The sequence below is a fragment of the Cetorhinus maximus genome, chromosome 31 (genome assembly GCF_964194155.1).
Source record: "Cetorhinus maximus chromosome 31, sCetMax3.hap1.1, whole genome shotgun sequence".
Classification (NCBI taxonomy): Eukaryota; Metazoa; Chordata; class Chondrichthyes; order Lamniformes; family Cetorhinidae; genus Cetorhinus; species Cetorhinus maximus.
This window is the reverse complement of record NC_135909.1, coordinates 9,960,670-10,020,694: the sequence shown is the minus strand read 5'-3', so window position 1 is coordinate 10,020,694 and position 60,025 is coordinate 9,960,670. Positions and strand designations below refer to the sequence as shown.

The 60,025-nt window shown below is 44.3% G+C and overlaps 1 long non-coding RNA gene and 2 other non-coding genes across 3 annotated transcripts; all 3 read left to right on the top strand.

Moving 5' to 3' along the window:
- The first annotated feature begins 6,597 nt into the window (after positions 1–6,597).
- On the top strand, positions 6,598–16,798 carry LOC144670414 (uncharacterized). Its single transcript, XR_013573869.1, has 4 exons — positions 6,598–6,988; positions 7,365–7,428; positions 12,190–12,276; positions 15,932–16,798. It is a non-coding gene; the product is annotated as an uncharacterized LOC144670414 (long non-coding RNA).
- Positions 16,799–26,074: 9,276 nt separating this feature from the next.
- trnar-ucu (transfer RNA arginine (anticodon UCU)) lies at positions 26,075–26,165 on the top strand. The gene is given in 2 exon segments: positions 26,075–26,111; positions 26,130–26,165. It is a non-coding gene; the product is annotated as a tRNA-Arg (tRNA).
- Positions 26,166–41,772: 15,607 nt separating this feature from the next.
- trnag-ucc (transfer RNA glycine (anticodon UCC)) lies at positions 41,773–41,844 on the top strand. Its single transcript has one exon. It is a non-coding gene; the product is annotated as a tRNA-Gly (tRNA).
- Positions 41,845–60,025: the final 18,181 nt, after the last annotated feature.

Sequence of the window (60,025 nt, the reverse complement as noted above, 5' to 3'; positions counted from 1 at the left end):
GGACCTGCCCCAAACGCTGCCGTACTTACGCACAGGCAGCCAAAGCCGACCACGGGGAAGCAGAAGAAATGTTCCGTGTCACTCCAACCACCAAGGCCCCCAGGGAGCTCAACGGGACAAAGGAGGACACAGAGAGAGACAAGGTGGAGAAAGAGATTGAGGCAACAGAGAGCCAATCAACAGCACTACCCCCTGAACCTTCCAGTCCTCAGGACAGCGAATCAATGGAGGAGGAGGCAGCAGTGGAAAAGCAGCAGGGGGAGTGGCGGACGGTGAAGAACAAGAAAAGTAAGAGGGAGCGAAGAAGAAGCAAAGGCGTTTCCCAGAGAAGCGGCAAGAGGCGTCTCCCATCCGACACGGATGACAAGGGCAGCAGCTCTTCGGATGAGGAAGTGCCAGAGCGGCACCGACAGAAGAGGCGGCAAAGCTCCAGGGCGTTGGAGGACGAGACACCCGAGCTCCAGAAAATTGGAGACAACAAGGAGACCAGCGCACCCCAACTTGGCCTGCAACCTGAGGAGGCCAGTGCACCACAGCCCCTGGAATCTGGGAGCAGTGAGGCAATCATCGCACCCCAGCTCCAGGAAGCCGGGAACAGCAACCCCCCAGAGGGGGTGAGTTTTGGAGAAGCTTCTCCAGCAAAGGTCATCTCAAAATCCGCTCACTACGTGAACCTCCAGATGCCACTGGAGCAGAACACGGCCAAGGAGATCTACCTCAGCCCATCCAAAGTGAAGGAATTTGAGCTCACTACGGGTATGAAGGAGCAGACTAAAGGTCTGGGACTCTCAGAGACAGTGGGTTTGGTAGGAGAATAAATGCTTTAATATGGGTTTAAAGATTGTATCCATAAATGTGCGTAGCATTAAATCTACTACGCGATGTGTTGCGACCTTGGACTACCTAGCCAAGGTCAAAGCTGACCTGTTGTTTCTGCAGGAGTGTGCGATACCGCACCTCAGCTCCTACAGGCAATGGTCACGATGGTGGTCCCACGGGCCATCGATCTGGTCGGGCGGAAACGACTCTCGTTCCTCCGGCCTGGGTATTCTGCTGCGGGGAGGCAACTTCACCGTCTCCGAGGTCAAGGAGGTGGTGGGCGGGCGACTCCTGGTAGCAGACGTAATGTACAAGAACGCTCCACTCCGGTTAATTAACGTGTACGGCCCGGCACAAGGGGCTGAGCGGCTGGAGGTTTTTCAGCAGCTCCCACTGCTGCTGGCGACCTCCAGGCCGGTCATTCTGGGCGGGGACTTCAACTGCATCATCGATGCGGCTGGACGATCCGGCAGGGCCGGAAGCAGATTGGACGCTACGTCCAGATCCCTGATGGAAACAGTTAAGGATGCCAAGCTGCACGACGTCTTCAGCAACCCTGCAGACGGAGCGCAGCGTAGATACACCTGGTCGCGGCCAGACGGGTCCATTCGTTCCAGGATAGACTTCCTGTTTGTGTCCCGTGCATTCACAGTCAGATCCACCGAGGTCAAGCCGGTGTTCTTCTCTGACCACTGCCTCCTACTGGCGGACTGCCACTTGGAGGAAGACCTGAGGGTGGGCAGGGGGGCATGGAAGCTAAATGTGCAACTGCTGACCCCAGAGAACATTGAGGAGCTCAAGAGGGATTACAAAGGTTGGAGAACCGTGAAACCCCTCTTTGAGTCCCTGACACACTGGTGGGAAGTGATCAAGGGAAGCATCAAGAGGTTTTTCATCCGCAAAGGCACCCAGAAAGCTAGAAAGGAACAGAGGGAAATGTCCCGACTCCAGGAAAAGATGCAGAATCTGCTCCGGCTGCAGTCGATGGGGGTCGATGTCAAGGAGGAGCTCCAAGAGGTGAAGGGCCAGCAAGCCTCGCACTTTGCCTCGGAGGCCTCCAAGATCATCTTCCGTTCCAGAGTCCGCTCCGTGGAGCAGGATGAGACGTGCTCACGTTTCTTCTTCCAAAAGGTACACAGAGAGCGCTCTGTGATCAGCAGCCTGAAGGAAGAAGACGGCTCAGTAAAGTCATCACGGTCCGACATTCTGAGGATCAGCAAATCCTTTTATGCCGGTCTGTATGACGTGAAGCCCACGGACAGCACGGCCTCCCAGTCCTTCCTGTCCTCTATCACGGAGGTCTTAGACCACAGTACGTGGGAGAGCCTAGACAAACCGCTAACTCCTGACGAACTGACTAAGGCCCTCGAGTCCTTCGAGAAGAGTAAAACCCCCGGAAGCGACGGCCTGCCGGCGGAGTTGTATTCGGCTCTGTGGGACTTGATCGGCCCAGACCTGCTAGAAGTGTACGAGAGTATGCTCCTGGCCGGCAGCATGTCAGAATCCATGAGGAAAGGCATCATCACCCTCATCTACAAGCACAAGGGGGAAAGGGAGGAAATTAGAAATTGGCGACCCATTTCACTGTTGAATGTGGACTATAAGATTCTGTCCAAGGTCATCGCCAACCGGGTCAAATCCGCTCTGGAATTGGTGATTCACCCTGACCAGACCTGCTCTGTGCCAGGCAGGAAGATCTCTGACAGCCTGGCGCTGCTCAGGGATACGATTGCCTATGTACAGGACAGGGGTGTGGATACCTGCCTCATCAGCTTGGATCAGGAGAAGGCCTTTGACAGAATATCGCACACCTACATGGGGGATGTGCTCTCCAAAATGGGCTTTGGGGAGGGAATTCGAAATTGGATCCAACTGCTCTACACTAACATCAGTAGCGCAGTCTCAATCAATGGGTGGGAAACAGATAGCTTTCCGATTAAATCTGGAGTCAGGCAGGGCTGTCCTCTCTCGCCTGTCCTTTTCGTGTGCTGCATAGAACCCTTTGCCGAGTCCATCAGGAAGGATCCGGGCATAAGAGGAGTGACGATCCCAGGCAGTGGAGGCACTCAGGTAAAAGCCTCCCTGTACATGGACGACGTCGCCGTCTTCTGCTCGGATCCGCTGTCGGTGCACAGACTGATGCACGTCTGCGACCAGTTCGAACTGGCCTCGGGAGCCAAGGTAAATCGTGGGAAGAGCGAGGCCATGTTCTTTGGGAACTGGGCTGACCGATCCTTTGTCCCCTTCACTGTCAGGGCTGACGGCCTGAAGGTGCTGGGGATATGGTTCGGAGGGACCGGGGCATGCGTTAGAAACTGGAAGGAGCGAGTAGCTATGGTGAAAAGGAAACTGGGCATGTGGGAGCGACGCTCCCTCTCCATTGCGGGTAAGAACCTGGTCATCAGGTGTGAGGTACTCTCGCTGTTGCTGTACGTGGCGCAGGTCTGGCCCATTCCACACTCCTGCGCGATGGCGATCACTCGAGCCATCTTCCGCTTTATCTGGAGGTCGAAAATGGATCGTGTCTGCAGGGACGCGATGTACAAGCCTCTAGATAAAGGGGGAAAAAACGTGCCCAACATCGCCCTCATACTGATGGCCACCTTTGTGTGTGGCTGCATCAAGCGGTGCGTAGACCCTCAGTACGCAAACACCAAGTGTCACTACGTGCTGAGGTTCTACCTGTCCCCGGTGTTGCGAAGGATGGGTCTGGCCACGCTGCCGCGGAACGCTCCAAGTAGTTGGACCGTGCCGTACCACCTGTCCCTGGTGGAAAAATTTATGCAGAAAAACACCTTTGACCACAAGTCCATCAGGCAGTGGTCAGCACGTAACGTCCTAGAGGCCCGGAGGGATAAGGAGAGGGTGGACCCTGTGGGATGGTTCCCCGAGCAGACTGTCAAAGTCATTTGGCAGAATGCCTCATCGCCAGAACTTTCCAACAAGCACCAAGACGTAGCTTGGCTGGTGGTGAGAAAGGCCCTCCCCGTCAGATCCTTCCTACACGCCAGGAGGCTCACCCCCTCTGCACGATGCCCTCGAGGTGGCTGTGGTGGGGAAGAGACCGTTGTTCACCTCCTTGTGGATTGTGCCTTTGCAAAGAAAGTCTGGAGAGAGATGCAGTGGTTGCTGTCGAGGTTCATCCCGAGCAGTTCTGTGACACAGGACTCTGTGCTCTACGGGCTGTTCCCAGGGACACACACCGAGACAAACATCGACTGCAGCTGGAGGATCATCAACTCGGTGAAAGACGCGCTTTGGTCTGCCCGAAACTTGTTGGTCTTCCAGCACAAAGAGTTGTCCCCGACCGATTGTTGCGGACTGGCACAATCCAAAGTCCAGGACTACGTGCTGAGGGACGCACTAAAGCTTGGGGCAGCTGCCGCAAAGGCGCAATGGGGAAGGGTCGCTGTCTAAGACCTTTCTACCACAGCGCACCGAGAGACTGGGAACTGTTTAGAGCCCCTCGGGCTGTACAGATCAAAATGAAAGGCTGTAAATGATTGTAATATTGTTTGTGTACAGTCAGTGCTGGATTTCGCAGGCAAAAATTGAAGGACTGTCCATTGCTCCCTCCAGCACAACCAAACCTTAAAATCGCCGCTCGCTTCGAGGTCTGGAGTGGGTAATAAAATGGAACCGGTGCTGGGGGCTTCAGACCCCTTCCCATTGCCCTCTTTCTGGGCAGATCATGACGATAATGAGCGGGGAAAGGGACCGGCTCGATTCTCCCGCTGTTCCCGGCCTGACAGATCCCATTTCCTGAAAGGAGATTGACAAATTCAGACTGTTCCTAAAATAGCGCCAAGATTTTGTGACAGGGAGTGCAATATAACAGATCATAAAGTGAGAGATTAAAAATTGTTGCCTGAAAATTAAGGTTATCTTGTATATTCCAACACTGGAATTGGCGGGCTTTTCGAATTCGAAGAAAAATAAACCAATCATAATTTTCGACCTCATCCACATGACTCTGCGATTGGTTAAGAATTAGACAAAGAAGACGGTGACCAATCAGAGCTAGAGTCCGGCTCAGACTGCGGGAATTCCAGGTCGCCGAGTGGCTGAGCTGAAACTGTTCAGTTTCCCAAACCCTGTCAGTAACTTCACGAACAGACGTGGGAACATTGAGTTTCGGAGCAGGAGGAGGCCACTCAGCCCTTCGAGACTGATCCTATTCAGTGAAATCATGGATGATCTGATTGTAACCTCAACTCCACTGACGCATTGAACGGCTGGTGTCACCGAGAATAAAACATTTGGAATATGTGAAGTAGTGGAGAGGTTTTTCAGCGTCAGTGGAGAATGTGCCATCCAGGTTAATAAACAACGATTAAATCGAGTTACTTAGCACATCCCCCCGAACCCCGGAACAAATCAGGCACTAAAATAAATGAAAAATACTGCGGATGACGGAAATCTGAATTAAGAACAGAAAATGCTGGAAACCTCCGTATGTCTCACAGCTTCTGTGGATAGAAAAGAGTTAGCGTTTGTAGTCCGTTTCACTCTTCGTTAGTCCTCTTTTTTCTGTTTCAGACACTCACTAACATTCCCGATCACAGCCCATCCCAGCTCCCGTTCCCAGGTCTCTGCTCTCTCTGTGAGGTGGTGGGTGGCTCTGAAAAGAGCCTTTGTTGTGTGTTTGGTAGAAAGGGTCGAGTTGTTTAGCCGCCGAATCCATAGAGAGTGCGGCCCTGGCGTTTCAGAGCGTACACCACATCCATGGCAGTGACCGTCTTGCGCTTGGCGTGTTCAGTGTAGGTGACCGCATCCCTGATCACATTCTCCAGGAAAACCTTCAGCACCCCGCGAGTCTCCTCATAGATCAAACCCGAGATCCGCTTGACACCGCCACGGCGAGCCAGGCGGCGGATTGCTGGTTTGGTGATGCCCTGGATATTATCACGAAGCACTTTGCGGTGCCGCTTTGCTCCGCCTTTCCCGAGTCCTTTGCCTCCTTTCCCTCTGCCAGACATGATGATTCTTCACTCAGATCACTGCAGAATATGAGAGACGAGCTGCTTCACGTTCCTCTTTTAAAGAGCCCGCCCCGACCTGACTGAAAAACGCGGTTTGAGAGCAGGGAGGGGAGGAGACAGAGTGAAGATTAAACAGAGAGCGGGAGGGGGGAGAGAGCCGGAATGACAGACAGAGAGAGAACAGCCCCTGATCTTTCAGCTCCTCCTCCAGTTTCTGCAACCGCCAATTTCAACCCGTTTATTACCAATGGAACCGAGACACAAACCCGGACAGACCCGGGCTTCACAGTCAGGAGTTTCCGCAAACCCGGGGCTTTGAAATATGCTCTCGTTATAATTAACACTCAGTAATATTCCGACCTAAACACAGTCTATTCTAAAACAGGAATCATCCTCAGTAACATCACCATCCTCATACACACACGGTTCCAGCATTTTACAAGCTGTCTGGGGGAATCTCGGGTTAAAATTGATGTTGTAAAGCGGCCTTTACCCACCAGTGTACCCCCGCCACACGACCACTCGCACCCAACACCCCTTGCCCCCCGCGCCGACACAGGTTCGGAGATTTTGTTCTCTCTGTGATGAGATTGAAATGGGGAAAATTCCCATTGATTTTAGCGTTTGAATTGTCGCCGCGGAGTTCTGCGCATGCGTTTTTTAAACCTTCCCCGGTGTCGTCACAATGAGGATAAGAGCGCATGCGCAACCCCTCCCCCAACAATGGCCGAGAGCGTCATTCACTCAGTGAGCGGAATAGGGTTTAATTCAGCAGCGATCGGAGACATCACCGCCACAGAGGGAAGTGAACAAACAGCATCTGCTTAAAGCAGCGCATCGGTTTGGAGCCGCGTCCGCAGATATGCTCAGAGATTGGCATTGAGTGTCCGGGCAGCTGAGGCGGAGGCGGCGGCTGTTTTTAATGGGCTCCCTGGAACACGAGCTGCTCCCGGAACATGGAGTGAGCGGGGGGAAGGGAGAGGCCATTCTCGAGCAGTGTCTGGACAGAGTGAGAAGAACTCGCCATTGAAGATCATTGCTGCTTTCTCTCCCCAAACCCGAGTGAAGCTTCCTGGCTTAGTTCCGGCTCCCACTGTCCCTTGTTATTGGACAGAGAATGGCGGGGAAAATAGCCGCACAGTAACAATGTTTCCAGTTACACAAAGAAGATCAATTTCAGGCACCAGGTGAGAAGTGTGAAAGAGACATTTAAAACTGTGCCTGCTTGTTTCCAGGTGTACAGTTAGTTGAAAGGGAGCAGCAAATAGAAACCTGACTCTTGCGAAAGTCACTCCTCCATCGGATAGTCTAATTCAAGGAGCAGTGCACAGGACAGGTTGTTTCTAATGTCATTAAATTGTTGTAAAACCGCTCAAAATAGCAGATGAGCAGAAACAGATTGCTCCAGTACCGTGATGGGGTCAGACACTGATATGCTGCTAGTTTTGCTTTGTTGATTGTTCATTATAATAAGTTATTTTTCAAATACATTGATCACTTTTGTATCTTCTACTTCACCTATTCTTCGGGTAATGGAGTTATGTTTTCTGTGTGTACGGAAAGAATTGAAGGAACCGGATGATTCCTCGAAACAAGGAAAAGTGTAGCGTGATGATTCCAACTCACAGTAAGTACAATATCACTCACAAAGCCCAGAGATACTGCCAGGTCTTTAGGCCAAAATATATCATATAGAGACCGACATAGACCCCAAGGTTCAGAGGCGCCCTTTCAATATAAGAGTCAAAAAGATCATTGGTTGGGGAAGTTGATTCCATTTCCCTCCAACCCAGTACACCTGAGGACTAGGTACATCAATCCCAGGGCAAAAGCACAGCCACTATTTGATTTAAATACACGGAGTCACCTTGGCCAGTTATTAACTACATCAGACAACATTTACCTTAGTGTAAGATGCAGGATGAATTGCTACTAAGCACCACAGAATGTAGAGTGAGCTACACATTAAATACCAGTTCCAAAATCTGACGAAGTGTTAGACTAGAATGTACAATTAAAGTATGAATTCCGTTTTTTTCAAACTGCAGGAATTACACAATGGACCATGCATCAGATTGATGCGAATATTATCACTTCAATTTGTTCTCACAGATACAAATTTAATACCACTACACAACTCACACAGAACTACTGAATGTAGCCTGTAGATCATGCCTGAGATGCAGGTTAGGTACCAATACAGAAAACTCCCACACTTGCATTCAATGGCAGAGACACATAGATCGAGAATGAACCCCACACACACATGAAAGTCTAGAAACAGACATAAGAACAACAAATTCCAAATACACATTTAATCCAGGGATTGACAAATACAGAATTAAAGTTACTTTCATTTGCATTGCCATTGAGTAAAAGATGTAGAATGTAGCCCACTGTCACATACCCTATCAGAGACTGGCAAAGGTATAATAAATTCCAGAGTCTCTTATTGTACCTGAGACTGACAGCCAAAAATAAACACATTCACATCGAGCAGTAGAGATTGAAAAATACAGAATGAAGCTCATAATCCCATTCGGTATTGCACAGTGACAGGTAGAAATAAACCCCCCACACACACCCTTTACAAGGCAATGACTCAGAATGAAGCAGCACATTCACATACAATACCAGAAACTGACAAATATTGGATGATTCCCACCCTCAGTGTGGGCCAGATGCTGATGAAAACTGAATTAATGCACACTCACATTCAGTTTGAGAGATTGACTAATACAGAGGTATGTCCACACTCACCAGAAACTGACATACACTGCATTAATCCCACTTTATACAGAGGACCAAACCCTGAAATGTAGAAAAGAAACCCCACAGGACTACACACAGATAAAGACAATAAGGCACAGACCAAAAGCAGTCATTTAAAGTGCCACCGACTGACAGGCAGAAGACAAATCTCATTCACAGACATTAATAGATGAAGAAAAAAGTAAAATCAACATCAGTGACAGAATTATTTCCAGATATGGACAGCAAAAGCCTGAGTGCCACATTCACAGATGTTACGGTTGCAATTAATCTCCCTCTCATGTAAATTACCCTGGACCTACTGATACAGAAAGAATAATAAATCCAAATGCAAGGCAAGACTTGGACACATACAGATTGAATGCAACAATATTGCACTTTACAGGTAACTGAAAGGAAGCACGGAATAGAACACTTTTTTATTTCACAAGTGATATATTGAAGCAAATTGAATCCCACACTGACATAGTATCAGAGAATGACATTCATATAATTTATCCTGCACTCATACACAGTCCCACAACTGACAGATACAGAGAGAAATCAACATTTGGTTACAGGCCCAGAGACTGTTACATACAGAATGAATGAAGCACACATGTAGTCAAAAACAGATGACTGCAGAACTGACCTCAAACTCACACTCACTTCCAGATATTGGCAGCTTCCGAATGAGCTCCACATTCACTTGTAATTCTGGGGACTGACAGATGGAATGGGTCACAAAATCACATTCAGTTCCATGACTGACAGGTACATAATTCATCCCATACTCACATACAGTACCATAGACAGACAGATACACAATTACAAATTATTTTGCATTAAGACTGACAGATAGAAAGTTAAATTGATTGTCACATTCAGCACCAGAGTCTGTCAGATATGGAATATGTCCCAAATCCACATCCCAAACCAGAGGCTAACAGATGCAGAATTAAGGCCATAACAACACAGCTCCAATGAATGTCAGTTACAGAATTAACCTGACAATGGATGAGAGATGGAGAGATGCAGACTGACTCTCACACTGGCTGAGTCCCAAGGGCTGATGATCACAGAATGAATCCCACAGTCACACACAACAATGACAGACAGTGAATGTGACCACACTCACAGAGCAGAGCAGAGACTCGGCAGTACAGGTTGATATCAGCACTTGCATACAGAAACAGAGACTGACAGATACATAATAAATCCCTCACACACATGCAGTTCAGCAAGTGACAGATACAGAGAGAATCCTATAGTCTCACATGGTACAAGATTAGCAGATAGAGAATTAATTCCACCATCACATAAAAAAAATGGAGATTGACAGATACAGAACAAACCTCTCTCATGTACAAGTCACAGAATTAGAAGGTACAGCATGAATCCCAAAGTTTCATTCAGTACCAGAAATTGCTGGAAATAGAATTATCTACACATGATCTGAAATTGGCAGGCTTTTCAAATATGAAAATATAAGCCAGTCAGAACTTACAGTTTCTTCTACCTGGCTCTCTGATTAGTTGAGAATTGGATCGAGAAGGGTCTGTCCAATCAGAGCTAGAATCTGGCTACAGCCTCTCAAACCATTCATAAGAACATAAGAACAAGAAGCAGGAGTAGGCAATTCAGCCCCTCGAGCCTACCCCGCCATTCAATACAATCATGGCTGATCTCATTTCGGCCTCAACTCCAATTTCCCGCCCTCTCCCCATAACCTTTCAACCCGTTACTAATTAAAAATCTGTTTATCTCCTCCTTAAATTTATTCAGCTGTTTCACAACCCTTTGAGAAAAGTAATTCTTCCTCATCCCTGATTTAAATCTATCACCCCTCAGCCTAAAACTATTGCCTCTCGTTCTAGAATGCCCCACAAGGGGAAACATGCGCTCCATGTCTACTTTGTCTATCCCCTTTAGCATCTTATATACCTCAATTAGGTCTCCTCTCACACTTCTAAACTCCAGCGAGTTTAGGCCTAAACTGCTCAATCTCTCCTCTTATGACAAGACCCGCATCTCTGGAATCAATCTAGTGAACCACCTCTGAACTTCTCCCAATGCAAATACATCCTTCATCAAGTAAGGGGACCAAGACAGTGCACAGTACTCCAGGTGCAGTCTCACCAATGCCTTGTAAAGTCGCCACAACAATTTTCTATTCTTATACCCTATTCCTTTAGCAATAAATGCCACAAATCCATTTGCCTTTCTTATTACCTGCTGTGCCTGTATACTAGCTTTCAGCAATTCATGCATGAAATCTTATTTCTACGCACACTGACTCTACATCTTGCTCTCCAGTGCCTATTTGATTCCTCACTATAGCACTGTTCCCTTCCTTTACTAACAATGCTACATCGCCTCCTTTTCCTTCCTGCCTATCCTTCTGAAACACTGAGTACCCTTGGATATTCAGCTCACATACCTGTTCTCCCTGTAACCACGTCTCAGTAATCGCCACCAAGTCAAACCTATTTATCTCTATTTGTGCTTTTAACTCATTAGTTTTATTCTGAATGCTACACACATTCAGATACAAAGCCTTTAAGTTTGCCCTGTTCTCAATTGTCCCTATGCTTTTATGATTCTTTGGTGCAATATGGTGTTCACACACTCTGTCCCTTCCTTTCACTTCTTGGGAACAATCAGCCTCGTCACTAACCTGCACTCTTACCCTCTCCTTAAACATTGATTTTTCTCTTTCCATGCAACTGAACCCCAGCCCCCGCCACTATTTAGTTTAAAACCCTATCTACAACCCTAGTTATACAATTCGCCAGGACACTGGTCCCAGCCTGATTAAAGTGGAGCTGATCCAAATGGAATAGCTCCCTCTTTCCCCAGTACTAGTGCCAATGTCCCATGAATTTGAACCCATTTCTCCCACACCAAACTTTGAGCCACACATTCACCTCTTTAATCTTATTGACCCGATACCAATTAGCTTGTGGCTCAGGTAGGAGATTATTACCTTTTTGGTTCTGCTTTTTAATTTAGCCCCTAGCTGCTTGTATTCCCTCAGCAGAACCTCTTTCCTTGTTCTACCTCTATCGTTGGTGCCTCCGTGGACCACGACAACTGGATCTTTCCCCACCCACTCCAAGTTCCTCTGCAGCCCAGATGAGATATCCCTAACCCTGGCACCAGGTAGGGAACACAGCCTTCGGGACTCTCAATCCTGGCTACAGAGAACAGTATCATTCCCCTAACTATACTATCCCCGAGTACAGCTACATTTCTCTTTTCTCCCCCCACTTGAATGGCTCCCTGTGCCATGGTACTATGGTCAGTTTGCTCATCCTCCCTAGAGTCCCCGCTCTTGTCCACACAGGGAGCAAGAATCTCGAACCTGTTGGTTAATGGCAAGGACTGAGGCTCCTGCAGTGCTACTTCCTGAATTCCTCTACCTGTGCCACTCATAGTCACACCCTCCTGTCCCTGACCACTGGCCAAATTTAAGGAAACTCTTCCGAGACTGCTTCACGGCGACGGTAATTGCAGAGGGCACTCTTCCCAGACTTCCCAGACCATTCATAATGATTATTGATCGAGAGATTAAACTCATGGAATCAGTATCTTATACCTCACCTGTAGATGAATTCTAAAATATCCTTTTTTCCAGCAGGCAAATAATTGAAGGAACCAGAATAAATGAGATGTTTCGTCCAGCCAAATTGGAATGAAGATTCCCGCCAGCTCCTCACACACAGTATGTACATTATCACTGACAGAGCACAGAGACACAGACAGGTCATCAGTTTCACAGTCTCAGGCAGCATAAATACATCCTGAGTCATTTTCCATCCACGAATCAAACAGAGCAGGAGAGATAGACGTAGTATCCATTTCACCCGCAGACTGGAGTGTCCATAAATCCCAGTCTAAATTCTCACCCACTATCAAATTCTCACTGGGTCAGTCTCACAATAGTGCTGCCTTCGCTACAAGTTAAATATCAGGTGAAATTGACATGTTTCCAGTTACAAGCTCACAGGCTAAACCTTAATGATGCACGCTGAGATTCATGTTAATTACCAGTCCAGTATTCGCACATGCCATGAGTTTATAAATTGCACTATTAATTCCCATAATGTGTCGTGACATATATCTGAGATACAAGTTCAAATCTCAAGTACATTATCAGTTTGAGATATCCTGAAAGCTAGGATAACCTGAGACAGAAATTCAGTTTCTAGTTTAAAACTCACCCTGATTATGAAACTAAAATAGACAATATCAATTTGATGAATTTGAACTGAGCTATAGATTACATACTAATCCTCCATCCTCACACAGTGTCAAATGGAAATACTGTAACAATTCCAGACTGAGCTCCATTTTACGTTCATGTCAAAGTTCTTACTCAGAATCAGACTGAATGTCACAGATCAAATCGATTAGTACAACTTGAGTTACACTTGCACACCCATCCAGTATCAGATTAAAGGATGCATTATCTTTCCCAATTGTGTTCAAAGTGACATAGATTTAATACTGCGCCAAAACTCCCACATATAGTTTGCTTAAGCTGACCACATTAGTGGCCTGTGGCTGCGCTGGAAATTTATATACAATTAACCCAATCTTACGAACAATCCCAGACACTGAAGGTTACATGATAAATCCCATTCCCACCCAGAGTACCAGAGACTGACAGATAGAGAATAATTCTCAAACACATGTTCAGTGCCAGATGCTGAGAGACACAAACTGTTCACTGCACTCACTCACAATATTTGAGTGTGCATGATACAAAATTTTTCTGACACACCAATGATACCACTGAGAGACTGTAGAAAGGGTCCAAGAGTCACATAGAGTAACAAGTGCTGACAGAAACAAATGGAAGTCCACACGCACACACACACACAGACACACGCACAAACTCACAATAAATCCACTTCCACATACAATACTAGTGAATGAAATATACCAATTGAATCGCACAATTTCATACAGTAACAGACACTGACAGATACAGAATTAATCCGAATGACAGATATAGAATGAATCTCATGCTCACAAACAGCACGAGGGAATGAATGACACATGTGATTCCCAACCTACATAACAATACCACAGACATAGAATGCCATTGACAGATCCAGAATTAAACCCACACATTAGGAGAGTCTGACAGATATATATATGATTGTCATGCTCAAAAACAACACCAGAGACATTCAGGTACAAAATCATGCCCAGTTCCTATAGACTGCCAGACAATGAAATTTGCAATATGAATCCTACACTCACCTACTCCCCTAGTGACAGATCAGAATGCCTGCCAAACTCATACACAGTTCCAGTGAATAACAAATGTAGTCAGAAACTTCACTCCCAGGAATGCCAGAGACAATCAGATTCTGAATGGTTTCCACATTCACACACAGTAGCAGTGACTGGCAAAGAGAGAAATACATGCACACTCACAAACCACCACCACCATTAAGAAATTCAGAGTGAGTACCGAGCTCACTTGCAATACCAGAAAGTGACTGATAGAACACATCCATTGCACACGCACCATTCCACTGCCAGGCTCAAAACGTGACCCAACACTCATGCAGCACCTGGAAATGCAAGATACAGACTGACTGTGATTCAGATATATTGAACCAGATATCAACAGAAGCAGAATGAATTCAACATTCACCTACAGTTCCACAGAGAATTTATCCACACTCACATACGGTAAACAAGACTGACAGGTTCAGAGTGTCTTTCACAAAGCGCCAGTGAGTGACAGATACAGAATAAATCCCTTCCCCTCCCAATATAATGTGAACAATTCTTGCCTGTTGTGTCCATCTCTGATCTGTAAACTTCGACCTAGCAGAGTGTGCTGACCTCTACTGGCCAGAACCGAGAACTGCAACAGAGCGGAGGGAATTCACATGAACTGTTGGTGTTGCAGAAACAGGCCAATGTGAGGAATAAGTGATGGGATGTGATAGGGTCGACACAGAGATATGAGTATTAAATCCGATTAAAATATTCAATATAATTTATGGAATCTGTAGAATTTGGAAGTTGTTGTCGCCTTGAGCAGTTGAGTCGATTAGCGCAGCTGTATTTAAGGGAAAGCGAGGTAAGTATAGGAGGGAGAATGGATTTCATGGATCAGCAGATAATGGTACACAAAGTATTCTGGGTGGAGTATCTTGTGGAATAATGTACCAATTCGACCAGATGGCCCAATGAAGTATATTCACCTCACACTCACACAGTGTACCAGAGACAGCAATACAGAGTGAAACATACACACACATCCCTAGAGACTGACAGATACATAATGAATCAGACACTCAAATCCTTTACCAGAGAGATAGTGAGACAGAATGAATCCTACAATTAAATACATACACGCTTAGAATACTTACAGCACAGCAAGAGGCCATTCGGCCCTTCGTGTCTGTTGTTGTTCTCCACCAGAGCCACTCAGCTACTTCTGATCCCCAGCCCTCTCACCACAGCCTGGCAAACCTTTTCCCTTCAGGTGCTTATCCAATTCCCTTTTGACAAACCCACTTTCTACTGTCTCTAGCACATTCTCAGGCAGTGAGTTGCAGATCCTAATGACTTCCTGCATAAAAAGATTTTTCCTGATTCCTCCATTAGTACTTTTGCCAACCACCATAAATCGATGCCTACTGCCCACAAGACCGTTTTATCATTATCTACTATGTCTAGAACACTCATTATTTTGAACATTTCTACCAAACCTCCTCACAGCTTTCTCTTTTTGAAGGAGAGTAACCACATCTTCTCAAATCTCTCCATGTAACTAAAGCCCCTCACCCTTACAACCATTCTTATAAAGCTTTTCTGCACTCTTTCTAAAACCCTCACGTATTTCCAAAGGTTTGGTGCCCAAAATTAGACTAATGCTAGTGTCTGTGTGACATCTTTCTGTATCCGTGCAAGGGAGCCTGTATCTGTCTGATCTCACTTGGTGTGAGAGGAGTTGTAAGGATCAGGGTAGAAACTGTCTGCACAGGCAGTCCTTTTCCATAGGCACACATGTATGTTAGAGACCGACATGTACACCTCATATCCGACACAGACACAGTGCAAGGGCCAGGCAGATATAAAATTTATCCCACAGTAACAACCGATAAAAAAATGGAAATATAGAAGCAAAATATTCTGGATGCTGGGAATCTGAAATAAACACAGGAAATGCTGGAAATGCACAGCAGATCTGGAAGAACCTGTGGCTTCAGGTCATGACATTTTATTGGAACTGGGAACGGTTAGAAATGTAACAGATTTATGTAGAAATTGTTGCTTAGGAATGCAGAACGTGAGTGTTCCTGAAAAAAGGGACATGATGTTGAAAATTTTTGTCTTTCCCTCTTCAGTGTTAATGGGATCCAAACCAGTTGGTGAAGCTGAGCCAAGACACAGAGTTTGTATTTATCAAGAGATTTTATTTACTTGTTTAGTCTCACAGCTCTGCTGCTTCGCAATCCTATTTCCCAGCTAACATCTATGTATATGTGCTCAATGACAAATAATACCGTCTTTTCCTAAGTTAAGTAATGTAATTCATATTATGTTAACAAACCTTAAATAACTCATTGAAAAGACATTAACTTTCAGAACAGATACAAGTATACCAAATCTCAAAGGGAACAAAAATTTATACTGCATGAGAAGGGGGTGCTGATTCGTTGACAAATATTTGCTGATTGGTAGAGGCATTGGCATGGGAATGCAACAGGGAAGAGTTAACTGCCAAGCTTTTGTCTTATTTCAAACAGCCAAGTCGACTCTGATTGCTCCAGGCATTTCCCTGGGAAGGAATCAGGGAATGATTGTCCACCAAGTTTTTCTTAGGCTACTGGGACAATAGTTAACTGCAGAGTCAGTTATTGGATTCATTGTCGTGATCAGTTTGGTGGTGTTGCTACTGAAACAGTGAGTATCAAGTGCAGTTATTTTGGGTGAGATAAGTCTTGGTTGAGAAGGATCAAGTGAATGCTCAAGAATTCACCAGAAGAAAACAGTTTGCACGTGTGCCAGTCCCAAGAAAGTAGCCTTTGTGACAAACCCGTGGTAACTCTTCACTGGTTTATCCATCTGTAAAGATATTGCTGGGCAAAGGAATGTTGGGAAATTGAATCACCTTCTTTTGTTTGTATTGAGATCTTTCTGACTGTTTTGTCTGGTTAATGTAGTTTGTTTTTCTTGTTTTAATAAATATTTTACTCTTTGTGTTCAAAGTTCATGAGCAAACACCTGTGAATTTCTTCTCTTTTCTCACATCCTACACATGTTGGGTTCTATCAAGCCAGGTTTCACTCTGGGAACTTATCCAGTTTTACCATCAGCCGGGATCGTAACCGATGTTCGTGTAATTCTTAGCACAATCAGGATTGGTCAGTAAGTATTGTTCTTCTGTGAAATCACACCCAATGTTGGATACTATGTTCTGAGCTTTTCAAGCAGGATCTTGGTGAGTATGCTCAGTACTTTGCCTGTTGTGAACAGCTGAAGGCCTAAGCTGTTTGATATGATCCAACAGTCATTGGGTCATATGGCCACAGACCTCACATCACACTGACACTGAAATTCATATACAACATTAGTTATTTGTCTTGTTGGCAGAACATTGTTTTAGTCTTGACAGCAGCATCCTGTTAGTGGAGAATGCCACACGTGTTGCTACTACATAGTAGCATTGTGAAACGGGTAGTTTTATTAGTTGTTCACGTTTTTGAGATACCGTAACCATTCCAGTGTTATCTGAGGTAGACTGGACACTATTCAGAAAATAAAGTGGCGGGCTTAGGCCCATTGTTGAGTTTGTGTTATATACAGTGAGCAATTATTTGATCGAGTGAGCCATTATCCGGCAGGATAGCTTTGAAGTGCCTGATTTTGGCATCATGTTGCATGATTAGCAAATGGCCTGGTCCCTACCTATCAGTTTGGCGATAAGACCTACCTTATACCGCATGGAACTGTAGGAATCCCAACAGTGGCGGTGGGCTAGCAGTAGACAGTAGTAGAGAACGCATTGGCAGATTTCTCAAGTAGTACATTGAGGAAAGGGGGCTCATTTGACTGGTCAATTTCAATGAGAAGAGAGCAAGTTAGAGCCCATTAAGGTATCACAGGATTTTTTTTTACATGTAGCTGCAGATGCAGATATAGAAAATGTGTAACTAATGTATCAGAGACATGAAAGGGATAGGATGTTAGGGGTCATTTCATTGGAGACACGTTTCCCGTGGAAATGGGCAAAGATATTTACAAGAGCTGGGCCTAGACGGTATCCCATGGCAACATCATCTCTTTGGGCATACACGGTGTCATTAAAACTGAAATCAACTGCATGAGTTGTTGAGTTCATATGTTCAATGAATACAAATTCAGACAATGGCAGTGAGACTAGATCATCATGAATTAATGACGTGGTTCAAATGTGAATGGCTTCCTTGAACGGCACCTTAATCAAGAGGCTAGCAATGTCAAACAAGCAACACGCACATGCACACACCATTGCTATTGATATGCAAGTCCTGTATGGGCTTCACAAAGGAGAAGGAACCCTGCTCCATGTATGGGGAAAACTTGCTCAGAACTGTTTGTAGCAACTCACTCAACCATTTGGCCAATTCATTTTGTGAAGAATCAGTCAGAGATGAGATAGGATGTAAAGGGACATCTCTTTTCTGAGTCTTTGGTAGCCCATGTATACGTGGACACAGTGAACCATGAGGGCAAACCCTACTATATACTCCACCAGGCAGTTCATTACTCCACACTCTCATTCCACAATTGGACAACACTTAATAAACGATCCCAATTGTGCTAAGAATTACAATTGCAGTGTGAACTAGGGCGCATAGTTTATAAAATAATGGGTCCCCTATTTACGATGGAGATGAGGAGTAATTTATTTTCAAAGGATCGTTAGTCATTGAATTATCTTCCCGAGAGAGCGGTGGAGGCTGAATCATTAAATATATTCAAGGCTGAGTTAGATTCTACGAGGGAGTCAAGGGTTGTGGGAGACAGACAGGAAAATGGAGTTGAGGCCACAATCAGATCAGCCATGATCGTGTTTAATGGCAGAATAGGCTCGAAGGGCTGAATGGCCTACTGCTGCTCCAATCTCTAACGTTCTTTGTACTGTAACCTCTGTCCCTATTTTGATTATTTTTTCACATTTGGTTTAAAATCACTTTTCTGTCGTTTTTTTTTGCTTTCAGATGGCATCTGCTCCTCATTTTTCCATTTGCACCACTTTTCGACACATCTCTGCTTTTGTTACATGTTCCTTTACCTCTCCCTTTTGCCTTGCAGCACCAATTCTTTCGTCATTTAATCTCTCCTGCCACTTAGAGCTTCAGCCATCTCCTCTGCCCCCACAGCCTCCCTTTCATTGACTGCCCATTTCTTGGTAATAGTCTTCAGTGTCACCTGCTAATCTTTTTTCGTACACTCCCTCTGCTGTTAGAGTTTCCTTTTTGAGCTCTCCTCTGTACTTTCTGTATTCTGCTTGGTTCTTTAATTTATTATGAATCTGACATTTATCATTAGCCTGTTTTCTGATTTTCCACAAAGCACAGGATGTGTAGGCAACAGCTCTCAGCTTTCCCAAAATTACACTGAAATGAGCTGCCTGTTTAATTAAAGTTTTCGTTATTTAGAATGTTCCTCTCCTTCCGGCTTGTATCTTTGCTGTTGTCTCTCGGTTTAATTTACACAGCAGCTCATTCCCCCTCTGCACCTAATTCCCACTTTCAACAAATCCACATTATAAAATCTTCACTCTGCAATTTACTTTTTCTGTGTTTGAGCTCGCAGGTCAATCGAGTTCTTGGATGTAATGTATTTGTGCCACTTAACTTACCTGAAAGTAACCTTTGTGTTTAAATTATCAACTCATTTGTACTGTAATTATAATTTATATGGATTCCATCTTTCAACAAACTGGAAGTTTTCAAGTAAAAACCTAGAGATAATTGAGTTGATCAGCAAAGATCTGTCTATTCCACTCAGTTCAATAAACCCTGTCAGAATACTTTATCCAGGCAACAGCTCTACTTGGTCAACTGATGCTGCACTGAAGTCTCAGCTTTTACTCATTCATCTTCATGGGAGTTGATCCAGTTTTGATGTCAACTTGTTCGCTGGTGTCGATTTCCTCGGATTCTTCGCCTGATTTCTCTCCTGTCCAATGAAGCTCTCTGAGCGGAGTTCTCAAAAATAACTTCACTTTTCCTCACAGGATTTCAGTCTAAATGGTTTTTTGAACTGTTTTATTAAAGGATTTAGTTTTGTGCATGTCTCCCTAGCTCTCCTCATGGTCATGCAGAAGGTGTTACTGCTGTGTTGTCAAGCAGATGACAGATTTATTTGACACGTTATTGTGATAATATTTTGGGTTTCAATCAAGTCACAAACCTGGTGGTGATGCATTATGGCCTCATATGTCACGTGACCTGCCAGGAGATAACCTCAGAATTGCCCCAGTCCTGTAGCTGTGGATTGGGCGATTTGTTAAAAACTTTCAGTGGGGCTGATTTGGTCGCATTTGCCTTTGAAAGATAAGTGTATGCCCCCAAAACCCGTGCCAGAATTTGTGTGTAACAAGGAAGTTTGACACTCCAGTACAGTACTGAGGGAGGGCTGCACTATTGTAGGTGCTGTCCTCAAATAATGATGATAAACCAAGGTCCTGCCCAACCTCTTTTTTTATCATAAGTGACCCCATGGCGCTGTGCCGAAGACACACGAGCAGTGGAGTTATGCCCCCGAGCACTCAATCATCAGCCCAAAGCATGTTCACATTGTTGTTTGTGGGTGTTTCCTGTGCAGAAATTAACTGCCCCTTTCTGACAGAAAGTGCCTGTTCCTTTTCCCTGAATCAGTTTTATTTTCCAGAAAACATGAAATCTGACTTAAAACTCAACTCAGGTGGGATTCAAAATGACAAGAAATCCATCAGCAATAAAGGGTACAGGCGTTAATTGACCGGAGTGTGTGAGGGACTGTTATGACGTGGCAGATGATGTGTACCAGGCGGACCAAATCCACGAGGGATGCTTGGTCGTGTTATCTCAAAGGTTTTGAAATTTGTATTCATTACGAGATGCATGCACTGAATTCAGGAGCAATAGGTCTGACAGGACATTTAGAAATTTTAAAAATGAAATTAATATGTTTATTAAAAGTAAAAGATGTCAAGCACATACATAAGACTACAAATAGTACCATAATAACTCCTGAAGTTACTCATTAACCTGACCCCCTAGTTACACTCCTTTGAAGGTCTGAAAAAGATTTTAGAATTAAAGCAGACTCAGCAAGTTAACACAATACCCTGGACAGTGGAATGCCTTTTGGCTTTTCTCCAACTCCCATTTAGTTCGACAGCAGACTTACGTAAAAATGCCGGAGGCTTCATTGAGGCCATTTCACACACTCCTGTTAGGTTTTAAATGGCCTTTTCCAACATAACCTTTCATTCTCCTTTATGTATGTTTCTCTCTTTTTAATATGTAAATTCTAAAGTCCCATATGTCGTTGAAATTGTATCTTGTTCACAATATAGAAAAAACTTCCATGTCGCCAATATTTCCAGTAACCTTTGGGAAAAATAAACATATTCCTTAGCCTTGCTTATCTGGCTAGTTGTAAACTGACTGAGATCCCTTTGAAATGCAAATATCCCTTCCTTTATCCAAAAATGCAAATTCCCTTCACACCTTACATGCTAACCCAGCTTCCGTGTTTACTCATTCGCATGTCAAGCACCTAACTTCTTTATAAAAACAAAAAGCTAAAAGCTACTGCGGATGCTGGAAATCCAAAACAAAAACAGAATTACCTGGAAAAACTCAGCAGGTCTGGCAGCATCGGCGGAGAAGAAATCAGTTAACGTTTCGAGCCTTCATGGCCCTTCGGCAGAACTGAAGCATAATTAGAAGAAGGGAGAAATATAAATTGGTTTAAGGTGGGTGGGGGGGTGGGGGGGGGGCGGTTGGGGGAGAGAGAGAGACATCGAGGGTGTGGTGATTGTGGAGATGAGCAGATAATCAAAAGATGTCACAGACAAAAGGGTCAAAGAGGTGTTTTGTCTGAGAAAAGTGCTAATTAAGAATGGAAGACAGGATATTCAAAGTACAGCTCTAGTGGGAATTAAGAATGGAAGACAGGATATTCAACCTAACTTCTTTGGATGAGTTTAAACTATCAGTCTACTTGACTCCAAATGTAACTACATTACACACAGAAAGACCCAACTATACTTACCCCATAAAATTACTTCACAATAAGCCAGAAAAATATTATGAAAACTATAATACTTTCATGACAAGAAGTAATTATTTCTTTGTAAAGTATTGATTTCTGTAAGTAAATATCCTCGGTGTACCACTTCTGTGTAATCCTGACCAATAACTGGTGGCAGGTTTTTGAGGTGATGAAAAATTGCCTAGCGCTATTGTAGAAGCGCAGTGAATTCTCCTGCTGCCCTGACCAACATTCCTGACTCAGTAACACCACCAGAAACAGCTGCGCACATAGAACTTACTGAAGGGTCAAAGTTTAATATAGAAAACCAAACCCCTCCCGGCGCTTCAAAAAGGAACATATTGATCTTCAGAAAACCTTCTTCATCAACTCCAATATCAGATCATTGAGAAACAGGTATCTCCTCCCGCTTGGCTTCAAAATGTGCGGAAATTGGGATTTTCTTGTTTCACAGCTCATGAAAGTACAGTTTGAACAGCATTTCCTGTATTTCAATGAAGAATTGTCACCTGATTTTTTTTTTAAATCACAGAAAATGCTTGTAACACGGAGCAGGTTTGTTCATCACAGGATTAATAAACCCAGTACTTCGTATTCTATTAGCCTTAGGCATAATTTTTACCTTCCTGTCCACTAGCTTTTAATGATGTCTGTACATCTCTCTCGGCTCCTCCACAGTTTCAAGCATCTCACCACAAAAATAAACAACCTTTTCTATCTTTCATAGGTTTAATTAGATGGCCCGTCATTTTAAACGTCATTTACTAAAACTTGCTCACTCACTGAACTTATCAAGAAAATGTCAAACTAAATGTTTTCCGCAAGGACAATGTTATTTTTTTCCTGCTCCATCACCATTAACTTTTCCGGTTGCTCTTTCAGCCACTGTAAATCCGGAGAGTGAAAGGGAAGGAAAAGTCCTGCTCCCTTTCCTGAATCCTATTTCTTCATCAATCCAATAAAACCTGGGGAAAGGACTGTAATAGCTCAGTATCAATTTTGATTAAGTCTGAAAATTTCCAATTAAAAAAAAATTCATTCCAGGGATGTGAGCTTCGCTGGTTTGGACAACATTTATTGCCCATCCCTAGCTGTCCTTCAGAATGTGGTGGTGACCTGGCTTCTTGAACCGCTGCAGTCCTTGTGGTGTAGGTACGCCCACAGTACTAGCAGGAAGGGGGTCCCAGGGTTTTTACCATCGACAATGAAGGAACGGAGGTATAATTCCAAGTCAAGGTGGTGTGTGGCTTGGAGGTGAATTTCCAGGTGACGGTGTTCCCATCTATCTGCTGACCTTGCCCTTCTACATGGTAGTGGTTGAGGGTTTGGAAGGTGCTGCCGAAGGAGCCTTGGTGAGTTTCTGCAGTGCACCTTGTAGATGGTACACGCTGCTGCTACTGTGCGTTGGCGGCGGAGGGAGTGAATATTTGAGGAATTGGTCTCTATCATGCGAGCTGCTTTGTCTTGGACAGTGTCCAGCTTCTTGAGTGTTGTGGGAGCCGCACTTATCCAGGCAAGTGGTAAGTGTTCCATCACATTCCTGATTTGTGCCTTGTAAATGGTGGACAGGGTTTGGGGAGTCAGGAGGTGAGTTACTCCCCTCACGATTCCTAGCCTCTGACCTTGTATTATAGCCATTATGGCTATTCCAGTTCAGTTTCTGGTCAATGGTAACCACCAGGATGTTGATAGTGGGGGATTCAGTTATGGTAATGCCATTGAACATCAAGACAATGTTTGGATTCCCACTTTTTGGAGATGATTATTGCCTGACACTTGTGTGGCGTGAATGTTACTTGCCACTTGTCATCTCCAGTGAGACATTGACAAGCATCCGATTCCAGGCCTTTTTTATGCAAAACCTACCCAAACAGGAAGAAGCAATTAACTAAAAATATCCAATAACTTGATTCGAACCGACGTGTGAAAAGCACAATGGTTTCACAATCCCTCATCTTAACATCCCCTCAGAGCCGATCCTAGCTTTAAGTCATGGTCTCGTATCCTTTTTTCCAGCCGTGAAGTGTTGGCAAGAAGCTTCTGAAATTGCAGCCAGGTGTGCAATGTTGGAAATGCGGTTACTGTAAACAAAACTAAAAATCTATCACGTCGAGTCAGGAACTGTTTGGAATGGAACAGTGACATTTGGTGATGAATTATTTTTTTTTATCTATTCATTTGTTTTCAAACGTTCCATCAATGGGAAAAAATATTGTTCAATGAGTATAAGAAACAAAGACCGGGGCTGATCCTAAATACTTGGACTGATCTTAAATACCTGTACTAAAACTCCCCTTAACATTCCCTCTGATAAGAGCATCTCCAGTTTTTATTTTTCAGTCCACCCACATACCGAATCCCTCACCACTAATCCCATTCCAGTAAATATCCACTGCACGGTCTCCAGAGTCTTTGTGTTCTTCCTAAAGGTTTTCCCGAGCCCTCACCAAGATCTTATATTCCACATTACAACGTGATACCCCTCCAATTCTTTGAATCCCATCTATCTGCGTTATTTTTATAAACTAAGCCAATGATTCCTTATAGATGAAGACAGGCTTCCTTCAACATTAGTCTCCATAAGGATGTGGAAAAATGGCCTTATAATCTCCAAAGAATAAGCCCTAATGAAATTCTCCAATCAGCCCATGAACAGCCCGCCCTCTTCATTCCACTTATTGTTATTTTTATTTGCACAATCATACTTCCTCAGCACAATTGCTTTGCTCCTCTCCTTTAAACCCTCTGCAATAAAAGTGCTCACTTCCTCCATCGACAATTTGCAAATTACTTATTTTACATGTAACCCATGTTAAAGAAGAGGTACTAGAAGGTCTGGCTGTGCTTAATGTTGATAAGTCAGTGGGACCAAATGGAATGCATCTGATAATGTTGAGGGTTGTATTAGTGGAAATTGTGAAAGTACTGGACTAAACCTTCTGAATTTGATTTTGTTTTTACAGTTACAAACCACTTTGTTACTCCAGGATGCAGAAGTGAATAAAAGTGAACAGATTCTGACATCCCTCAACTCCATTTAAGTTTAAATGGAGCAACTTGTCCTCAGTGTAAGCGTGTTGCTCTAAGAATGAGAACACCACGTCCTGGGAACACAGCAGCAATCCCGCCAAGGTCTGATCTGCAACCTTGAACCTCAGTGAAATGTTGTCACCCTCCCTCCGAATCTGATCGACACCTCAAGCCCAACATTCAGAGTGGGTGGGCAAACAAAACAACCTCCTGCCCCGCCGGCTTTTCGCACAGACTGAACACCTGAGGTGAGGTGAGAGTGACTGCCCTCGACATCAAGGCAGCATTTGACTGTGTGGCATTATGGGGCCCCAGCAAAACTGGAGACAATGGGAATCGTGGGGCGGGGTGGGGGAGGCGCGGAGCTGGTGGTGGGCCGGGGGGAGGCGGGGCTGGCGGTGGGCCGGGGGGCGGGGAGCTCTCTGATGGTTGGAGTCATACCCAGCACAAAGAAGGATGATTGTTGTTGTGGAGGTCAATTATCTCAGTTCCAGGACATCACTGCGGGAGTTCCTCGGTGTGGTGTCCTTGGCCCAACCATCTTTAGCTGCTTCATCAATGACCTTCCTTCCAGCAGAATTGGGAATGCTCGCTGATGATTGCTCAATGTTCAGCACCATTTTCAACACCTCCGAAACAAATCATCACCCACCCTCTATCCAGAAGACTCAGGACTGCAAAGAACTCTAAGAAATCTCCTCTCAGAATCCTCGTCTCCAAGGTAAATATCCCCTACCGCTACAATGTATCGAGGTAATTTAAGTTCCTCGCCATAAAGCCGAGGATATTGTATGCTTCATGAACAATTCTTTCAACCTGCACTGCCTCCGTCAATGATTTAAGCAGATGTACACCATTTCCCGCTATTCCGGCACCGTCTTTGGAATTGTAAACTTTATTTTGTCTTTTTTCCCTGTGTTCTTCCGACCAAAATGAATCACTTCATACTTCTCTGCAAAAAAATTCAGCCACCACTTGTCGGCCCTGTTTTCCAACCGATGTCTCTTTGAAGGAAATTGTTATTTCTTTCGAACTTCTATAGCTCTGTTCACAGCCACAGGACGTCCAAAACACTTTACAGGTAACGTGTGCCTTTGAAATGTCGTCATTGTTCAATTGTGGGAAATTGCTGACCTTTTGAAGCTTTTGTTCTGCAGTGTCAGAAATTCCCTTGTGTCAATGGCAAATGCGACCTTGCTGAGTCTGGCTCTGTGGCGCAACGGATAGCGCGTTGGACTTCTAGCTGCTCTCATTTAAGGGATTCAAAGGTTGTGGGTTCGAGTCCCACCAGAGTCGATTTTTAGATAAAGGTTTGAAGCAAACCAGCAGCTGGATCATCCATGTTCTCAGTTGCCGTCACCAACCTCCTTCTGTACAGGTGAATCCAGTCACTCCCCGCTTTCCAATCTGAACCACTTTGCAGAAGAAAATTCGCCACCTAACAGTGAAATGGGTGGTAAAAGGAGTAAAACCGCTTCATCGTTACAAGGATACAGAATTGGCTGACTGGCAGGAAACAGAGGTTGGCGGTAAATGAATGTTTTTCGGCCTGGCAGAAGGATTGGGACCTTTGCTGTTCCTGATAAATATCAATGACCGAGACCTTTGTGCCCAGGACAAAATTTCAGCGTTTGCGGAAGATACAAAGCTTGGAAGCATTGTGGAGAGTGTGGAGGATAGTGTAGGACTTCAAATGGACTTGGACCTGTTGGTGGAAATGGAGAGACAGGTGGCAGATGAAGTTCAATGGAGAGAGGTTTGGTTGGTAGAACATGGAGACACAATATAAAATGAAGGATACAACTCTAAGGGAGGTGGAGAAACAATGGGACTTGGATGTTTATGTACATAAATTATTGAAGGTGGCAGGACAGGTTGAGAGAGTTTTTCATCAACCATACTGTATCCTGCGCTTTACTGATAAAGAGATAGAGTGCAAGAGTAAGAGGCTATGTTGAATTTGTATAATTCATGAGTTCGGCCTCAACAAGAGTATTGTGTCCGGTTCTGGGTGCCACTCTTTAGGGAGGATGTGGAGGTGCTGGAGAGATTGCAGGAAACATTCACGTGAATGGTTCCAGGGACGAGGAGCTTCAGTTATGAGGATATGTTGGAGAAGATAGGGTTGTTTCCCTCACAGAAAATCAGGTTAAGAGGAGATTTGATAGAGGTGTTCAACATCATTAGAAGTCTGGACAGAGTAGATAGGGAGAAATTCTTTTCACTCGTGATAGGATCGAAAATTATATTTGATTAGTAAAAAAAAGCGAACTGTTTTCAGAAGTTATTTTTAATTATTATTTTGAAGCGAGTGATTAGGGCCTGGAATGCACTGTCTAAGAGTGTGATGGAGGCAGGATCAACTGAATCATTCAAAAGGGAATTATAATGTTATCTGAAAATGAAGAATGTGGAGGGTAATGGGGAGAAGGAGGGGGAATGGTTCAAGAGTTGTTCATTCGGAGAGCCTGTGAAGAAATGATGGGCCAAATGTCCTCTTTCTGTGCCGTAACAATACAGTTTTTCGGTGACATATAGTCAACGAACATCAGTGACATGCAACATAACATTACTTCCCATAACTGCTCCGTCATCTTTCCAAACTGTTTCTGACAGACAGCTCGGAACAAGAATGTTGTGAGTCTACACCCCTGAACATCAAGGCCAACACGATTATCACAGCTGGATTGAACAGTTCCTGTTGCAGCTTCAGATCAGACATTAGATTATCACAGGCGCTCTGTCAGACTGCATGTTCCTTCAGTCAGGTTTCCAATTGGACACTTGGAATGAGCGGCTATATGAATATTAATGGACCAGGGGTAGATTTCACTTTTGCCAGACTGGATTCTCAGTTCCATTCCCAGACATTTCCCTTTCTCTTTCTGAATCCAAACTTGGTCCCTTATTCATTTCCACTTTTCATTGTTTCATCGGCGGCCACGTTTCTATCTATCTGAGCCTTTCACTCTGCAATTCCTTCTAGAAACGCCCCCAATTGCCAACCCCCACCCCACCCAGCTTAAGACCCTCTTAAATTACATCCCTTTGACCAAGGTTTTGTTCAGCTGCCCAAATTTATGACTCAGTGTCGAATGTTGCTTGACTGAGCTCCTTTGAAGAGCTTTGGGAAGTTTTATTCAATTGCGGTGCTGTTTTTGAAATTGTTCAAATTTGGATAAATTAAGTTTCGGAATCAATTTTGTCAAAATTTTCCTCGAATTTTCTCCAATTGTTTCACGTTGCGAAACTTCTGCCATGAGGTGGTCACATGATGACCAGTTTGATAGAGTAAATCAGGAGAAACTGTTCCCATTAACGGAAGGGCCGCTAACCAGAGGGCACAGTTTGACGCTGATTGGCAAATGAGACAGGAGAGAGATGAGGAGAATGTATTTTAAACTGAGCGTTGTTGTGAAATGGAAGCTTTCTGGACGGGTGGTGGAAGCAGATTCAATAATAACTTTCAAAAGACATTTGGAGAAATACCTGAAAGGAAATACAATACAGGAATATGGGGAGGGAGCATGGATGTGGGAGTAATCATATCGCTCAACCAAACACCCAGCACAGGCGGAATGACCTCTGTCTGTCCTGTATCCTTCCATGATTCATGGATAGAAATCAGTCCTACATCCTGTGGGGCATGAAGGGCGTCAGAAGCTGGCATGAGAATTGATCCCGTGGGCGCGGAATGGAAACGGTAAAATATTGTCTTCTTTCAAGAAATCGAAACTGATTTGCAGGTATGACTATGTCTGTTTAAATGTGGTTTGTTACCAGTTCCAGATTATTAAATTTAAAGGGTTGTGTTATCAGGCAAGGAGCTTACTATGATATAAAAACAGGAAATGCTGGAAACACTCAGCAACAACTGTAATTGGAAAACGGACTAATGTTTCAAGTTAATGATACTCCAGCAGAACTGAGGAAAGAGAGAAATGTAATAGGTTTTGAACAAGTGAAAGAGTCGGGGGCTGGGAAGAGGTTGAAGAAAAGCGCAGGTCTGTGATGGTGTAGGCGCCCGGAGAGATGAAATTACAAAAAAAAAGTATCACGGGCCAAAAGCCAAAGGGAACAGACAAAGAAACAAACGATTGGCCCAGATGAGGTGTGAATGGCTGGATAGCAGCCGTTCAATTGCAATGAGAAAGAATAGAGAATGACGGAAAAGACGAAATAGCAAAAAACACATGAAACAAGTTGGAAATAGAGTTTATAATCTAAAAATATTGAACTCAGTGTGAGTCCTGAAATCTGTAGGGTGCCGAGTTGAAAGGTGACCGTGTTCTTCCTCGGACTCAAATTAATCTTCATTGGAACGGTGCAGCAGACCAAAGGCAGAAAGGTCAGAGTGGGAGCAAGGTGGCGAATTGAAATTACAAGTGGCAGGAAAGTTGGAGTCAGGCTTGCGGACTGAAAGAAGGTGTTGGCAAAGCGGTCACTCAGTCTGTGGGGCCTCATCAAGTAGCAGAGGCCATATTGTGAACACCAAATACATTATCTTAAATTGAAAGCAGGACAAGTGTATCACTGTTACACTTGGAAGGAGTGTTTGGGGCCTTGAATGTTGAGAATGGAAGAGGGAAAAGAGGAGATTCAATTCATGCAGTTGCATGGGATTGTGCCCTAGAAAAGGGAAGGTGCACTGAGGGAGCACCAGCTGTCGCCGAGTGAATGGCCCGTTTGGAATGGTGATTGTGGAGGAGAAGGGAGGGTGTTTTTGGTGATCATATCATGTTGGCTGTGGTGGAAATGTCGGAGTATAATGTGTTGAATATGGAAACTGGCGGGCTGGACGGTGAAAACCAGCGCAACTGAATCAACTCCGCTCAGTTTACACAGGATGCAATAATCCGCATTTCCCGGTCAGCAGCAATTACCACCTCACACAAAGATTTAGCCTCCCCGATGTTCCTGCACATTTCTCCAGGGATCTTGCCGTCCTGATGTCAGAGAAATGAACAGCCCCGCTCCCATCTAACACCCCCATCTAAACCCAGCGGCAGAGTCATGGGACGAAAGGACGTGGCCCCTTTTTACAGCATTAGCTGCCTTATTCTGGTAGTTTAAATATCGAGTCATTGACTGTGGATGAGAGAATACATGACTGACTGGGTGAGTTGGTGAGGCAGTTTCTGGTGGACTGTGTACAGTTTTAGTCTCCTTAGTTTAGAAAGGATATCATTGCATTACAGCGGGTCAGAGGAGATTCAGTCGACTGATTCCTGGAATGGGAGGGTTTTCTTATGAGGAAAGGTTGAGGAGGTTGGGCCTCTACTCATTGGAGTTTAGAGGAATGGGACGTGATCTCATTGAAAGATATAAAATCCTGAGGGGACTTGACAGGGTGGCTGCTGAGACTATGTTTCCTTTTGTGGGGGACTCTACAATCAGGTGACTCAGTTTAAAAATATCGGGCTCTTCCATTTCAGACTGACAGAAGGTAATTTGTTTTCTTTCTCTCTCAGTGGGACATTAATCTGTGGATTACTCTTCCCCAGAGAGCAGTGGAGGCTGGGTCATTGAAAATGTTCAAGGGGAGTTAGAGAAATTTTTGACAAAGGAATGAGTAAAGAATTATGGGGGGCAGACAGGAAAGTGGAGTTGCGGCCACATTCAGATCAGCCATGCTGGAGCAGCTTCGAGGGGCTGAATGGCCTGTTACTGCTCCTGATTTTCGTGTTCTTGTTCTTGTGTGCCTCTCGGCACTGCTGTCCCTGTCATGCTCACCGTCTCGCTTGCCGGACTGCTCGGCGCCTCAGTAACCTCCCGCTCTCCAGCCTGCTCCCTACCCCTCAGCGCCTCACTTGCTGTTCTGCTTGTCACAATCTCCTCAGTTCTTCTGGTGAGATGGGCGGCGACAGGGGTCAGGAGGGAGGTGCCGAGTGGGAGGTGAGGGGCTTGGTAGTCGGGTAGCGAGCGGTGCGGCATAAGGGTCGGCGTGTAGCGCAGCGAACGAGGCGGCGAGGGCCTGGGGTCAGGGCACCTGGCATTCGGGAGCAGGGGAGTGAGTGGGAGGCAGCAACTGGGCGACGGTCAACGGCTGAACAACGAGGATGACAGCGGTGGGAGGAACGGCGCACGCACCGGCAGACTGAGTGGGTGCCGAGTTCCTGTTCCAGCTCGGTGTCAGGAGTTACAGTGTAAAACTGATCACAATTCTAGCATTGCTGAGTTCTGATGGAACGTCATCGACCTGAAACGTGAACACCCTTTCACTGTCCACGCTGCTGCCTGCCATGAGGTGTAATTCTTAATTGTTTTCTGGTGTTACGACAGAAACCCAAAAGGAGGGTTGACGCACTCTGGAGGACAATGAATGCATATAGCGGTTATCTCGCTTACCTGTGGAAGGCTCGTTGGTCTAGAGGTATGATTCGCGCTTCGGGATTTTCATTAAATGATTATTCCTCTCGGGTTCAAATCCCGGACGAGTCCTCGTGTGTCGTCACTTAAAATCCAAATTCATTTTCGAGCGAAAAGGCTGATTTTACTTAAACCGGGGCGAGGTTTCATAACCGGAGAAGCCATTACGCGAAATTATCACTGCAAAACACGTGGAGTAAATGAAGAAACTGTTGCTCATGTAATTGGACGGTTAATTTATCCTAATAAGAGAAGTGTAAAAGTTAATTTATCCCAAACCTGGGTTCGATTGCAGAGAATGCATAACTCAATGTCTTCAATAATATTTCAAAGAGAAAATTTCAGATACAGATAAATAACCATTTTCTCACTGATCCATCATATATTTGATGAATACAAATCTATCAAACTGAGATTTAAAATTAAAATGTTGTTTCCCGATGGGATCTCTGAAATTCCAGTCCCCTTTTTTGAGAGATGTTTCCTAATTTCACTCCGGAAATGTCATGTTTTTTGACGGCGCCCCAACGCCCCCACACCCCTCCCCCTCCCCCAATTCCGAAATTCGCAGAAGTTTCTCTCTCTGACACTATCGTCTTAACATGTCATCATTCTCCTGCAACGTTTTGAAGCTCTCTGACCCTTTGCCTCGTGGCCTCCCCTCTACCGCAGCTAAATTCCAGAAAATAAACCACAGAACAGCCCCATCGTATAAACCATTACCAAAGGAAGCCGTTCTTCCCGAATTAATGCCCATCTAGATGGTAACAGTCGTGGGTTTGCCTGCCTATTAGGCAGTCCACCCAAATACTAACAATTTAATACGAGAAAATCTTTTCCACACGTTGTCTTTGGATCCTTTTTGAATGAAATAAAATCTGCCCTGTTTGGTTACTGACCCTTGCGCCAGTGGGAACAATTCATCTTTATTTACTTTCTCTAAACCCTCTTGACAGTTCTTTCTGTGGAGTGATTAAAAATACCGAAAGCCAGACATGGGATTTGAACAATGAGGGACTGTAGATCAATGATAAGGGAAGTGATACTTTGATAATCAGATTAAGAAATAGTTTGAAAGTTATGAAATCCGTCCAAACCTGTGCATTGCTGGTTCAGGAGCACAATGCGTCACTAGGGCGTGGGAAACTCGGATTTGATTCTCGACGTCGACATATAAATTGCCTATTTTGTTAGAGCATCACAGTCCCTAAATTATTTTATTTTCTTCGAGGTCAGGTTACTTTCAGTTTGCTTTCTGTTTTAGGGCAGTGATCTTGTAGTTAGGGAAATAAATTGATTTCAGCATGTTTGGTGATTCAGGAGTAGAATTCTTATTTATCATCACAGAAACCTGGGTTCGATTGCAGTGAATGCATAACTCAATGTCTTCAATAATATTTCAAAGAACAAATTTCCAATACAGATAAATAGCCATTTTCTCACTAATCCATCATATATTTGATGAATACAAATCTATCAAACTGAGATTTAAAATTAAAAGCTGTTTCCCGATGGGATCTCTGAAATTCCAGTCCCCTTTGCTGAGAGTGATGTTTCCTAATTTCACTCCGGAAACGTCATGTTTTTTTGACTGAGCCCAAATGCCCCCACACCCCTCCCCCTCCCCCTCCCCCTCCCCCAATTCCCAAATTCGCAGAAGTCTCTCTCTCTCTGACACTATCTTCTTAAAATGTCGGAAACATCGATAAAATTGCTCATTAATTCGTGAAGAACGGCTTCCTTTGGTAATGGTTTATATGAAGGGGCTGTTCTGTGGTTTATTTTCTGGAATTTAGCAACGGTAGAGGGGAGGCCACGAGGCAGAATGTGGGAGCTGGCCGCGTGGCTTTATGGATAAGGCGTCTGACTTCGGTGGTATGGGCTGAGGTTATCAGAAGATTGCAGGTTCGAGTCCTGCCGCGGTCGTTTTAACTTCCTGAAAACCGCAATCTTATTCGTCAGGTGAATGTTCTGCGTTACCTTCCAAACATTTCAAGGCTCTTTCTCACACTCTCTGCTCTTGTTAATTTGTGCATTAATTTCTAACTCATCTTTGTATTTTGTGTAGTTTGCTTCTCATCATTCAAAATGACCAAAACTTATCCCACAAGCTGCAGCACACTCTGAGTCACAAGGTCTCAATGATGAGGCAGAACGGCGGCTGAGGAGAAGTGACAGGAAGCAAATCCTGCACTCCGGATCTCACTACCTCTTGGGACATCCTGTCCCATGTGTCCAAAGATCTGTGGACCGAGAATTGACCTGTTCACTCACATGAAGACCCATGGCAGAAACTCACGGCCCTGAGTGGATGTCATCCTCGTATCGAGGAGCAGACGATAACTATTGCTTGTTACAAAATACATAAAAGAAAAGGTCAACTCCACTCTCGTAGTATTTCTAAAACTGTCCCTTTCCAAATAATGTGAACAAGTCTTCTCGATTGTCTCTGATCTGTCAACTCTACTATATCGGAATGTGCTGCCATCTACTGGCCGCAACAGAGCGGTAGAAACTCACATTGTCGGTGTCGCAGAAACAGGCCAATGTGAGGAATTTGTGATGTGATGTGATGGGGCAGACATAGAAATACAAATATGAAATACAATTTAGAAAACATGATTAATTAATTTATTCCCATTGAATCGGCAGCAGTTACAGGCCAACTATTGCCTGGAGCAACTGAGACGATTTGATAAACTGCATTTAAAGGAAGCCTAGATAAGTATAGGAGGGAGAATGAATTTCAGGGATAAACAGAGAATGTTACATGAAGTATTCTAGGTGCAGGATCTTGTCGGGCAGTTTACCTGTTAGAACAAATGACCCACTTTCAGTGAGGTATATTCTGGGTTGAATGAATCCAGATTTGCAAAGTGTCTCAGGGACTGACAGACACGTAATTAATCCCACACTCAAACTGTGAGTAAAAGACAGAGAGATCCAGAATGAATCATTAACTCAGGCCTGGCATCAGTGACTGACTGATACACATTGAATCGCACACTCTCACGGTGTACAAGAGACCGAGGGATACAGAATGAATCATACACACAAGCACATCATCAGAAACTGACAGATCCTCAATTAATCCCGAAAACAAATCCCGTCCCACGGACAAAGTGATAACGAATTAATCCACAGAGACCCACAGAAGGAGAATGAATTCCACACTCAAATCCTGTTCCAGCGACAAAGTGATGCAGAGAGAACCTCACACCCGTACAAGTGGAAAAGTTACAACTGAGAAGGAGACCATTCGGCCTTTTGTCTGTCCTGAGATTCTTCAACAGGAACTCAACTATCTCAGTCCCCTGCCCTCTCTCCATAGCCATGTAAACGTTTCTCTTCAGGCAGTTGTCCAGTTCCACTATGAAAGCACCGATTTTAACCTGCCTCTTCCACTTGCCCCAGACAGGGCATTCCCGATCCTTACCACCCACCATGGAAGATGAATTCTCATGTCCCCATTGATTGGTTTAAAACCGGTGCCTTGCACAAAGAGAAGCTGTTTCTCACTGTCTAATCTGTCTCAATCTGTCGCGGCCTCCTCGTCCTGTATTCTCGACCGTCAGGCATGGTTTCTCAGTCTGACCCCATCCCTGCAACATCGGAAAACTTCTTGGCCTACCCCTGCTCCTTGTGCGCATGTTCCATCAAAGTACTCGATAAATCGGGATGAAGAACTTCCTTAAAGAAGCAGTCATTGGTTTAAATGAAGGGACTGAGTGGTGATTTAATTTCTGGAACTATGCAGCTTCTGGAGGGAGCCCAAGAGTCAAAGTGTAGAGTGTGGAAGAAGTGAAGCTGGATAGAAGGCCAGCGATAGTGGGAAAAAATGTCAGATTGACAAAGGTGCCATGAATTAAAGGACAAAGACAATTTTAATGGTAGCGATAAGGGCTTAAAATAAAAGGTCTTGTTGGTGTAAAGGTAAGAAAGCAGAATGTGATAATAGAAAACACGGGTAGCATTGTGTGAAAGAACAACATGCAACAGGTAACAGGGGACCCTTTGGGGGAATGGGGTGGGGATGGGGTCGGTGGTGAGGAATAAAAAGTTAGAAAATGGGATAGAAGGGGGGCAAAAAGCGGATTAAGCTGTGGATAAATGAATAAAAATAAAACTAAGTGGATAAAAAGTAAAAAATTAATTTAGAAAAAAAGGGGACTAAAAAGGGGGTGCGGATTGAGGAGAGAGTTCCTGGTCTGAAGCTGTTGAACTCAAGATAAGTCCAGAAGACTGTAAACTGCCTAATTGCAAGATGAGTTGCTTTTCCTCCAGTTTGTGTTAGGCTTCACTGAATAATTGCAGCAGGCCAAGGAGGGACATGTGGGGATGAGAGCAGGATGGTGTGTTGAAATGGCAAGCGACAGAAATGTCTGGGCTATGCTTGCAGACAGACCAAATGTGTTCCGCAAAGCGGTCACACAGTGTGGGTTTGATGTCTCCAGTGTAGAGGAGGCCGCATTGCGAGCAGTGAATGCAGTAGACCAAATTGGAAGAGGTGCAAGGGAAGCCCTACTACACCTGAAAGGACTGTTCTGGACCTTCGACGGTGAGGAGCGAGGAGGTAAAGGGCCAGTTGCTACACCTTCTTCGATTGCATGGGAAGGTGCCATGGGATCGCGATGAGGTGTTGGGAGTGATGGAGGAGTGAACCAGGATGTCCCCTCTGGGATGCTGACGGGTTGGGGGGGTGGTAGTCGGGGAGGATGAGGGGAAGGTGGTGGCATCATGATTGAGTTAGACGAAATGGCGGAGGATGATCCTTTGAATATGGAGGTTGGTGGGGTGGAAAGTGAGGACAAGGGGGACCCTAGCATGGTTCTGCGAGGGAGGGGAAGGTGTGAGGGCTAGAGGCGCGGGAGATGGGCGGGACATGGTTGAAGGCACTGCCAACTACAGTGGGTGGGAAACCTGGGTTAAGGAAGAAGGAAGTCATGTCAGAAGCGCCGTTTTTGAAAGTTGCCTCATCGGGACACATGCGAAGGCGGTGAAAGAACTGAGAGAATGGGATGGAGCCCTTACAGGAAACGGGGTGTGAGGTGCTGTAGTCGAGGTAGCTGTGGGGGTCGGTGAGCTTGATTTGAATATTGGTGGACAGTCTATTACCAGAAATGGAGACAGAGAGGTCAAGGTAGGGACGAGAAGTGTTGGAGATGGACGATGTGAAGGTGATGGAGGGGTGGGAATTAGAAGCAAATTTGATATATTTTTCCAGGTCTGGACAGAGCATGAAGAGTCACCGAAGTGAGTTCACCAGAGTTTGTTGGAAGTTTATCACCATTAATGTACCCATTTAATGCATTTACGTGCTGATTGCCATTACCTCAGTCCTAGAGGCTTTCTTAAGTTTAATCATAGCCTGAGAGTCCCACAGATTGATTTTGATTTGGCCGGATCAGGGTGCATTGTCCAAGAGGTTTTTCAAACTTCTTTGCGTTCGAAATGGTGACATTTATTGAAATTAGGAGCATGTTTAAGAGCCCGAGAAATCATTACAGACAATATATCACTGCAATACACGTGAAGAAAATGAATGCAAATGTTAAAGAAGGTTTGTCCATGTAATGGGAATCTGGATTGACCCTGATGCTGAAATCAGTCGGTTTCAATCGTGGCTGAATGAACATAGAAACCGACAGAACTGGAGTCCCGCGGTTTAATTTTATTTTATCCACACTTTAACTGTATTGTGGTATTTACACTGAGACGAGTTTAAGCCTTTTCTTGTGTTTGAGCAATCCGGTTCAGAGGGAATTAACAATCAGGGATTTGAACAGGAATGAAATAAATTACTCAGCAGAATGTGACTCAGGGGCACAGTAGGACAGTAAATGTTGGAGTTGGAGTATCTTTGGACAGAAGGTGTCGGGGTGTCAGTTTCTCGTGACAGAATTGATACCCAAGTTCCGCCGGTAAATCAGCAGGAACTCGATCCAACTCATCCACACAGTCAAGCTGGTGAAACAAAATGACTGGCGGCCTGGCTCTTCCGCAGATCACTCGGCTCTCGGCCTCCTGCAATGTTCCTATGAAGCTCAGGTACGCTCAAAGAACAGCGCCTCATCTTTCAATTAGACACTTTCCAGCTTTCCAGTGAGATCATTGAGATCAACAATATCGCTCTGGAAAAGTGTCCCCAACCCACCCACCCATTCTCCCTCCCTCCCGCGCCCCATTTTGACTTCGCTTTTCCTGTTTACAGAGGTTATTTCGAGATTCCTTTTCCACGTGTTTTTATTTTCGGATGGCAGTTGTTCATCAATCTGCCATTCACTCCTCCTCCAGAAACATCCTTTGTTTCTTTACTTGTTCCATTGATCTTACAGAGAGTTTTCAAGGTCACGACGGGCCTCATTTTGTGCTGTTGAAAATCTAAGAGCTTATGTTTCCCTCTCTCTGGCCATGCAGCATAAACTATTTTCTCATTTTTTTAACCGATTTCCAACATATCACAGGCTGTCGCTTTTGATTTTTTTTTCTTTCCTTACACAGGCTTACAACTAATTACAAAACTAACTTTTCCCAGTTCTGGTGAAAGGTCATTCATGTGAGACATGGACCCAGTTTCACATTCTCTGTTACTACCTGAGCTGTGGTGTAACTCGTACATTTTCTGACTTAACAATTGTGATGTGACAGGTTGGTTAAAAGGATTTGGGAGACAATGAAAGTTATCTTTGGTTGATGTAGCGTCCCTGGCTGCCTCGTTGTTCCAGTCTTTAGTGGTATTATTCTCATTTAGGGGTGTTCTTTAAATTAGTTTGCTCGAGTTGTCAGGTTCAATTCCCGGACGAGCCCTCCTGAGATGTTGAAGACATCGGTGCACTTTTCAACCTCAGAGACTCTTCTTCACTCACTCTAAGTTGGACTTTCCATCCCTGCCTGGATCCCTGTGTTAGGCGCAAGTTCAATGTTGTTCATTTTATAAAAACAGTAAAATTCACTCTAATTATAAAACAGGAGTTTTAAAAGTACTGCAGCTGAAAATATAGCAATAAAAGCGGGAGATTCCGATCATGTCAGTGATTATTTGTGAAGTGTGATCCTGACGCGAGTGCCCGAGTCTAGAATGACGAGAATCCATGGAGACAGATCCTGAAGAGATTGTCTGAGCCCAGAGTTCCGGGTCTCTGTGGAGGGACAGGAGAAGGTCATTCAGTCCCTCCTTCCTGTTCCAACACTCAGTTAGACAATGGCTGATCTGTGCCTTAGCTCCATCCAACTGCCTTGATTCCATATCCTATTATACTGTTGCCTCGCAAAAAACTATTACTCACGGATTTGGAATTATTCATTGAGGCAGCATTTACTGCTTATTAGGGAAGACAGTTTCACACCTCTATCTTTGCGTGAAACAATATTTTTAAAGTCTCTCCTGAATGGCCTGGCTTTGTTGACATTCTGAAATAAAAACAAAGAAGCTGTTGAAAATAACTCGGCAGCTCCGGCAGCATCTGCGGCGAGTGAAACAGAGCCTCCCGGAACTGGCGAAGAAGTCACATTGGAATCGAAACGTTCGCCCTGTTCCAGGTCTGGCAGCATCAGTGGAGAGAGGGACAGAGTTAATGTTTGATTCTTCGCGAGAGATACTGCCAGACCTAATTCCAGAGAGCGGGGCCGGGAAATTATTCTGAATAAAAACAAAAAACTACTGCGGATGCTGGAAATCCAAAACAAATACAGAATTACCTGGAAAAACTCAGCAGGTCTGGCAGCATCGGCGGAGAAAAAAAGAGTTGACGTTTCGGGTCCTCATGACCCTTCAGCAGAACTGAGTAAAGTTAGGGGAGGGGTGAAATATAAGCTGGTTTAAGGTGGGTGCGGGGGGGAGAGAAGTTGGGCGGGGAGTGGTAGTAGGGACACGCAAGCAGTGATAGGAGCAGATAATCAAAAGATGTCACAGACAAAGGAACAAAGACATGTTAAAGGTGGTGATATTATCTGAGAGAATGTGCTAATTAAGAATGGATGGCAGGACACTCAAGGTACAGCTCTAGTGGGGGTGGGGTGGAAACACTGACAGGGCATTACAAGTATATATTTAAAAATAATGGAAATAAGTGGGAAAAGAAAAATCTATATATGGAAAAAACAAAAGGGAGCGGTAAGAAACGGAAAGGGAGTGCGGATGGGGGAGGGAGTTCAAGATCTAAAGTTGTTGAATTCAATATTCCGTCTGGAAGGCTGTAAAGTGCCTAGTCGGAAGATGAGGTGCTGTTCCTTCAGTTTGCGTTGGGCTTCACTGGAACAATGTAGCAAGCCAAGGACAGACATGTGGGCAAGTGAGCAGGGTGGAGTGTTAAAATGGCAAGCGACAGGGAGGTTTGGGTCTTTCTTGCGGACAGACCGCAGGAGTTCTGCAAAGCGGTCGCCCAGTTTACGTTTGGTCTCTCCAATGTAGAGGAGACCGCAATGGGAGCAACGAATGCAGTAGACTAAGTTAGGGGAAATGCAAGTGAAATGCTGCTTCACTTGAAAGGAGTGTTTGGGCCATTGGACGGTGAGGAGAGAGGAAGTGAAGGGGCAGGTGTTGCAACTTCTGCGTGGGCATGGGGAGGTGCCGTAGGTGGGGGTTGAGGAGTAGGGGGTGATGGAGGAGTGGACCAGGGTGTCCCGGAGGGAACGATCCCTACGGAATGCCGCCAGGGGGGGTGAAGGGAAGATGTGTTTGGTGGTGGCATCATGATGGAGTTGGCGGAAATGGCGGAGAATGATCCTTTGAATGCGGAAGCTGGTGGTGTGATAAGTGAGGACAAGGGGGACACTATCATGTTTTTGGGAGGGAGGAGAAGGCATGAGGGCGGATGCGTGGGAGATGGGCCGGACATGTTTGAGGGCCCTGTCAACGACCGTGGGTGGAAAACCTCGGTTAAGGAAGAAGGAGGACATGTCAGAGGAACTGTTTTTGAAGGTAGCATCATCAGAACAGATGCGACGGAGGCGAAGGAACTGAGAGAATGGGATGGAGTCCTTACAGGAAGCGGGGTGTGGGGAGCTGTAGTTGAGATAGCTGTGGGAGTCGGTAGGCTTGTAATGGATATTGGTGGACAGTCTATCAACAGAAATTGAGACAGAGAGGTCAAGGAAGGGAAGGGAAGTATCAGAGATGGACCACGTGAAAATGATGGAGGGGTGGAGATTGGAAGCAAAATTAATAAATTTTTCAAGGTCCCAACGAGATCATGAAGCAGCACCGAAGTAATCAGCGATGTACTGGAGAAAGAGTTGTGGGAGGGGGCCGGAGTAGCACTGGAACAAGGAATGTTCCACATACCCCATAAAGAGACAGGCATAGCTGGGGCCCATGCGGGTACCCATAGCCACACCTTTTATTTGGAGGAAGTGAGAGGAGTTAAAGGAGAAATTGTTCAGTGTGAGAACAAGTTCAGCCAGATGGAGGAGAGTAGTGATGGATGGGGATTGTTCGGGCCTCTGTTCAAGGAAGAAGCTAAGGGCCCTCAGACCATCCTGGTGGGGGATGGAGGTGTAGAGGGATTGGACATCCATGGTGAAGAGGAAGCGGTTGGGGCCAGGGAACTTGAAATTGATGATGTGACGTAAGGTGTCAGAGGAATCACGGATGTAGGTGGGAAGGGACTGGACAAGGGGAGAGAGAAGGGAGTCAAGATAGCGAGAAATGAGTTCCGTGGGGCAGGAACAGGCTGACATGATCGGTCTGCCAGGACAGTTCTGTTTGTGGATTTTGGGTAGGAGGTAGAAGCGGGCTGTCCGAGGTTTGGCGACTATCAGGTTGGAAGCTGTGGGACGAAGATATCCAGAGGAGATGAGGTCAGTGACAGTCCTGGAAACAATGGCTTGATGTTCAGTGGTCGGGTCATGGTCCAGGTAGAGGTAGGAGGAAGTGTCTGTGAGTTGACGCTCAGCTTCCGCGAGGTAGAGGTCAGTGCGCCAGACAACAACAGCACCACCCTTGTCAGCGGGTTTGATGACAATGTTGGGGTTGGACCTGAGAGAATGGAGTGCAGTAAGTTCAGAGAGACAGGTTAGAATTGGTGAGAGGAGCAGAGAAATTGAGAGGACTAATATCACGCCGACAGTTCTCAATGAAAAGATCAAGAGAAGGTAAGAATCCAGAGGGAGGGGTCCAGGTGGAGGGAGAATCCTGCAGGTGGGTGAAAGGATTCGTTGAACGGGGGGAGGACTCCTACTCAAAGAAGTGAGCACGGAAACGAAGACGGCGGAAGAAGAGTTCAGCATCGTGCCAAGCCCAACATTCATTGAGGTGAGGGCGTAAGGGTATGAAACTAAGTCCTTGGCTGAGCACTGAACGTTCAGCGTCGGAGAGGGGAAGGTCAGGGGGTATAGTGAATACACGGCCGGGGCTGGGATTGGAAGATGGGGTGGGGACGGAGGGACAGGCAGGGGTGGAGGGTCCTAGATGGGTGTTGGTGTCGATGAACATGGTGAGAGTTATTGCAAAACAGTCTATCAATCAGACACAAAATGCCAAAGATATAGTGTGTTTCGCGGTGCTATAAATGCTGACTGTAATTTGCAGAAATGTGCGATGGTGGTATAGTGGTGAACATAGCTGCCTTCCAAGCAGTTGACCCGGGTTCGATTCCCGGCCATCGCAGCAGCGGCGTATTTTTTAGCCTTACCCGTGGTCAGACCACAATTCCGGACGCGTGGAGTTAATCTCTGTGGTTTCCAAAATGAGAAAAAGAGCAATAGAAAGTTTGGGGAGATTTCCAACAAGAAAATCAATGACTAACGAAATAAAATAATTCTAACGTTTTCATCACGCACGTTTTTCGATCGTAAAACTCGAGTCTTGGATGTAAAGATGCCTCACCTCCTCCCTCTCGTATATTTCCGATATGTGGATGATACGTTTGCTATATTTAAATCCGCAGCTGCATGTAACAATTTCCTTACATGTCTTTATGGGCTCCATCCTGCGCTCAAATTCACCTATGAAATGGAGCAGTCAAAATAACTCCCCTCCCTTGACACACTAGTTGAGAAATCTTCCAGAGGATTCTCTAGCAGGTTTACCGCAAGCCGACCTTCACTGGTCAATATACGCGTTGGGATTCTTACAGTCCCACGCTCTGTAAGATTGGTCTTATCGGCAACCTTGTAAACAGGGCCCGAGCCATTTGCTCACCGTGCAAGCTTGATGCTGAAACTGGGCTCATCAAAGGCATCCTGCAGGGTAATGGCTACCCTGCTCAGATCATTTGGCGCTGTGTATCACACAAGCTCATGACCGGGCCTAAGACCGTCACTTTCCACCCTAAATATATACTCTATCAGTATAAATTGTTATCTTCTCCTTATATTGGTTTTCTTGCGAGCGTCCTGTTGCGTGCAGAAGGAAAAGCTTTGACATGTCTCTTTTTTCAGCCATTCATAAATACATTGGCTCTTGTTTTCAATTTGAAAACCCGTTTCAGCTCTGCCAGTTTAGTTCAGTCAATCTCCGGCCCATTTTCTCATTGGTATTTGAAAGCTGGTGAAATAGGCTGCTCTCTGATTGGTTACAAAAGCCACCCAATGAGATTCCGAACACATTGACCATTCAGAAGTGGCCGACTGCATTCCCCAGAAGATCGGGGAAGGGTGAGTGCGGGAGGAATTCTTCATTCGTGGTGTCAGTGTGTGTAAGATTGTAGAAAGACCGGCTGTAGAGCCCAGGACAAAGCCAAAGTCAAGTCTCGCTCCTCCCGGGCTGGACTGCAGCTCCCCGCGGGCCGAGTTCACAGGCTCCTGAGAAAGAGCAGCTATGCTGAGCGTGTGGCTGCTGGAGCGCTCCGCTCTTCCGATTGTAACATGCCCGGCCGCTTTCAGGGGACAGGATCAGAAATCAGCCGTTTCTCTCTGTCCCGATGAAGCCTGTGTGAAGGAGTCGGTTGGTAACCTATGTTATTGCGTTTCCAGTGAGCTGAGATTGGCTCTGTTTTAAATCGCTGCTTTGTTACCGCCGGTTACAGATAAGAGATTGACAAATTTAATCTGTTCCTAAAATACCGCCAGGATTCTGTGACGCAAAATGCAATATTACAGCTCCGAAAGTGTGAGATTAAAATTGACTGGAAATTAAGGCGTTCGGCTATTATCTTTTCCCCCCTCAAATTGGCGGGTTTTTAGAGTTTATCAGCCAATAAAATATAAACCAATCGGCACTTCCAATTCCTGTTACCTGGCTCTCCGATTGGTAGAAGATTTGGATTAAGAATGGACTGACCAATCAGAGCTTGAGCCTGACTAAAGTTTCTCAAAACATTCACAATGATTATTTATGGAGGTCAAACTGATGGAATCTGTATCTTCCACCTCACCTGTACTTGAGTCCTAAAATAGACTTTTTTCCAACAGGCAAATAATTGACGGAACCAGAATAAATGTGATGTTTCCTCCAGCCAAGCTAGAATGAAGATTCCCGCCAGCTCCTCCCACACAGTCCGTACATTATCACTGACAGAGCGCAGAGACACAGACAGGACATCAATTTCACAGTCTCAGACAGCAGAAATAGTTCCAGAGTCACAGTTTCCATCCATCAATCAAACAGTGCAGGAGAGATAGACGTTGTTCCCATGTTACCTCGACTCAGTACCATAGACGGGTAGTCCACATTCTCACCCACGATCCAGTTTGCACCAGGCCAATCCCATAATATTACATCCTCAGCTACAAACTAAATGTCCAATAAAACTGATGCATGTTTCCAGTTTCAAGCTTACAGGCTTAACCTTAATAATGTACACTGAGATTCATGTTAAGCACCGGTCCAATATTTGCACACATCATTAGTTTATAAATTGCAGTATTAATTCCCACAGGTTGTCCTGACACATACGTTCGATGCAAATCCAAACCTCAAGTGCATTATCAGTTTGAGATATTCTGAAAGTAAGTATAACCTGAGATCCAAACTCAGATTCTATTTAAAACTCACCCTGATTATGAAACTGAGATACAATATTAATTTGATGAGTATGGATTGCGCTATAAACTACATGCGAATTCTCAATCCTCACACAGTGTCAAATTAAAGATACTTTACCAATTCAGGACTGAGCTCCATTTTGCATTTGTGTGGAAATTCTGACTCAGAATCAGACACAATTGCCACATATCGAATCGTTTCGTACAAGCTGGAGTTACACTGGCGGACCACTCCAGGATCAGATTGAAGGATACATTATCTTTCACAATTGTGTTCACAGTGACAAAGATTTAATACTCAGCCAAAGCTGACACACATTGTTTGCTTTAAACCTACCATATCAGTGGCCTTTTTTTCTGCTGGAAATGTATGTGGAATGAATCCAAACTTATAATTAGTCCCAGAGACTGAAAGTTATATAATGAATCCCACACTCACACAGAAGCAGAGAATAATTCTCAGGCACATTTTCAGTGCCAGATGCTGAAAGATACAGGCTGTTCACTGCACTCACTCACAATAGCTGAATCTGAGTGATACTAAAGAAATATAACACACCAATTGTACCACTGAGAGATTTAGAAAGAGTCCAAGCATCACATAGAGTAACAGATGCTGACGGATACAAATGGAAGACCACACACTAACACACACACCGTAAATTCTACTTTCACATACACTACCAATGATTGAAAAACACCAATTGAACCACACAATTGTTTATAATACCAAAGTTTGACAGACGTGATACAGAATGAATCTCATGCTCACTAACGGAACCAAGTGATGAAAGAAACATATGTTTCCCTCACTTACTTTACAATATCACAGATGCAGAGTGTTATTCACAGATCTGTATTGAATCTTACGCTCAGACGTTACGAGAGTCTGACATGTATGTAACAGATACAGAGTGGATACTACACTCAAAGTCCTAACTTGGAAATATATCGCTGTTCCTTCACTGTCACTGGGTCAAAATCCTGGAACTCCCTTCTGAATACTACTGAGGATGTACCTACACCACATGCACTGCAGTGGTTCAAGAAGGTAGCTCACCACCACCTTCTCAAGGGCAACTAAGGATGGACAATAACTGCTGGCCTAGCCAGCGAACCCAACATCCCACGAATTAATAAAAAAAGGGCACCAAAGACTTCAGATTCAGAATAATTTCCACGTTCACATACAGAAGTACTGATTGATAGAGTCAAACACACACACACCTTTAAGAGATTCAGAATGAGTCCCAAACGCATTTGCATTACCAGAAAGTGACTGAGAACAAAACACTTGCACACCTGCAGTTCTACTGGCAGGCTCAAAAAGTGTCCAGACACTCATACAATACTCAGAAAATGCAATATGCAGTCTGACTATGACACAGGTATATTGTACCAGAGAATGAGAGACACAGAATTACTCCAACACTAACTTTCAGCACCAGATGCTGACTGATAGAGCAAAACCCTTCCACATACAGTTCCACTGACAGTTTCAGAATGTAACCCACCTCTCTCAGTATCAGAAAATACTGATACAGATAGGAATGGAATATAACACAAATATACTGTCCAAGAGAGTGACTGTTACAGAATGAATCCAAACATATTGGTAGTTCCAATGACAATGTCTCCACACTCACATACAGTAACCAAGACTGACAGCTTCAGAATGTCTCTCAGTTTCACACAGTACCAGTGAGTGACATAGATATTGAATTCCACGTTCACAAAATGGGCCAGAAAAGGGCAGTGAAGAATGTATCTCACTCTCAAATACAAAACAGCGGTCTGACGGTTTCAGCACAACATTATAACTTCTGCTTGGTAAATCAAAATATTATGAAATGTCATCTCCACCGTTAGTAATTCCAAAACCTCCCTTCGCCGTCCAATAAAATGTGAACGGTTCTTGTCTGCTCTGTCGCTCTCTGAGTGTGCTGACATCTACTGGCCAGAGCTGAGAAGTGCAACAGAGCGGAACTTTTTTTAAAATTCAATGGATATGAGATTCGCTGGCTCGGCCATCATATTTATACAACCGGGAACACGTTTGTACTGCAGGGAAGCATTTTATACAACAACAAAGAACATTTCTCAACAACAGAGAGCACAATTCCACAGCAGGAAATAAATTCTAAACATGTGAAACACTTTAACACCATAATGGAACAGTTGACATTAAAAACAAAGCGGCAGAGTGGCGCAGCGGAAGCGTGCTTGTCCCATAACCCAGAGGTCGATGGATCGAAACCATCCTCTGCTATTTACATTCTTATTAATGCCCAAAGGGAACATTTTCTGTTGCCCACAATCATGTCTGTTATTTCATCAGTTTCTTCTTTCCAGTGCAAAAATTAATGGATTCAAGCTGTAAATGCTGCAAACACATCCCAGCCAATGCTTTCTCCTTTCCCTCAGCCCATCCCTCCCAAAGAACCTCCTATTCACTATCTCTGTATGATTACCTGAATAGAAAAAAAACATCTTCTTGGATGGAAACAATATCGTCAAGGTCATATTTTTTAAAGTTAATTCACGGGATGTCGGCTTCGCTGGCTGGGCCGGAATTTTTTGCCCATCCCGAGTTGCCCTTGAGAAGGTGGTGGTGGGCTGATTTCTTGAATCTTGCGTTCCGTGTGGTGTAGGTACACCCACAGTGCTGTTAGGAAGGAAGTTCCAGGATTTTGACCCAGCGACAGTGAAGGAACGGCGATATATTTACAAGTCAGGATGATGAGTGACTCGGAGGGGAACTTAGCCGCAGGTTTTCCGAACTATAGGACACCCTGCAGTAATTCGTCATCTTTATTTGAACAGCAGCGTCCTCCCTGTGACATGAACCACCGAGAAGGACAAAACTATCAGCACAGCGGAGACAGCATCGCACCAAATACACAGTTCATCATTATCTGGACAGAAATTGTCATTCCTTCTTAATCACTGGTTTAATTTATGGAATACCGTCCCCATTATTAATAACATTAACCATAATAATAAGTAACCATAATTATCATAAAAAATTCATTCCTTCGGGTTTGCATTAGGTACAAATTACACTAAATTATTATTATTTGAGTGCCTCTGATTGTTTCGTGTCTTGTTTTACCTGTTAATAGCTGATTGGAATTTAACGTGCTCAGTTTACCACTCATTCCGTCCTTATTGGCCTTACTTGAGGTGATAACCAGCATGTATGTGACCTTTCTGCTCGAACTGAATGTCTGTCTCTAACATATTTTGGTCCCTCATTGCCAGATGCTCATTCACTACCATATTGTTAAGTCATACTAAATTCCAGTGAGTCTAGATCCAACCTGATCAACCCTTCCTCATTAGAAAACCCCCTCAGTCAAGGGAATATCCCAGTCACCTTTCTCGGGAAATGTCTTCAATGCAAGTATGTCCATCCTTCAGTAATCAGACCAAATCAGCACCCATTATTCTAGGTGTGGTCTCGCCAATGCCCTGAACAGTTGCAGCAAGGCTTCTCCGCTTTTCTATTCCAGTCCCCTTGCAATTAAGAACAACATTCCGCATGCCCCCCTAAGTATTTGATGCACCTGCATGCTAACTTTTTTTCAATGATTCTTTTGCAGCGTCACCCATTTCCATCTGTACTGCAGCATTCTGCAATGTCATCTAAACATTTTTTGTAATTCTTGTACAAGGATCCCTCTGTACAACAGGATTCTGCAGTCTCTCTCCATCTCAGTAATATTCCTCTCTCCTATGCTTCTTGCAGAAGTGGGCAACCTGACATTTTACTACATTGTACTACATCTGCCATTTTATCCCCACTTACTTGAACATCTACATATCTATGCAAACTCTCTGTATCCACCTTACAACTTGCTTTGATTCCTATTTCTGCATCATCAACAATTTTTGCTACCATGCAGTGGGTACCATCATCCAAATTATTAACATCGATCATAAATGGTAGAGGCCTCAACACTGAACTCTGTATCTGTCCACTAGTTATAGTTTACCAACCTGAAAATGACCCATTTATCCTGACTCTCTCTTTCCTGTTAGTTAGCCCGTTCTCAATCCATGCTAATATATGAACCCTAACAACATATACTCTTTTCTTGTGTAGTGACATTTTATGTGGCACCTTATAGAATGTCTTTTGGAATACAACTGGCTCCCCGTTATTATCCCTGCTGCTTACATTCTGAAGGAACTCTAAAACAATAATCTAACAAGATTTCCCTGTCTATATCCCCTTCTTAGACTTTTTGAATTACCCTCACCATTTGCCTTCCCACCTAGTTTTGTGTCATCCGCAAACTTGGCCATAGTACATTAATTTCCCTCATCCAAGCCATTTTATATATATATATATGTGTGTGTGTGTGTGTGTGTGTATGTATATAAATATATTTATATATATATATATATATATAATTAATATATTATGTATTGTCTGGAATTCGTGTGGCATGAATGTTTCTTCCACTTGTCTCCTCAGCTTGGCTATTGTCCAAGTCTTTCTGAATTTGGCCATGAACTGCTTCAGTATCCGAGGAGTCGTGAATGGTGTCGAACCTTGTGCAATCATCAGGTTTCTGACCTTATTTTGGAAGGATGGTCATTGATGAAGCAGCTGAAGATTGTTGGCCTGAGGACACTCCCCTGAGGAACTCCTGCAATGATGTCCTGGAGCTGAGATGATTGACCTCCAGCAACCACAAACATCTTCCTCTGTCGTAGGTATGACTCCAAGCAGCAGAGAGTTTTCCCCATGATTCCCATTGACTCCAGTTATTACACTCGCACTTACTGTTATACTTACCCTGATTGATTTTTAAAAATAATTCTCATCTCCTAGTTTCAATCAATGTCCTAATTTAGAAAGAGAAAAACAGAGAAATCGGCACAAACTAACCAGTTACCTCCTTTCCTGTGAGTTAAAGCATTGAATATTTTGAACTTGGCCGGTTTGCTACAGCCCCTTCCTCTCAGCCCTTTATCTCTCGCCACTCTCACTCTTTTCTCCATCTCTCTCCCTCGCGGCTGCTCCCGAGCAGCTCTGCTGCTCTTCTTTCTCCACCCTCCGGTCTCACTCAGCTCTCACTCTCGGCTCCTCCGGCATAGTCCCAAGTTTCTCACTGTTTAGGAAATTCCTGGATCTTCTTTTTGTTCAAGGTAGATGACCTCACTCTTCCCAATGTTGACCACCACCGGCCACAGTTTTATTCACTCACTGAATCTGTCAATGACACTTTGAAACTTGCTGCTCCCATATACGCTACTAACCATGTCACCTAACCTAGTGTTATCAGCAAACTTGAATATAGGCTGGAAGTTATTAAAATTTACAATAAAACAGAAAATGCTGTAAAAACTCAGCAGCCCTGGCAGCATCTGTGTAGAGAGAAACAGAGTTAACGTTTGAGTCCGTATGACTCTTCTTCAGAGCTCGCCACTACTTTACCCTTTTTGTCCCTTATTCAAATTTGTATCCATGCTGTCGCTGCCCCTTTAATCCCAGCTGCTTGAATTTTACCAACAGGTTCATTATGTGGGACTCTTTTAATCCCTTTGGAAGTCCAGACACACATCATCATCCTCGCTTCCCTGGGCAATCTTCTCTGACACGTCACCAAAGAGCTTTATTAAGTATTTCAGTGCTGGTTTTCTGTTAACCAATCTGTGCTGGTTATCCTTTATCAACTCATGTTCTACCGAGTGACAATTAATTTTGTTCTGGATTATTGTCTTTAAACGTTTCCCCACCACCAGCATGAGACTAACTGCTCTGTAGTTACTGGGTTTATCCCTCTCCATTTTAAACACGGATGTAACATGAACAATCTGCAGTTGTTTGGCTTCACTCCCATATCCAAGGAGGATTGAAAGATTGTGGCTCGAGTTTCCGCTATTTCCACCCTTCATTCCCTCAGTAATCCAAGGTGTATCCGATGTGGATCGAGCAGCTTTTCTACTGTGAGCGGTGCCAGCCTTGTGATAGCTTCCACTTCATCTATTTTCATCCTATCCAATTTCCCCACCAATGACATTAGCAGCATCCGCTTGTTTTGTGATGACAGGTTTAGTGCAAAGTTTACGAGGCAAATACCAGGGATGGGCCGGTTGTCTTTCAGGTGAGGTTGAACAGTTTAGGCTTGTATCACCTGGAGTTCAGGAGAGTAAGAGGCAACTAGATTCAAACCTTTAAGATCCTGAGGGTCTTGACAGGGTGGAGGTGGAGAGCATGTTTCCTCTTCTAGCAGAATCTGGAACTAGGGGTCACTGTTTAGAAATAAAGGGTCGCTCATTTCAGACAGAGTTAAGGATTTCTTTTCTATCCGAGGGTCGAGCGTCTTTGGAGCTCTCTTCCTCAAAAGCTGGTGGAAGCAAAGTCTTTGAATATTTCAAAGGCAGAGTTAGATAGATTCTTGGTTAACAAGGGGGCGGGTGGATGAACGGTTATTGGGGGGAGGCAGGAATGTGAGGTTGGTGTTACAATCAGATCAGGCAGGGTCTTATTGAATGGCGGAGCAGGTTCGAGGGGCTGAGTGGCCTACTCCTGCTGCTAATTAGTTTGTTTGTATGTTCTCACTTAGTACGTCAGCCATGCCCTCTCCCCGCACAGGATCTCCAAATCAGCCCCACTTTCAAAGACTGCCCTTATGCTGGTAAAAAAATCTTCTGTGTTTTCGGTTGTTACCTGCAAATCTTTTCTCATTCGCTCTCTCTTCTGATCTAATTTCCTTTTTCCATTTCCCCTCTGCACTTTCTGTATTCTGCTTGGTTCTGTAATGTATTATGAATCTGACGATTATCATCAATCTTATTTGGAGAACCCACAGAGCACAGGATGTGTAGGCAACAGCTCTCAGCTGTCCCAACATTTCACTGAAATGAGTTGTCTATTTAATTAAAGTTCTGGTTATTTAGAGAGTTCCACTCCTTCCCTCTTGTATTTTTGTTGCAGTATCTCGGTTAAAATTACACAGCAGCTCCTTCCCCCTCTGCACTTAACCCTCACTTGCAAAAAATTGAAATTTTTAAGCCTGCACTCTGAAATTTACTCTCTCTGTGTTTGAGCTCACAGGTCTCTTGAGTTCTTGTTTGTAATTTAATTGTTCCACGTAATTTACCTGAAATTTAGGTTTGATTTTGAATATGAATTCATTTGCATTGTAATTCCAGTTTAATTGAATTCAATATATCAACAAACTGGAAGTTTGCTCCTAGTTTCTATGTTTTCAAAGGAAAATCTAGAAGTGACTTATTTGTTCTGCAATAACGTGCCTCAGTTCAATAAATCCTGTTCGAAACAGAATGCTTTATCCAGACAATACATCTACTTGATGAGCTGATGGTGAACGGAGCTCTCAGCTTTTACTCACTGATCTTCACAAGAGTTGATTCAGTTTTGATGTTGACTTGTTCGCTGGTGTCGATTTACTCAGACTCTTCACCTGATTTCTGTGCTGTCCAATGAAGCTTTCTCAGCAGAGTTCTCAATAATAACTTGACTTTTCCTCATAGGATTTCAAACTTGATGGTTTTTGAACTATTTATCAAATGATTTAGTTTTGTAAATGTCACAGTCGCTCTCATGATCAGGCAGAAAGTTTAACTGCTGTGTTTTCAAGCAGCCGACAGCTTTATTTGAGATGTCATGGAGACAGGATTTTGGGTTTGGATCCAGTCACAAATCTGGCTGTGATGCCTTGTGGCTCCAGCTGTCATGTGACCTGCCAGGGGATGACATCATAATTGCCCCAGTAATGTAGCTGTGGATCGGGCGGTTTTTTAAACTCTTTCACTGGGACTGACTTGGTCACACTCGCCTTTGAAAAACAAAGGTCTTTCTTCAAATCCCAGAACGGAATTTTCTTGTAACAAGGAAGGCTGACACTCCAGTACTAAGGGAGGAGTTGTCCTTCAGAAGAGACGTTAAAACAAAGCACCGTCCATCCTCTCATTTTATTGTAAGTGACCGGATGGTGCTACAGCAGCAAACACACGAGCAGTGGAGTTATCCCCGTCCCGATTACTGGCTGATATCTATCCATCAATCAACAGCCCCAAGTATGATCACATTGATGTTTGTGGGAGTTTCCTCTGTGCAAATTAGCTGCCCCTTTCTGACAGAAAGTGTATGTTCCTTTTCCCTTAACCAGTTTCGGTTTTGCTCAATTAGACATGAAATCTGACTTAAAACTCAACTCGGGTGGCACTCAAAATCACAACAAATGAATTATTAATAAAGGATAGAGGGTCTAATTGATCAGAATGTGTGAGGGGCTAATGTTTTCTGTATGAAGAACTGATTTCATTAAGTCACTAACCTCAGTGTCCCAGCTCAATGTAACCCTGAGCAACAACTGGCAGCAGGTTTTTGAAGAGATGATTAAATTGGGCCCTGATGTTGATGAAGGTTCCCCCGCGCTATTGAATGGAGCGCGGGTAATTCTCCCACTGTCTTGACCAACTTTCCTGACTCAATAACACCACCAGAAACTGCTGCACACAAAGAACTAACTGATGGATCAAAGTTTAAAGTGGAAAACCAAACCCCTTCCCGGCTTCACACAGGAACACATCGCCCTTCAAAAAACTTTCTTCATCAGATCCAATATCTGATCATTGCGAGACAGGCACCTCCTCCTGCCTGAATTCATTATGTGCAGGAATTGGATTTATTTTGTTTCATCAGCTCATAAAAGTATGCATGAGCAGGGAAACTTTCATGATTTCCTGTGTTTCAATGAGAAATTATTAGCTGAAATTTTTAAAAAGACACAGAAAATGCTTGTATCATGGAGCAGGTTTGTCCATCACAGGATTAATACAAACTCACTTCCCGTCCAATCAGTGAGGGATGTCGACACTGAGAGAATATGAACAGAGAGGGAAACAACTGGATTCTAATTCCGCCCCACTGAAAAAAATACGACAGAATTGGGTTAACAGACAGATGTTTCAGGATTTAAATTCCCAAATATTGATCAAAGGATTGGCAGCATGTAAAATCTAGGAAATGCAGGTTGGAGAGGATAATTTAATTATCTGCAGTATTTACTCGGGGTTGAGTTGTGTGCGGAATTCTAGTTCAGGACTGGAGACTGTCAATATTGAGAGAATAATGGCATCAACAAAGGCTAACACCTCGTTTCAGTTCCCTCCAGATTTAGTTTTTTCTTTATGAAGAGGGGGTGGAGGAATTAACTTCATGAGGCAATATGTACACACTGGATCATAATTTGAAAACCTGCTCGGTCCAGGATTATGAAAATCGGAATATACAAACAGAAGTAAAGTATTCTTCCCTCATGCCTGTTCTGCCATTTAATGAACTCATGACTGGTCTGTATTTTAGCTCCGTCTATCCCTCTTTGTTTTGTAATTCTTAAAGTTCTTACCAAACAAAAGCCAACAGTTTCAGTTTGGAAATTGTTGATTGACTCCCAGCTTTAACGCTTGATTGAGGGAGAGAATTAATTATTTCCACCACCCTTTGTGTGAAGAAGTTACCCCTGAAAGGCTTCGATCTAATTTGAAGCTTATGTCCCCTTCTTCTGGTCTTCCCCCACCAGAGGTAATAGTTCCTCCCGATCTACCCTGTTAAATCATTTAATCATCATGTATATCTCAGTTAGGTCGCCCCTTAATCTTCGATATTCAAGGCATTACGAGACCAGTCTTTGAAATCCGTCATCATTTGAGTCTGGTATCACTCTGGTGAAATTCAGCTGCTCCCACTCGGAGGCTATCCTTCCTAAAGTGTGTTGTCCGGAACTGAACACAGTGATGTAAATGGGATCTAAACAGAGTTTTATAAAGCTGTAGCATGAGCTCCAATCCTTTGTATTCAACTAGCATTTTTACAGTATTTTTACCTTCCTGTCCACTAGCTTTTAATGATGTCTGTACATAGCTTCCTGCTCCTCCACATTTTCCCACATCTCACCACAAAAATAAACAATCCGCTCTATCCTTCATAGGATTAATTAGACAGCCCATCACTTTAAAGTTCATTTGCTAAAACTTGCTCACTCATTGAACTCATCAAGCAAATTTCAACATAAATGTGTTCCCCATGGATCATGTTATGTTTCTGCTCCATCGTCATTGACTTTTTCCATTGCCTCCTTTCATGAATCCTGTCTGATAATCATTCCAGTATAATTTGGGTGAGGAACTGTAATTGTCAGTCTCAGTTTTGATGAAGTCTGAACAAATCCGTGATCTCCAGTGAGATATTGACAAACAACTGATTTCAGTTCTATTTCATTCAAAATGTAACAAAACAGGAAGCAACAATTAATTAATAATATCCACAAACTAACAACTAGGATTGGATTGGAACCAAATTTATGCAAAACACAATAGATTAGCAATCCAGCACCTTAAACTCTCAGTCACCTGGTCACCTGTCTGAGTTTTAGAACACAGTCTCACACCCTTTTTCCATCCATGAGAAGTTGGTAAGAAGGTTCTGAATGAGCAGCCTGGTGCGCAATGTTGGAAATGCAGTTGAAACTGTAAGTGAAAGGAATTTCTATCACATCAGGTCAGGGACTGTTTGGAATGGACCAATGTGAAACATTTCCTGACAAATTAAATTATGACAATAGAAAAGCTTGCAGAGTGTATGTACTCTTCATTGGTTGTCAAACATTCTGTCAATTGGTAAACCGTATTGTATAAGAAAGAATATATTTGGGATGATTTTAAATACCTAGACTAAATCTCCCCTTAACGTTCCCTGTGATAAGAAGAACACTGGCAGTTTTTTCCCAGTCCATCCACATGTGGTATCCTTCACCGCTCATACCATTCCAGTAAATCTCCACTGTACGCTCTCCAAGGTCTTGCTGTTCTTCCCAAAACTATTCCCTAGCCCTCACCAGGATCTTATAATCATTATTATAATGGCATATGCCTCCAATTCTTAAATCACATCTACCCACATAATTCTTGTTAACTAACATATGATGCATTATAGATGAGGATAGGCTTCCATCAATGTTAATTTCCTTAAAGGCGTCGAAAAATGGATTTTCAATCTCTATTAAAAGAATATTGTGAAATTCAGCAATCAGTCATGGACACCCCGCTTCCATCATTCCACTTATTGCTATTTTTATTTCTGATGATCCGACTTCTTTATCACAAAGGTTTCCCTCTTCTACTGTAAATACTCTTCAACAAAAGTGCTCATTTTCTCCATCCACAATTTACAACTGCCTTCTTTTATATTTAACTCTTGTTTAAAAAGAGGTACTGGACGGACTGGCTGAACTTTATGTTGGTAAGTCGCAAGGACTTAATGGGATGCAGCTGACGATGCTGAGAGATGTAATAGTGGAAACTGTGAAGTTCCTGGCCAGACCCTTCAGAATTCTATTTGTTTTTGTAATGGACAGCAACAAACCACTTATTTATCCCAGGACACAATATTGAGTTAACGTGAATCGGTGCTGAGCAGGTTCTAACGTCCCGCGTCTCCAATTCTTTTTTACTTCAATGACCGGTCCTTGATGTAAGCTTTTTGCTTCACAACTCTTGTTTATTACGGGAAACAAAGATGAAATGAATTTAATCGGTGCAGAGCAGATTCCAACGCCCGACATGTCAGTTTTGATGTAAGTTTTTTCCTCTAAAAATGAGACCCCACCTCCTGGGAACACAGCAGCAATACTTCCAGGATCTGATTTACAACCTTGAAACTCAGTGAAAGGCTTTCACCCTCCCCTCGGGCTCTGACCGCCGCTCTACCCCCAACATTCCGCTTGGATAAGCAGACAAAACAACTTCCTTCCCCGCAGTCCCCCAGCACAGACTGGATAATGTCCCAAGCTCGTATCCCGCTAATCTCACATTGCTCCACCGACTTACAGCAGGTATGATCAGCAAGTTTGCAAATGACAAGCAAATTGGTGGGGTGGTAAACAGCGCGGAGGGAAGCTTTAGACCACAGGATAACACAGGCGGACTGGCCAGATGGGCAGAACACTGGTAAGTGGAACCTAATCCTGAAAAGTGTGATGTGAAGCATTTTTTGAGGACTAACAAGGCAAGGGATCACACGATGTTTGACAGGACTTTATGAAGCACAAAGGATCAGAGGGACATTGTTGTGCATTTCCAATGATCTTTGAAGGCAGTAGGACAGGTCGATGAGGTGGTTAAGAAGGCAGATGGGTTACTTGCCTTTATTAGTCGAGGCATTGACGATACGAGCAGAGAGGTTATGTTGGAACTGTATAAAATGCTAGTTAAGCCACAGCTGGAGTACAGTGCGCAGTTCTGCTCGCCATAATATAGGAAGGATGTGATTGCACCAGAAAGAGTGCAGAGGAGACTCACCAGGATGTTGCTTAGGCTGGAGCATTTCAGCTATGAAGAAAGAGTGGATCGGATAGGGTTGTTTTCCTGAGAGCAGAGGAGGCTGAGGGGGCGACCTGGTTTGGGTGCACAAAGTTATGAGGGGCAAAGATTGGGCAGTTAGGAGGAAGTTCTTCCTTTCTTTGAGAGATCAATAGCCAGGGGGCATATATTTAAGGTATGGGACAAGTGGTACAGAGGCGATTTGAGGATTTTTGTTTCATCCAGAGTGTGGAGGGCATCTGGAACTCACTGCCTAAAAGGATGGTAGAGGCTGGAACCCTCACGGCATTTGAGAAGCACTTAGATGAACACTTGAAACGACGTAGCATACAGGACAAAAACAAAATACTGTGGATGCTGGAAATCCGAAAGGAAACCAAAAATACCTGGAAAAACTCAGCAGGTCTGATAGCATCAGCAGAGATGAATAGAGTGGACGTTTCGAGTCCGAATGACTCTTCAACAGAACTAAGTAAATAGAGAAATGAGGTGAAATATCAGCTGGTTGAGGGGGGTGGGACAGGTGGAGTTGAATAGGGGGCCAGTGATAGGTGGAGGCAAAGAAGAGATTGCCAAAGATGCGATAGACAAAAGGACAAAGGGGTGTTGACGGCGGTGATATTACCTAAGGAATGTGCTAATGGGGGCATAAAGGGCAGCAAGCAGGCTAGTGGCAGATGGCCCTAGTAGGGGTGGGGTGGGGGAAGGGATCTAAATGGGCTAAAATATGGAGATAAAACAAAAGATTGAAATAAATTTTAAAATAGGTGGAAAAAGAAAGATTTATAAATTATTAGTAAAAGTGGGATCGGAAACGGGGTGGGGATGGAGGAGAGAGTTCATGATCTGAAATTGTTGAAATCAATATTCAGTCCAGAAAGCTGTAAAGTGCTTAGTCGGAAGATGAGGTGCTGTTCCTCCAGCTTGCGTTGAGCTTCACTGTGGCAGTCCAAGGACGGACATGTGGGCATGAGAACAGGGTGGAGTGTTGAAATGGCAAGCGACAGGGAGGTCTGGGTCATGCTTGCCGGCAGAACGAAGGTGTTCTGCAAAGCGGTGGCCCAGTCTGCGTTTGGTCACTCCAATATACAGGAGACTGTATTAGGAGCAGCGAATGCAGTAGACTAAATTGAGGGAAGTTAAAGTGAAGCGCTGCTTCACTTGAAAGGAGTGTTTGGGCCCTTAGACGGTGAGGAGGGGGGAATTAAAGAGGCAGATGTTGCACCTTCTGTGGTTGCATGGGAAGGTGCCGTGATGTGAGGGTCGAGATGTCGGGGGTAATGGAGGAGAGGACCAGGGTGTCCCGGAGGGAACAATTCCTACGGAATGCCGCCAGGGGGGTTGAAGGGAAGATGTGTTTGGTGGTGGCATCATGCTGGAGTTGGGGTAAATGACGGAGGATGATCCTTTGAAGGCGGAGGCTGGTGGGGTGATAAGTGTGGACAAGGGGGACCCTATCATGGTTCTGGGAGGGAGAGGAATGTGCAAGGGCGGATGTGTAGGAGATAGGCCGGAGAGGGTTGAGGACCCCGTCAACCACCATGGGTGGAAAACCTCGGTTAACGAAGAAGAAAGACATGTTAGAGGAACTGTTTTTGAAAGTGGCATCATCAGAACAGATGCGACCGAGCCGAAGGAACTGAGAGAATGGGATGGAGTCCTTACAGTAAGCGGGGTGTGAGGAGCTGTAGTCGAGGTAGCTGTGGGAGTCGGTAGGCTTGTAATGAATATTGGTGGACAGTCTATCACCAGAAATTGAAACTGAGGGGTCAAGAAAGGGAAGGAAAGTGTCAGTGATGGACCATGTGAAAATGTTGGAGGGGTGGAAATTGGAAGCAAAATTAAAACATTTTTCCAGGTCCAGACGAGGTCATGAAGCGGCACCGAAGCAGTCATCGATGTACCGGAGAAAGGGCAAGTGCTGGAGAATGGGATTGTAGTAGATAGGGGATTGATGACCGACACGGACACGATGGGCCGAAGGGCATCTTTCCGTGCTGTTAAACTCTATAACTCCATGACTGTGGTTTAAATGAGAAACTGGTTCGTTAATGCCTGTTGGCGATGGTAACTCAAGTCCCTGTTCGATTTCTCTCCGAACCACTGAGCAGAATCATCAGATTCCCAGGGCAACTCCTCCAAAACACATTGAGAATTGTTCGAACGCAGTCAGTTTGCTCAGCCCTCAGGCAGACTCCAACCTGTTCATAAGCAGCCAGTTGGTAATAGTGACATGCAGCATGACACTGCCTCTCAGAACTGCCCTGTCACCTCTCCAGACTGTTTCTGGGAGACACCTTTAAACAATAACATGATGAGGCCGATGTGAACCTACACCACTGGATGTCAAGACCAACACCATCACCACGCGGCTCTCACAGTTGTAATGATCAGCTCCTGTTGCAGTTTTCGATCAGACAGTGGAGGCTTATCCCGGGTTCCCTGTCAGGTTACATGCTGCTTCAGAATGTTTTCCAATTGGACACATGGGGTGAGCGACAGTGAGAATATTGGAGGGTCAGGGGTAGATTTCTCACTTGTCAGGCTGGAGTTTCGCGTCCAATTCCAGACAATCCCCTTACTCGGTCTGAATCTAATTCCGGTCTCTTGATGATTCGCACTTTTCCTTGTTCCACTATTGGAGGCCGGGCCTTCAGCTGTCAGAACCATCAGCTCTTCAATTCTTTCCCTAAACCTCCCTGCCCTCCTTTCTCCTTTAACGATCTCTTTAAAATCTACCTCTTTGATGAAGTGTTTGGCCACCTGGTCTAATATATGGCTCGGTATCAAATGCTGCTTGTTTCATCTCCTGGAAAGCTCCTTGGTCGGGTTTACGACTGCACAGTGTTGAAATAGCCTGAATGTGGATAAACACACATTCTGCTTCAATCTTAAAGTGTCCCCTGCATTTTCCTCATGTCGCCTATGTCGACAGAACAGTAATGAGTTGCACAAAATGATGAATGATTTTGATAGACTAAATAAGGAGAACTTTTTTCTTAACCCAGTGACAGAAGGGTCAGTAACCACAGGACCCAGTTTTAAGGTAAATAGCCACTTGGTGGCACAGAACTTGAATGTTTCTGATAAAAAACAGGAGACATGCTGTCGAAGTTTTTTATCTTGCACTTATCAGGACAGACACACGAACGCCAAATTTCAAAGGGAACAACATTGAAAACTATGTGATAAACAGGGTGCTGATTGGCTGGCATGTGGAATCTGAATGGTTAAGGCGTTGCCATAGACAATGCACCAAGAAACAGTTAATCCAAAGCTTTTGTTTTAATTCCAAAAAAAGGCAAGTTAACTCTGATTGGTCAAACATATCAACATGCGAGCTTACGAAATAGGAGCAGAAGTCGGCCATTCAGCCCCTGAAACCTGCTCCGTCATTCAATAAGATCATGGCTGTTCTGCTTGTGTTTCGATTTTCACATTCCCATCTACCTCCGATAACCTTTGATTCTCTTACCTAACATGAAAATTTGTACCTTTGCCTT